This window comes from Ruditapes philippinarum, unplaced genomic scaffold (genome assembly GCF_026571515.1).
Source record: "Ruditapes philippinarum isolate M1 unplaced genomic scaffold, ASM2657151v2 ctg430_1_1_1_1, whole genome shotgun sequence".
Classification (NCBI taxonomy): Eukaryota; Metazoa; Mollusca; class Bivalvia; order Venerida; family Veneridae; genus Ruditapes; species Ruditapes philippinarum.
This window is the reverse complement of record NW_026856399.1, coordinates 30,000-102,088: the sequence shown is the minus strand read 5'-3', so window position 1 is coordinate 102,088 and position 72,089 is coordinate 30,000. Positions and strand designations below refer to the sequence as shown.

At 32.8% G+C, this 72,089-nt stretch overlaps 2 protein-coding genes across 2 annotated transcripts; one reads left to right on the top strand and one right to left on the bottom strand.

Moving 5' to 3' along the window:
- Positions 1 to 44,490: 44,490 nt before the first annotated feature.
- On the top strand, positions 44,491 to 58,277 carry LOC132746375 (putative leucine-rich repeat-containing protein DDB_G0290503). Its single transcript, XM_060735497.1, has 2 exons — positions 44,491 to 44,647; positions 57,407 to 58,277. Exons 1-2 carry the CDS (start codon positions 44,555 to 44,557, stop codon positions 58,109 to 58,111), a joined length of 798 nt encoding a protein of 265 aa, XP_060591480.1. The 5' UTR covers positions 44,491 to 44,554; the 3' UTR covers positions 58,112 to 58,277.
- An 8,448-nt stretch (positions 58,278 to 66,725) lies between these two features.
- LOC132746377 (O-acyltransferase like protein-like) lies at positions 66,726 to 68,423 on the bottom strand. Its single transcript, XM_060735498.1, has 3 exons — positions 68,241 to 68,423; positions 67,411 to 67,553; positions 66,726 to 66,862 (listed from the first exon to the last, which is right to left on the bottom strand). The coding sequence occupies exons 1-3, from the start codon at positions 68,383 to 68,385 to the stop codon at positions 66,740 to 66,742; spliced, it is 411 nt and encodes a 136-aa protein (XP_060591481.1). The 5' UTR covers positions 68,386 to 68,423; the 3' UTR covers positions 66,726 to 66,739.
- Between the last annotated feature and the right edge of the window lie 3,666 nt (positions 68,424 to 72,089).

Below are 72,089 nucleotides of genomic sequence, written 5' to 3'. Positions count from 1 at the left end.
TTCTTTCAAACTCCCACATCATAATAATATGACAAGGGTTCTAAATCCAGTTTCTATATTTCCAGAATTATCTCCTGTTTAAACTTTGAATGTTTCTCATTTTTTAACTTTTTTCTTTCTCCATATATAACAACAATTTTTTCCAACAAATTTACTTAAAATAGAGAAAAGTTAAAAAATCAGTTATACATATTCATTCTGAGAAAATTGGATCTTTCAATTATCTGTTCATAAACATTATTAGGGAAACTTAATACGCTACGTAGATATAGACAAACTAAGAACTCAAAAGATTTAAGTTCATTTATGTCATTCATTCATTCATTAAATCATTCAATTACATAATTCAATGACCAATGACCCTTAACATTTTGCTGGGGTTCTCACCGGTAGGGGACTTATGGATTGCTTGCAATACTATTGATAATTGCTTGTTTTAAAAAAAAGACGACATCAAATTATACATACCATTTCTTCTGTATAAACTTGTAAGCTTAAATTGTTTTCTTTCGATTGTGTGTTTTCTTGTTTTGTGTCTGATCCTTCATTCCTTACTTTTACTGATAAACTTTCCAAGTAAAAGAGTCCATCTTCAATATCATCATCCTTTTCCTATCATATTAAGAAGATTGACAAAGATACTTAATTATTTTATAACAAACAATATATTCTTCGGTACATGGTACATTACTTACACTTCTTAAAGTTCTAAACTTACACTTCTTAAAGTTCTAAACAAACATTTGCAGTCAGAATTACATCAAAAATACGAAACACATTTTGCTGTCATTTAACTATTTCTTCATATGCATCGCTTGTATTCGGCTTGTCAGAATGGAGCATTATTTTACCATGTAAAACATTACAACAAAGAGGTGCCTACGTAGAATGCCATATCAAAGCTCGAAACAAGATTAAAGACATTTCTCTGTTAATGTTATAGGCAAAACATTATTTCTCAGTTCAATAGATAAAAAAGAATTTAGGAGAACTCGTAGGAATTATAAAATCCACAGTTTGTCGCTGTCTAAACTCAGATTAAGATTTTATTTAGGGACAAATAATTAACGTTGATTATACATTTGCTCCATCGTGGCAATAACAATATCGTAACCTTTACCTTGTTATATCTTCAAGGTACTTTATACCGGGATGTACTTTGTACCGGGAATGTCCAGATATTACAAATAATACTTACATAAAAAACTCTTTTGTATGCTAGTGTTTTTCACATTAATTTCATACAAAATACAGCATTTTTTGAAGAAAATTCATAGTTTTAATAACCCTATTCACATAAATGTGTTTTAAGTATAAAAACCAGTAATATTGTTAATAATTTGGACCCAACATGATATTTTTAATGTGTGTGCAATGCTTATCAAATTGTTACCCTTTTACTGTGTGGAAACTGATAAATATTGAATAGAACTTTAGTATCATTATCAGTAATGGACCTTTTACATATGTTTTTAACTTTTTATTGATTGCTTAAAAGTCATTCCTGAAGTACTTAAAAACAAAGATGGCTGCCACTCATATGAGGTTATTAACATAACTATCTTTTTGATGTATAGTTAAAATTTCTTTTGGATGATTGTTATTTTTGTCAAAATATTTTCTACAGAAAATAACTATTTTATCCTAGATTTTTTATGTATTATATGATGGTGGGCCTAATAAGGCTTACACTACCGGTAGATAGTACAACCAGGATATTACGTGTGTTCTACGGGCTTTATGTTTTTTTCGTTACAATACATGTTTAGAAAAGCTTTTGACAACTTGAAAATGCTGATTCATTCCAAACTGTATGAATAATAGGCATATGTTTTATATGACTATAAAAACAGATCAAGTAAGTGCGCTCGTTTTTTCCCCAGCGTCAATCTTGACCTGCCTTACTTTTGGTTAGTTTGCAAATTGTGTAAGCATTTCGGACACTTATGCTTGTTTAATACTTAAAACTATTTGTATTGCTTCGAGATTTTCAAAACCAAAGGGCATGAACTGGTAACTCATGCAATGTTTGTTATCACGTGATACATTTATTTAGAAAGCCGAAAGAACTGTGCCTTCTGTCATTAAGAGAAGGTAGCGAAATGTGTATACTTTTCAACAGAATCGTGATATAATATTGACGTGTATGATGGCATTTATATTCTTTTCATTTTCCTAATAATCACGATTGTTTAAATGCATGTTTGTGCATGCAACATGCAGGAATATATGCTAAAACTTACTTTTCTTTCATGGACGTGAACATGGAGTTGTTGCATTAAATTTTCTTCTAATTCTCTGATTTTCTTCATTTTGGCTTTTATATTAGATTTCTGAATAAAATATGTTGATTTATAATCATTTTAGTCAAAATTGTACAGAAACACAATGACATAAACGCAAATGTAGTTTTTACATTTTTTTCGGAAGTTATGTTGAACTCTTTAATTTTACTTATTAATTCTGGTCACCATTAAGTACAAATAATTTCAAAAAGATTGATGAATGTGTGTACATTCTATATTTAAAATGATTTATTGATAAAATTATTTACAGAGTGAAAAAAAACACATGAATGTAGTCGCTTACTTTAACGATTATCTGCGCTTTCATTTTTTTCTTTTCTTCTTCCAATGATTCTATTTTCTGTTTTATTTCTAATAGCTCATTTGGCTCTTGTTCGGATATAATTTCCTATAAAGGAGAATATGTTTGTCCTCAATGTACAAAAAGTGAAATCGTTTTCGATAAAGGAATACATGCTTGTCCTAAATGATCAGAAAATGATTATTGAATTGGGATTTGTATAATTATTATAAGACAAAAAAAAGTAGCAATGATATTCTGACACAGAAAATACCAGACTGAACACCATTCAAAATAAAGCAGCAATTATATTTTGGCACATGAAAAAAACACACTGTATTTATCAATAATTATATCAACGTTAAAATCTCATTCTCCCTCCCCCCTTTTGTAATTGATATCGTTCATTTCAACGCCCAAAGTACTGCAAAGAAATACTGTTATGTGACAGTAATAAGTATTATTTTGCACATTTTGACAGACAACGTTTATATGAACAAAGCGGTGGTCAAAGTAGACATTGAGATATAAACTACTCTGAAGTATCGGTCTTAGCACTGGAAATTTAAATCTATAATTAATTTCATTTCGTAAAACAATGAACCAGTAATCTGTAAGTGATGGCTTTACCAATAGAAATAAATTTGTTAAAGGCAAATTATGCCTTAGACACAAATAAATGTTTGCATTAATTTTTTAGAGAGGGCAAACTTCAATTTTATAATGGTTTTAGAAAAATATTAGATGCTTGTTACCTGAAAAAATAGCGATAAATGTGAATTAATTTGTCATAAAAGTAGCAAAATGTAAACAATGTCGTATTTTGACTTCCATACAAAATACTTATTCACTATACCTTTACTAATTGCCAAAAAGCAACAGATGAAAACAATGGTTACGGTATAAAGCCAATGATTAACTGTTTGGATACTATAAGACAGTACCAAAATGAAATAGCTTTTGAAGAATAAATATACAGCCTATGATGGGCCTTTAATATATCATAAGAATATGCATTGGAAAATTAAATCAACCAACAGCACCGACTAGATATCTAGTGGTTTTTTTTAATACATTTTACTACTGAAAGATTTTTACCCGGCACCTGAAATCCGTATCTGTTTTGATGCCGTCTATCATTATGCTTACATCAATTTGTTCAAAGTCAACCGGATCATGTCTTGCACAGTTAGAGGCATGACAAGATTTCTTTCCGTTAGCCACTATAGCATAGCAGGCATCCTGATAAGTTGAACTTTTGCAAAAACTCAATTCATATGTACCTTGGTTTAAAAGTCTGCTTTCCTCAGCTCGGATTGTTATAATATGTCGTTTATCTATATTTCTAGATACTAAAAAGCCCATTTTATTTTAATATTTATAAAATTCTAAGACAAATATTGGCATACCATGATTATTCAGCTAGATTTTATTTTCGTCTGTGACTTTTACCTGCTACTCAGAAATTGTTCCATTCATCTGCTCCATAAACTCTCGATTATCATAACGTACACTTACATATTTACCAAATGACTAAATGGTCTGTTACCGGAACTAAAGCTCCGACAGTGCGGGAAGCGCTATCGAAAAATTTGTTCTCTGCTTATATTTGGCTCGGTTTGATTGAGTCTGTGTTCACGGTACCGGAAAGCACAAATAACCGTCAACGTCCCCTAGCACTTGCTTAAGCAGAATTTAATATTAAATTATGTTAATTTTGAACTCGGAAACATCCGCAGAATTGTTCATACGGCGGTCACTAGAGAAGCTTCAATGTGACACGTAAGTGCTGTCACAGATTGAAATTATACGTTAATTGCAGCTGTGCCTTTCCAAAGTTTTATTTAAGCGGAGACATCGTGCACGCGCGTTTTTATTCGGTTTCGTTTAGCATTTATCGTATATATTTAACTTTCTGTATTGAATCGGTGAAAATCGACAATTTCCGTCAATCATGTACATTGTCGATTTCAACCGTGCAATATCGTGAACACTTGTCACTCGTTCCTTGTTCTACTTGTCCAATTGTTTTGTTTGTTGTATATGTTTCTATGTGAGAGAGATATCCTTTGGTTCTTTTAAATATTCTTTACTTCTGCGCACTGTTTGCTTTTCCTGTACCGCTCACTCTTTACAGTCATCACTTACGAGTAAGACATAAAGTAAAACTAGTAAATTTAACATTAGTTCTACATTTACTTTATTGAAATAGTATAATTTATATAAGTAAAGATCTTCATACAGACGCTGTGGTAAGAAATAGTATTTTAATTAAGATAGTGATTGCACATCTTATTTATATATTTTTGTTTTTTCTTATTCCGCGTCGATTGTGTATATAATGTTATTTCATTGTATTTTGTCTTTATATGTATTGTATTTGAAAGATGTATAACTATTTTATTATATTTTTAGATCATTTTTATTTGGATTAATGAACATAACATCGAACTTACGCCCAGAGTTTGTTTCTGTTCCATCAAAAACATTTTACCCTACGACAGTGCCATTACATGATAAGCGGCGTATAGTCCCTAGGTAAAATATGTGTTTGCCCTAAACGAGAAAACAATGGGCGGAACTAAATATAATGGAATTTTGAAAGACGATCATATGTTATGTGGCCTGCTTATCACAGATGAGCTATCAAATGACAAATTTAAAAAGCAGGCAACATACCATAAGGGTGATTAAACAGTATTCATATGTAAAATGTTTGAACCAGCCAACTAGAAAATAGCCGAAATGACAGAACTAAAAATACTAAAAGAACAACAAAAATGTAGTGTAGAACGATCTCTAAGGATAGAGAATATAACATTCCTGATTGAATTTACGGGACGACATTTGACAACCTACACACGATACAAATAACGCTGATGTGGCAATAGAAAGACAGAAAATACAGAATCACGTCAGAACGCACAAAACGACAAAATTGAACACGTTTCAGGCTAGGTTTGATTGAGCCTGTTCCTGGACGATTTGGAAAGCTCAAATTTACCGTCCACGCCCCATAGCATCGGCTTAAGCAGAATCCAATATTAAATCATCTTAATTTGAACTAAGAAACATCTGCAGATGTGTTCATACGGCGGTTTTAATGGGACTTTCAATGTTACGCGTAAGTGCCATTCCGTGATAAGCGGCTTATGGTCCCCAAGTAAAAGGAATACGTGTGTCCTAAACGAGAAAACAATAGGCGGAACTAAAAAATGAATTTTGAAAGAGGATCAGTGGTTATGAAGCCTGCATATCACAGATAAGCTGTGTCAAAGGACACATTTAAAAAGCAGGCAACATACTCTAAGGGCCATTAAGCAGTATTTAAGTACGGAATGTTTGAACCAAGCAAGTAGAAAATAGCCGAAATGAGAAAACTAAAAATACCACAAGCACAACAATAATGTCGTGCTGAACGATCTCTAAGAATCGGAAATATAACATCTCTGATTTAAGTGTACTTTAGTATCTTGAAAGTTAAGTTTCCAGAACATTAATCTTGTATACTTCTAATGATAGATCTGCAACCATTGTTAACATATTTTTCAAATCATAGAAATTATAAACACTGGACTGATTTTTTCCAGCAAAGTATCCGATCGATTTGGAATTATTTGAATAGATCTTCATTCAAATTGTCAATAATTAGGTTAAACAAGAAAATTTGCATAAGAAGCAACTTTATAAGTAGAAACGCACCCCCCCCCCTCCTATAATAAACGAGAGTTTTAAATGTGTAATGAATGAACAACAACAATTAAATGAAACGGATTCTAACAAAATGAAATAAATTGAATACTTTAAAACATATGACATAGATGCTATCAAATATATAAATCCTCAAAAATTACTAACAGATAACAACCTATCATCAAGAAAATAAATCAATGATGAATTGCGATAACAGAATGGTTTAAAGTTACAAAATTGCCTAACTGTTTAATTTTTTCAAATTCGTTGGTTCTACAAAAAAAGAAGTGACAGGCGTGTTTCATAGCAATCTGGCTAAAGTTTAGATCTACTTATTTCTTTTATGTAGATCTGATGAAGACCAGATATGTTTAGCCTTCTTTATAATTGGGATTTCCCGAGAAAGCTATTTTAGCCATGCATCAAACCGGTTTTTACATAGGCATTAGAAAAAGTATAAAAATATTGTTATCCGTGGAAGTTCAACAAATTGTTGATTTTTGTTAGAAGAAAAAACATTTGAATTTTTAACTTGAAAAAATACATTTAGTTTTTAATTGGCAAGATTCTTTTGGAAAGATACCTGTCGGCTATATGGACAACGCCATGTTTGTTCTTGAAATTGTGACAATTATCTACTCAGTATTGGTTTTCCCAGGGTTAAAATGAGAAACCACATCGCTTTGGAAATTATGAAAGCTCGCCGATGGTTGATTTTGTCAATAGTCACCAGAAAAAAATGTATATCGTCACTCTCAGATCTTAAAGCGGAGCGTTATTTAAAGCTGATTTTTTAAATCAGATTTGTTTCAAAACGACTAATATGCTGTTTTTAATTCTGAAAAAGTAAGTGAATTTAATGATAAAGGATGAGCCAAATTTCCACTTTATTAATACAGCTACAGGACTTAAAATTTATCATTGTCTCAATTTGTATCTAAATATAACAAAATATGGACCACTAATTGGTTCTTCGTACATTCCATTACAAGTACCACTGGTTTATAAAACAATGATAAATGTAAAGAATGTAAAGAACAGAAGCTGTCACGCAAAAGTGACGAATGTACCGAAAAGGTTTCTACAATTTTGTTTAAATGTATTATGAAAGGAAAAGAGAATAAAAGAAACTAATTGCCTAATATTATTTTTGTGAAATGAAGTGTTTTTTTATAGCAGACCTACCACCTTGCATTTGGAAGTAATGCCATGAGTCTTGGTTTTTACACATCATATTTATGTGGAGACAATTCTGCCAAATTAATTTTCAATCATTTAATGCATGACAAAGTTACAGCTCAGACACGTATATGTATCTTTAAACTTTGCTTGTGAGAATGAGGACTTTCAATTTAGAAGAATGACATTGACCTTGAAGGTAGGGACATGGGTCTTGATTGAGACACGGCATTATATTGTATTAGACATAAATGCAAGTTTATGTAAAAATCCTTCAATGCATGAAAAGATTCAGTCCAGACTCGAATGTGTTTACTTTTAAACTCTGCTCGCGGAGTGTAAAACCTTCAAACTGTGTGTCCTTGACCATTGATCTAGGGGAACGGGTTTTAGACGCGATAAGTCATCATGTTTTGGTAGACAATTGTGTCCAGATATTTTAAATCCTTCAATAAAAGACAAAGTTGTTGTCTGGACTCGAATGAGTATCTACAACCTCTAAAAGTGACTTTAACCCTTGATAAAGTGACATTGGCCTGAGACGCAAAACATATTCTTGTTGTTGTAGAAATGTGTGCAAAGATATTCTTCAATGCATGAAACGTTTCAATATAGATAAGTATGTGTGAACCTTCAAGCTCTACTTGTGATAATATGAAATAGAGAGAAATAAAGAAACCTTCAAAATGTAAGTGTGATATTGACCTTTGACATAGGGTTACTGGTTTTGGGCATGATGTTGTACACATCTGTGCCAAGTTATATTAAAATCCTTCTATGAAAGACAACGTTACAATCTGGGCACAACTTTAAGTGTGACCTTGGCCTCTCTGGTGGTACACAGACCTGTGACGCGACACACCAACTTAATATGGTCGGCATTTGTGCCAAGTTATTTTAAAAATTTTCAACGCATGATAAAATTACAATCCGCAAACAAATATGTACCTTCAAAAAAATCCTCTTGGGAGAATAAATGCCTTCAAACTATAAGTGTGACATTGACCTTTGAGGTAGGTACATGGGTTGTGGACGCAACACATATTCTTTGATGTGGTAGACATTTATGCTAAGTTATTTAAGAGCGAGAAACAGAAACTCCTACCTTCTCCTGAGAGAGAGAGAGAGAGAGAGAGAGAGAGAGAGAGAAAGAGAGACAGAGAGAGACAGACAGACAGACATACAGACAGACAGACAGACAGAGAGAAAGAGACAGAGCGAGAGACAAAGAGAGAGAGGAGGGGAGAGAGTACCTTCATACTATTAGAGTGACAAAGATATTTTTAAAATCCTTCAATACATGACACAGTAACAGTCCTGACACACATGTATGTGTTCCTTGAAATTCTACGCGACACATTCTCTTGGTGTGGTAGACATTTATGCCAAGTTATTTTAGAATCCTTCAATGCATGACAAAGTTACAGTCTATTTACGAATGTGTGTACCTTCAAACTGTTATTGTTAGAATGTGAACTGTAAGTGTGAATTTTACCTTTGAGGTAGGGACATATGGTCTTGATGTTGTTGACATTGTGTCAAAGTATCATAAACTTCCCAAATGTACAAAGTCATAGTCCGGATACGATTGTTGTGTAAGTTGGAACGCACAGACAGACGGACGGACAGTGCTATTTAAATATGCCGTACTTCAGTGGCATAAAATCGACAACAAAACTTTAAAATCGGCATAACAATCTGCGTTATATCCTTTTATTAGTAATTTGAACAATATATACGCCCACACAAAGGTAAAGGACACACTTAGAGGTTGTAGATACACATTCGTGTCCAGACTGCAACTTTGTCTTTCATTGAAGGATTTAAAATAACTGGGCACAAATGTCTACTAAAACATGATAATTGATTGCATCTAGAACCCATTTTCCTAGATCAATGGTCAAGGACACACAGTTTGAAGGTTTTATACTCCATAAGCAGTTTAAAGGTACACACATTCGAGTCTGGACTGAAACTTTTCATGCATTGAAGGATTTTAAAATAACCTTGCATATATGTCTACCACATTAAGATGACGTGTTTAACCAAGACTCATGCCCTTACCTTCAATGTTAATGCCATTCTAAATTGAAGGTCTTCATTCCCACAAGAAGAGTGTGAAGGTACACATAAGCGTCATGCATTAAATGATTTAAAATTAATTTGGCAGAAGTGTCTACCACATCAATATGACATGCCAAGTCAAAGACTCATGTCCCTACTTCCAAGTTCAAGGTGGTAGGTTTGCTATAAAACAATTCATTTTACAAGAACAATATTAGGCAATAAGTTTATTTTTTTCTCTTTTCCGTTCATAAATCTGATTAAAATCAGCTCTTTTTAAGATCTAAGAGTGACGAGATACTTAATTATTTCTGATGAATATTGACACAGCCAATACTTTCAAAAGCGATTGTGGTTTTTCATTTTAACCCTGGGAAAACCAAAACTGAGTTGATCATTTTCACGATTTCGAGAACAAATATGGCAATGTCCATATAGCCGACATGTATTCTGCCAAAAGAATCTTGCCCATATTATTGCAAGTTAATTTGTTAAAAATTACTTCAAATATTGTTTTTCTAACAAAAATCAGTAGTTTGTATAACTTCCACGTATAACGGTATTATGATACTTCTTCTAATGCCTATGTAAAAACCAGTTTGATTGCATGGCTAAAAATAGCTTCTCGGGAAATCCGAGTTATAAAGAAGGCTTAACATATTTGGTCGTCATCAGATCAACATAAAAGAAATAATTAGATCTGAACTTTAGTCAGATTGATATAAAACACGTCTGTCACTTCTTTATTTGTAGGACTAACGTGCTTGAAAAACTTAACAGTAAGGCAATTTTGTAATTTTAAACAATACTGTTATCGCAACTCATCAATGATTTGTTTCTTGATGATAGATTTTTTACCTGTTAGTAATTTGTGAAGATCTTTATATTTGGTAGCATCTACGTGGGTTGTCCCAATATGCTGTGACAAGATTGATTAAAAGCTACTTAAAATAGGTACGAATTTGATATTTTAATATGTTTTAAACCCATATAATTGAAACATTTTCACAAATTTACATTGACAAATATCAACAAACAACAAATCTATGCCATAAACACCATGGCAACCATCCGAATCGCGGCGCACGTCAACCGTCAGAGACGGCGTTAAATCTATAAAAGGCGCCTTTCTCAAATACTCTCAAAGGCTCTCAACGCAATAATGGTACTCATAAATCATCAATTACAGACTTAAAATCATGTGGTTGTTAATGTCTGTTGAATGTTTGGATGGTATACATAAATTTTTGCTATACGCAAACTTCCGGTCTCGTTTGCACCTGCTTTCAGCTGTAGGAAATAGGCGACGAAGATCGGTCTTCCTATCCGTGTGTTCCTTATTTTCGCTCTTCGTTACGCAAAACTCTGGTTCCGTTCATGCCTTTAGTAAACAAATTCTCAGGATATGTTGCTAAACTGTTCTATTTGGTATATTTGTTGAAAATTTTAACATGTGTCATCTCGAAATAGTCATGAAGCTTAGTGAACTGTTCACTGCGCCGCAAATTCTTCGAACTTCGCCATTTTAACTTTCCTATTCTATATGAGATATTTTCATTAATTCGTATCTGTTTCGTTTCTCAAGTTATTTAACTAAAATTTTCTGATATGATGTAAACATAGTAGCAGAGGAAGTCAACATGACATCGTGCAGCATCATCAGATATTTGAAATATACTTTAGCCTGTTCATAAAAAAAAATGCAAATTATTTGACGTGCGCCGGCAATTCAAACCAATGTCGTTAATACTGAAAATTTCTAGGTAACTAGAGTCATTTTTTGTATATGATTTGTTGTAATGTAAAATAATAAACTTAACGGTTATATGTTTTGAATTATTTTCTATTGGCGTTAAAAGTGAACCGTCTATTAAATTGGTCACGGACTTTTGGGATAACTCTTGTATTTCATATGTTTTTAGAATCCGTTTCATTAATAAGTTCATTCATTACACGTTCAAAACTAATTTTTAAATTTCTTGTCTTTTTTTGGGAGGTGCGTTTCTTCTTACGTGTATTTAGTTGCTGCTTAGGCATATTTTTTAACTTTTCTTGTTAAACCTCCTTAATCTCTAACCCTCTAAGATATGTGTTTAATAAAAATAATTGACCATCTATAATTGATACGTGGAAATATGGAGTGCGCATTTATTCAGGTCGGCAATCATCAACTTTGTTGTTTGTAACCTACTAACAATTCAATATATTTACAACAACATAACATATGTATAAATATTGCATCGCCAGTTATGTTGAAAAAATAATATATGCGAACTATCTCAGTTGTGAGGCATGTGGTGCACATGAAATAAGAAACATAGAACATGTATATCGTTGAATGCAACAAATTAAGAAATTTAGAATATTTAACACAGTCTACTTTTTGTGTGTCAGCAATATTTTAAGCACTTCTTTTCTGCATTCAGATTTTAGCAAGGTTGCTATAGTCTTTACTTTATTTGTTGTTTGTTATTTTTTTTAATTTTTTTTTTATTTTTTTTTCGTGAAAATAAAAATGGTTCAGTGTGTTATTTTCTGTGCAAGAATATGTTTGCTGCTTTATTTTTGCCTTTCATTCTACATCCCTTTTTATATATACAAAATATATCATTAACTATAAAGGAGAATAATTATATGTGTTTCTTAATACACAAAAAGTGATATGATTTACTATAAAGGAGAATATATTTGTCCAAAGAGTAAATGAAAAAAAACACAACATGTTACCAAACTTAGAATTAATTCCGGCATTTTTAGGAAATTCAGTAACAGAAGACGAGTTTACTATCATGACCTGCGTTTTTCATCAAAAAATATCTAGACATGGCAGCATGCTATTTATCGTTGCCTGAAAACATGACCACTTGATAAAAAAATGAGCAGTTGAATAATTTTCTAAACTAAATTGTCTGGGTCACTTTACTATTCAATATTGTATATAATGTTAATAAAATGTCTTACCTCCACCTGTGAATGCAATGAAGAGATTAGTTTCTTGGAAGATGACACGTCTTCGCTTTTGATATTTGCAGGCAGGTCACTTTCACTGTCAATCAACATACCTTTTATAATTTCCAGAACGTTTCTCACAAGAAGCTTATATTCAAGGTTCTCACAATCGGCATTTTCATGCCTTATCTACAAAATGTTCGTTCAAATTTTAATGTATATGTGCATAGTTCTGGAGATTGCATAAAGTATATTTGCTTGCCAAATATCTTTGTCTCGTTTAGGCATTGTCGATCTGTTTTCATGCAGAAATTGAGTTCAGGAATTTCATTTTCTCAAACTCTATCAAATCAAATGTGTGGATGACAAAAAGCTATAAACTATATTGAAATTACCATGGAAATAACCTTTCGTTGATAATCTTTTATAAATAAATATGGATATACATTTAAAACCAAATGATCAGGAATTAAAAAAGATATTTCATTTGCATTCGGTAAAACAATCAATGTACCTTCTTTATATCTGTTACGCCATATGAACACGACTGCAAATTATGTTGCCAATGGCCCAAAAGTTCCAACAAATGATCAAACAACACTTCGAGGTCCTTTTTTGAAATGAGCAGGTCTTTTGTATATATCAATTTATCTACGTCTTCCAAAATCTGTAAAGAATACCAAATTATTTAACGATAAGCCAGTAAATCTATGTCAAACTTCCCGCTCTTTGGAAAGAAACCTTAAACTAAATTACAAAATGTAATATAACAATGGTTTAAATTTAGCATATAAAATATATGTATATGAGTTTAAGACGTATATGTTAATTTAGTTAAAAAACACATTCAGCTCCCCCGAAACAAACGAACCATTAAGCTTTTTCAAGAAGGAATACCATCACATGTACCTTGAATTATATTTCAGACTTTGACGATTGTATTTTTATAAACTTCAATTACTTCAAAAATCGTCAATAAAAAGCAAATTTCTCAATGGTGAAAAAGACATTAAGGCATTTACCTGGCAATAAATTCTCTCGGAATCTTTGAATGCAAACAGGCTGCAATTTTTCATAAGGCTGATCAATGTTTTAGCATTCAGCTCACGGCCATGCGATTTTACGTCATGCGTTTTTACTCCATTGAAGCAACTAGCCAAATCCCAGATGAAATTAAAGCAGCTGTTTGTGTAAGAAATATTCTTTTGCGACCCTTGTAATACACTTTCCCTATCTTGTTCATCATATATATCTCCCGTGCCATAAGCAAGTTTACTTAGCCTGGTGTGTAGTAATTCACAATTTTCGTGACCACAGCAAAGATGTTTATTGTATAATTTCATACCATGGCGATTTAAACATCGGATATATGTACCCAGTTGATCTTTTTCCTTATCCGGTAGTCTAGCAATAAAATGTTTCCACTGTTGTTCAATCAAGTCTCGAAAAGATTTTCTTGCCGTATTGAGTGCATGAACTCCTTGGACTATGTTTTGAAAACCTGACTCATACAGGTACTCGTTTAAAGACTCACATCTAGAAAAGAAAAAAAGAATATATTTGTCTCTGCGATCCGTTTATATGAAAATCTCCGAAACAGATTAGAGAATAATTTCATTGAAACCAAAGGGAGGATCTGGCAATGATGCTATTGAAGCTTTTACTTTGAAACTTAAGACACAAACTGGAGAATATTTCATGAATAAATGCACTTACTAATTTACCGATATATCTCGAAAGGTCATTATCTCGAGATATTCCGAAAGCAACCAATTTAATGCATTAATAGCATCCAAAATCCATTTTCTATTAATATTTCTAATAAACAATGAATGAATTATGCGATGAGAAAAGTTTGAATATTTGTCAGTATTTCCTCATTTGACGCCTTACACGAAAGTCCTACATATTATGCATGTTACAAATCTTTTATATCATAAGTTTCCGAATAAGTTTACTTCATTAACATATTCGAAATAATGAATGTGTTGATTCACATACTGTGATTTTCTTATCACAGAAAACAATCATTTCCTGATGGTTGTATGCAAGCTCTTTAAAGCGTTTTATTTAGGTTTATTGGACTTTTTACTTTAGGTGACTGAATACAATTTCTAGGCTCTTGTTTAATTTTTTTCCAATACACAATGAACGAGAAAATAATTATCGATTACATTGTAATCAATTGTTATCATTGCCACATGCCTGATAATATAACTTGAAAAAAAACAGTTATGGATTGCGTATTAAATGTTGTCTCAGCAAAATCAATGACAAATTAAAGAAATTGATGTGCATAATTATAAAACATAAAATATTTAGGAGCTTGTTTCGTAACTGAATAAATTGTAAATATTGTCTTGCCTGTTTGAGTACACATACTTTATCAGTCCTACGCATAAACCCTCCCAGCCTGCTGAAATCTCAGTAAGCTTTAAGTAGTAACATCACTTGATCTGCTTCCATGTACACATAACACTTTCACAGCACGTGTGAATGAAATCTGATACTAGAGTCTAATGCTTCTTTGTATTCTTAGTCGGTGGCCCGAAAGTTAATTTCTGTAGATTGGATTGTTCATATAATACAGTTACACTCGCTTATACATATGTTTAAATTGTAATGTAATGTGCAGTTCTCAAAAAGAAATAAATTGGTCATCAGATGTATGAATTGTAATGTGCAGTTCTCAAAAAGAAATAAATTGGTAAGTACTATTTTTTGTTATTTACTATTACTCATTGACAAATTTCTTAATAGAGAGTAAAAGCTATAATAATTATTTGTATGCCTGGGACATTGAACATTGTTAGACTGAACAAAATTGAATGAAATATTGAGGCTTTTTTTTAAATACTGAACTATTTTTTAATAATAAAATGTAATGTAGTATACTGTATTCTTAAATTTCTTTGATTTTGACTTAAAATCTAGAATGAAAGGCAACTTTGTTTATTTCCATATTGTTGAGTCTTTAATGCTTGTAATAATAGAAAGTGTAATTTACTTACGTATTTACTGATTTTAAATAATTTAATTTGTAAAGAGATTGTTTCACATTATTCAAGTAAGAGAAGAAAAAAAGTGATTGAAATAACTTGGCATAGATACCAATTAAAAACTGGATTGTAACTATCTCTAGTAGAAGTCAATTATCATGTATTATGCTAACATAGAAAATTAGAGTATAGTTTGTTAAAGCTGCGCTAGTGTAAATTAACAGTTTTGACAGTAAACAATTTTGTTTAATTGCCGTTTCAGAATGGACTGATTTTCAATTTAGTTGTTGCATTAGTTTTATTCTCTTAAAGCGTAAATAAATCATTTCATGAAAAAAATAGTTTTGAAAGAAAAAATGTAGTATTATGATAGCATTTTTATGTCCCTTTTTCAGACATTTGCACAAAAAAATGTTTTATCTTAAATTTGTTTTATCCTAAATTTAGAGTTTTAAAAAAAGATAAAAGCTTAACCCAGAGTAGTTACTTCTTATGTGAAGGAAATTTGTATAAAACAATATATATTTTAATAAACGTATTCAATACGATATGCAGAAATGCTTTTATTGTTGAAGAAAATTCTTTAAACCGTTAAAAGTACAAATGTTCATGATTTAATAAACTAGTCATAAACAATGCATTAATATATTGTCAAAATTTTATTTGTCAACTTTAGATTTCAAAATGGCCTTCAAAATCAGAAGATTGAAGGACTTGATTATTAACAAGCATGATAATGGAATCAACTACGTATATTTTTCGGATTTTGCAACTTTTTTGAAAACAAACCGTCAGCCAAGTGAATCACAAATAAGAAATAGCAATGTTTTCTCTTGGGTAAATGGAAAGGACCATGCAGTGCAACAAATAACATGGTAACCAGCCTTCCGGCGTTAATAATATACTACACTTCTGTTTTGCACAGTTCAAACATTTGAAGTTTGTAGGGCCAAATTACAAACGAAATACAGCATTGTATAACAACATGTGACACTGGCATTGCAAACAAATGTAAATACGCGTCTTAAATATATACAGAAAGTATTCTAAGGAAAGTTACTTGGTATAAGGAATTTACAGATAAAGTTTTAATCGACGAGATAGTCTAGAAACACTCAATACACATATAAAGATGAGTTTACTTCCACTGAATGGGCAACGAATTGTGTTTTTTTTTGAACATCACTTTCACGAGATCACAATTCCATTGACCTTAGCATTAAGAAACTTTATGACAGTTCTTCTGTCAAGGAAATCTCTTTTTTTTAGAAGATTTGAAAAGAACCAACGATATTTCAGATCTTATGATTAAAATTGCACAAAGAGAAATTTTTAATAGACTTAAGTGTAAAGAAATTGCCGAAACTAACCAAAGAGTATATGTTTTAGGTAAGTTCAGGCATAGTCCATTTATGCTTGAACTTGACATCACTGAGTCTTTACCAGATTCATCGCTTATAACAACCAATGTGTGTGTAGACTGTACACAATCGTTCAGCAATGGTCCCGGTATCCATGCTTACATAGAGCTGTCAGAAGATTGTGCGGACAGTTTTTCTAACATAACCACAATCATTTCACATTTTCTAGAAAAACGACACAAAGAAGTTTTTTGCAAACTTGTTTTTTTTTTCGCTGTGGTTCACTAAATTAGTATAATAATTTTGAAGGTGGGCTCAGCAGGTTTGGAGTCTGGGGCGACTTTTTAACTGGAAAGTAACAGGATCAAGTGTTGCACGTATGGAAGAATATTGGAAGGGAGGGTGTCTATTTTGAAGATGTTAGGAACTGTGATATACGTTGCTTAGATAAGTTTATGAAACCATTATCGATGAACTCATTTGATGTTTATTCAAGCGTGGTGCATTGAAACACCTCTTGTGATTCAACTTCTCTTTGAAGGTTATATAACAGGAGTTCAATGAGGCGTACTGATGACAAGCAATTCATTCTTGGCTAAGAAATATTAAGATTATATGTGCCAGTATGGACACACTAGTTTGAATTTCTCTTAACAGATGTTACTTTGGGATCATACAAGATATGAACACACAGGAACTTACTTTGAATTATCATTTTATATCTGCTGTATTCAATTTGACATCATCAAGCGGAATTACTTTTGGTATTAAAACAGCTGAGGATAAAGTGAAATAACTGACCCACAGTGAGAAAACATACTATAATAAATATTTAAGAAAATCCCCATGACCTTCTTGTCTGCAGTTGGTGAAAAGTTTAATTGTATATGTTTACGCGATTGTGTTCTAATATTAATGATGGACAATCTAGCAGACCCGGATCCTGGAGAATCTAGATCAATGCAGTTGTGTACCCTACCAAAAACTATGAAGGTATTCCAAGAGATTCATCAGAGGTAGACCGCTGGCATATCAATGAATGTGACCAAATCGATGACCTTTGCGAATGTAAGAAAGATGCACAGTTCAAAAGAGATGAAGTTGACTCATTGTTGCTCACACTCTAGATCAACAGAATTTGTTGCTGATAAATTGCCAAAAGCTTTTCAGCTTTGGATTCAGAGTCTTATGGAGACAAATATTTTCAGGTAAGACGATTGTGGTGTATATTTAACGTACTTTTTTAATGTAAGACAAATTGTATTCTGAAATGTTTTTGAAAAACGCTGTGCCTTAATTTTAAAGACATTTACAATTCTCACTACAGAAAACAGTTATTCAGATTCGAGACCTTTCAGAAAAATATTAAAGATGGCGTTCATTTTTAACAGAAAATATTTACAAAACACGAAATGAGAACGAGGTAGTTAGTACCATTGAAGAGTTCAACACAAAAACATTGAAAGCAGACGAGGTTGTTTAGTGCCGTTGACATTATAACACAAAAACGAGCTAGCATATGAGGAAGTCAGTACTCTAGATATGTCATTGGCTTCATTACATCTGGAGGAGTGTGAGGTATGTACTTTAAACATATAACTGTCTTTTTTGTTTGTGTCATTTACTTGAGAGAAAACAAAAATCATGACAACAATACTATCAATTATTCTTATTATCAAAAGCTCATCTATTTTTTTCACTAGATTGAGGAAGAGACTCCTACAGTTGAAAATGTAAACAAAATGGCATCAACTTCAACAGCAGACATCCAAGAGGCTGATTGCTCTGATGCAATTCCAGATATAAATATGGAGAGTATAGGTGTTGAAAATACACCTGTAGACAATGAGACGCTTGAAGATTATTTCATCCTACAAGTGTTAAGAGATCAAGACGATAATCAACCGTACTATTCATATGAGACGTCTTGTAATGACTTGGATAATGAGGATATCCAATTTTTGGACAGAACATTACTTCAGCTTGGATATGTACAATACAAGTCCCCATCTTTTCTCACAAAGCACCCACCACCGACAATTGGAAGAGATGATGATATCAAAAAGCTTAAGTAAATATTGGATGAAGTTCTAGGTAAGACTGACAGTATACACACCAATAGCTATAAAATCCTGTTTGCACCTGATCATAAGATAGCTTCAAATTTGTTCAAACTGTGAGAAAGTTCAAAGAAGTATGAGACCTTGCTTCCAGTTTCCATCATTGCATTTGCGAAAATCAAAGATAACTATTCTTTGCAGTGCATACAAGGATGCTGGTATATTACACATATTGAAGTATATGAGAGATGAGGAATTTCAAGAGTGGCGGAAACTTATTTCAGCAGAACATATGAGATGGCAACAATTATATTCGAAGTCTTTCTGTGGCTTTCCACATGTCATTTTACATCAGATACATACAAACGTTTGACTCAGACAAACAGGCAGAAATAGAACTCAAAGTACTGGCCTCTGAACATCCTGACAGTGATTGGATAGGTTTCAAAACGTTTCTTGAAGAAGGAAGGCAACGAAATGGTACATTTTCACTGCATTTTGACCTCATGATACATTGCGATGAAGTAAGTAACATAGCTTTGGCCGAACGACTTGGATGAAAATTAGGCTATAGCCCACTTTTAGCATCTGTCAAGTCCAGTTTACCATTTTCTTTTATGAATGGGGCTTCTTTTATGCAGCCTTTCCAACAATGTTGCTTCATGAGTATTACAAATGTGGTCCATATTATAAGAACATGAAACATGCATTGTTTAGCAATCCAATTCAAGGAAGTGAAATCAACTTTGCTCTTGACACACAACGGGAGATTGATTACAAGGATGCTATGAAAGCATTTAGATCTGGATCGACAATGACATCAGTCATACCACAAATGTCCTTGCTTGATACCCTAAATGAAGCACATATAGCTGCAGTGGGCAATAAATCTGTTCCAGTTAAAGAAAAAACTCCATCTGAGCTACTTGGAGTCAGGGTTTCCAGCACAGATGTTAAATATATTTGTAAGGTAATACATCTTGTTCTTAGACAGAATGGACTTTCTTTGACAGAAGACAAAAATGTTTACAATGTATATGATTCCAAAAGGCGGCCTACTCTGTCAAATGCGATACTTGACATGAATACCGATAATGTTGGAAAGTACCTTATTAAGAAATATATTGCGGACTCAAACTTTTTGGATGTTAAAAATTAGATGAACCCGACATATGCAAGGTTGAAGGACCAAAGGAACTTTTGCAAAAAATAAAAAGCTCACAAGGGGTCACAATCAAACGTCCGTCTATAAAAACATTACAGTCGAACAAAACCATACGTGAAAAGAAAGGAGAAACTAGAGTTAAACTTATTAAGAAGGAATTTAAATAAAATGGACTGTTTGAGTTCAGAAATTAATATTGTCAAGCTATTGTCAAACCCGACTGCTCTAAACCGAAGGTGCTGAAATCAAGTGGTGTTAGAACAGCACTAATGGATTTGTTGGTGAAAGGTTGCAACGACAGACAAAAAGCCACAAAATAAAAACTTGTGAAAAGTCCTTAGAGCGAAAGTCTGCGGCTTCATCCTATTTGTCAAAGAAGTCTTCTTCCCGAAAAAAATATCGGAGACAGCTAACCGTAGCAACTATTGAGTTTGCAGGTGTTAAAAATTTCAACAAAACACAATCTACCACTGGCAAGCAGTACCTTAAATATGTTGAAAATGCAGTCCTTATGAAAACAAAAATTCAACTTCCAAAAATGCATCATATTGCAATATGTGAAGAAAAATTTCAGTTTACTCCAGATGATTTTTAATCAGCAACAAGAAATCAGAGACAAAGAAAACAACCTTCAGCATAACCCATTTGAAAACTAATAAAGAAATACTAAGCAGTCAAACATTCCACAGAAAAACAATAACGTCAACAGCTGAGGGAAAGTACATATTTAGCCAAACATATTCAGGAGATAAGACTTCCAACAAACATCCCGGTTGATGAAGACGGTGAGCTGCATATGGTTTCATGTGACTGCGATAAAACAAAATGTTTTCACCAAAGGGAATGTTCACAAACCCAATCAGAGCTGAGTTTTCATCAAATGAACGTCCAAAACTTAGGCAAATCAAAGGAGAAGCAGAACTTGCACAAATAGACTGGCTGTTGCGCTATGAATCTTTGCTTTCTGCTGTCAGTTTTGTTTCTTCAGGTGATATTGATGCAGTCCCACTTCATATGTTTGCAATTGCTACACATTGGCCAAGATCTCCTCATAACCAATACAATTTTAAAAATAATGTTTATGTTGTTTTACAAAAGCCAGGGAATGTCTATGACACATACAACATCACTGCCATTTTGTCTTATCTTGAGGAGTATTGGAAAGATCATCATATTGGACAAAAAGTATCTCTAGCATTGAGTCTTGGAGGCAATGATTTTCTGCCAAAGTCCCACGGAATTTCACACAAGAAAATGCTGCAAACCTACATGGAAGATTTGTTTAGGTCAAGACTTTTTAAAATGGAAATTCATGGTCACACACAATTATTGAAAATAAAGTTTGATGTCAATTTGTTCAAAGAACTTGTTAAGACAATTTATGCCCCGAAATCTGTCGATCTTAAACAATTCACATATGAAGAGATCAGACAGCTTTCTATCATAGGCATAAACTATTAATGAATACAGAAACCCACAAAATCGGATGCCTTCAGCCTCAGCTATTGAAAATCTGGGCAAAAATGTCCAGTGTTTGGTAGATTACTACCATACAGCCGGCTATGATGAAGCACCATTGCCAAATTTATAGAAAAGGGTTGTATGAAAAAATTGATGGATGGAACTATAGAGTATGATTTCGGTGCTGGCTTGTATATGAAAGATGTCCAGGAAGCCATTGTTATAGATCAAGCAGAAATGCTAAAAAAATGTCAATGCTACTCAAAAAAGAAAAGGAGAAAATTTAAACCAAATGCTACGTCAACACCAAAGTAAGATTATTATGTTAATTGAAAATTCTACATTATAAATCTATACAATCTTTCCTAATGATATCTATCATTTGCACTAATTTGTTCATTTTATTACATTTAAACATAGTTATTAATACATAATGGCGTAAAAAGCTTTCCTGAGCTAGCTTTCGTAACCCCATTAATTCTATGCACGTGCCCTTCTGTATCTGAAATAATTCAAGTTATCCCACCAGAGGTGTTCCTTTACCAAAAAAGCTGGAAAGTCACTATTAGACCTTCACAGTGTTAAGTGAGGTGTAAAACCCAACTTTAACCCATGATTTTCAACAAGTGTGTATAATTTTAATACACATATTATGTTTTGCAAATTGTCTATTAAAACCTTTTTTATTTCAGAAAAACTGCAACAAGAAAACAGTTACCAGTTGACAGGAAATAGAAACAACATGATGATAAGGAACTATTAAATTCAGTTTTGGAATTATTTTTATTCATCATGGAATACCTGATTTTGTACATTAAATTTTTATCCATGTTGCGGTATCGATCCACAGTTCTTACAGAACAAATACCAGTTTTAGTATTAAGAAATACTTCTGTGAGAAAAAAAGTGACACTGGAATGCTTTCTTCCTGTATTTATTAGTTAATGTGTTACACTTAAAAGAAAACATTTTAAATTTATCACAGTTTGGATCATTATTCCTTAAAATGGTAATGCAATTTTCTGAAAATAACCACTTAATAATAAGTAAACAATTATCAGACTATACATTTCCATTAATAATAAATACTTGTTTTGTTGTAGTAGTTAGTTAAAGTAGTAGCTGAATGGATTTTTTAAAATTTAAATATTAAGCAATGACAAGGATATTTTGAGATAACCTTTGCTTCAATTTTATATTAGAAAATATTGATAATTGCTAAACAGTCACTTTGTAAATATAAAATAAATATGTTTTGACTTCAAAAAAGTAGTTACATTATGTATTAAATTATACACACTATAAGTTGTCATAATATGACTATATGGTGTCATTAACAACCACTTTTTTAAAGAAAATACCAACTTTATTTGACCTGTAATAAGGGTATTCAGTATCCAATACATCTCATGGTTTATTAATTCTTTATTTAAATAAAACATAATCACTCAATATTTCATAGATTTCAATAATCTGTGATTGAAATATTTTACACAATGATGAACATATCCATGATAAAACTATTTACGAAGGTCAACATTAAATGGCACATTAGGTCTTCTGCTAATAAGTAATGTAAATAAGTACTTTCATTGCAATGGTTTTAGTAATTAAAAAACGTTTTTAAATGTATCAAATCTCGAATTGTTTTATAAAAAATGCATCATGTATGTATATCAGCTAAATGAAAACCTTAGCTTTCCATTATATCTAAGATTGTTCTCTATATCTCTTGAAACATGATAGCATCATAAAACATTCAAAGGTGCTGCTATCAATTATACCGTGACAAGCCATGTTATTATAATCAAATGCTCATCACTGGCCAGGGATAGCAAATTTTGGGGGAAAACTGGAAATCTTGGGTTTATGCGTAGAACTGTATATAAATAACATTTTACAATAATACACAATTATACATAAATACATTAATGTACATGTATAAAAGCGTTGGGCAAAAAGTTATAACAAAATTATCTAGGGCTCTCCTAAAACAAACCGGTAAGGCCATTTCAACTTCATGAAATCACTTTCTTAACTTCACTTCGTGAATTCATGTTTTCAACATACAGACTTCGCAAATTCATGATTTCAGCTTCATGACTAAAGATTTCAACTTCATGAATTTGCGATTTCAACTTCACGAATTCGCGATTTCAACTTTACGAATTCACGATTTAAACTTAATGAATTCACGTATTCATGGTTTCTTCTCAGTCTGTGAATTCACGATTTCAGTGTCAGGAACACACGATTTCAATTTTTTCAACTTCAACGAATATGCCACGTGATCGTGACGACATTTGTCGCCATATTGAATAGCTAATGAAGTTGCAGGAGAAAAATGGATAGTGCTGTTTTACTTATATTAGTTTTAAAAATGCCATTATTTTAACTATAAATCTGTTTAAAGTATAAGTAGGAAAATTATATTTTCATATAAGTTGGTTTAAAAAGAACATACATGGTGATCTAGAACACATAAATCCTGCTATACATTGTATCGGACACCGGAGTCTAAACTAGAGTTTTTATTTAAAAATACTGTTTAGAAATCAGGGTTATATTACATCCGGCAAGGTGACATTTTGTTTAGCAAAAAAATCTTGGTTGAATATCTTGAAATGGTGGTCAATTTACAGTCTATTTTATACGACTATACCCCCAGCAGAGCTATACAAAAACAATTATCTTCTTACGTCTGTAAGAAGACACTTAAAAAACTGTAACCGGCCACGTAGATTTAGTGGAGCTGCATTATACGGTGTCCTGATTTGGCCATTTTTGGCTAGTCATATGACACTTATTTACATGCAAGATTCTCTAAAAGTCTTGTGTATTTTAAAGATTAAAAAGTAGTGCGATTTTGCATTATTATAAACCTATAAATTTTCGCCCCAAATCTTGACGTGCACATACGTTTTAACGGAAAGAAAAATCCGTATTAATGTTAGTGACAAATACATAATTTATAGATATATGAAGTGCCGGACCATCTTAGCTGTGTATTACGTAGCATATGAAAACATGAACCAAGACTATTGAAGTCATGACCTCTTTTGCAAAGTTAAAATACGCATTAACCCGTCATTTGTGAATTTTATTTCTTGACAGCTATAGATAACTAACAGAAGTTACGTATATTAAAACGTTAAGGTATAAAATAAAAGGATAATTTTATTGTATACGCTCTATGAGGTCTTGTATTTTGCTACTCGCAATGTGGGAAAATAATTGCGGCTTTAATATCAATTTTCAAACGCTGCTCATTGCAAAATATAAAGCCTCAGAAAGATTCTACAACATAATAATATTCCATATTTCTCAAATGAAAGTAAAGGCCATTCAACGTAAATTTGTCACATGCTTAACTGAATCTTTGTGAGAATCAAAATGTAGAAAGCGTCGCGATGATTAACATTTACAATGTCATGTTTCTTCCAAAAACTGTATCTTATTTACAGCACTAGTGACTACAACGAATGCTCTTTTTAAAGAGAATGTAATATATTTGAACATATCTATTAACATTATTAATTCTAAGTGCTTAGTAGAAAAACAAGAGTCTAGAAAATGAAGAATTTTCAAAGATCAAAAAGGGTCATTTTTCTCTCTAATCCGCGTTAGAGTAATGGGCCTTGGATAAAGCATATTATGCTCTCAATATTTTTATTTCAATCTTTCCCTTTAGTAGTAAATTGAGATACCAACTTGAACGCAAACACTTAACCGAAGTGTGGCACTGACACCGATGCCTTGGTGAGTACAATAGCATTTTTAGTCTTAAAGTGGTCGAGCAGGAAGAAGATATTAAGTCAGTCTTAAAACTTAGCAGGCGAAATTTTAACTGTCTCAAGACAGTTTGCTAGGATAAACAACAAAGCAATTTATCCTTGGCTTCGCCTTGTTTATCCTAGCAACAGTCTTCTTACGTCTGAGACAATTTTGAGAAAAAAAATCGTACTGTAACATTTATGTCATTGACGAAATTGTGAGAAAAAAAAATCTAAAGGAACGAACTGACCATTCAAAACGTTCTTGCACCAACATGTGTGTTGTTCACAGTTATAAAATATGCATAGGAGTAAAATATTGCAATTTATTGCACGAGGTTATATAACATATTTCTATAATTTATATTTTTATATGCAGCGATCAGATTTTATACTAGATCATACGGCAGCTGCAACAGCTATTATAAAGGATAATCAAATCAAGTGCTCTTAAATTAATAAAAAATTAAATTACAAATGTTCTGACAATCGCGTGTAGATTTGAAAAAAGACAAAAGTAAATACAGATAAATGACTTACTCTTATAAGAAACACTTTCACAGTCTACATTCGTTTACGACGTGCACCTAGATAACGCGTAACAACGCGTTCTTATAAATCATTATTCATAATATAACAGTAAAATCACAGTATATAGTAAATCATATGAAAATAATTATTATTTAGAAAAATCATGATTCTGATAACTTAACATAAATGTTTTTTATTTATACAAACGTATGGTTTGCAAATTTATGAATCCCAGTTAAATCAAGACTAATAAACAGTATAAAGTTATATTTCACTTGCTTTTGTACAAGTTGTTTTCATCGTGACTTATCAATGTGAACCAACTGTCATGAAAAAAACGAAAATAACAGACGCACGAAAAGATAACATCTGATGTTAAAGTATTCGCGTTATTAGTGTTTTACTTCTTCTTCGCGGTGTGTCTTCTCTTTATTTGGGTTAAATAGTTCAATCGAGAAATATTTAAAAAGAAGTAATTAATAGAATTCCCCCAAACAAACTAGACTGACCTGTCTAGTCTAGTTTGTTTGAGGGAATTATATTACGTCATACAACTTTCGTGCTTAAATGACACAAGAGGACAGAACTTGTATGAGCTACGAGTCACTAACTATAACACATGTAAATGTTTAACGGTAACGTATGTATATTCATACCTGTATCTGACATGTTACTGTAATACTGCGGACCGAAAAGATACCTCTGTTTCCAGTGGCTTCTTGTAAAACTGAGCAGATTTCCCCTCTGTTGCCCATGCAGCAGATTTCATGATCTCTTTCAGAGGAATTTCACTCTGCTTTACATTGAAGGTTACTGCTCCCCTGGCACTATGTCTTTTATATCTATCAAGTCAATATCTGCATCTCTCATTACACATTTTATCAACGTACTGATAGTTGTTGTAACATCACATTTGTATGGTTTAATGTAACTTATGAATTACCGCTTTTTGCTACATGCAAATGATTAATACGGGATATGTTTTCTTTTTATGTACTATATACACACAGCCTACAATCTGGAGTTTACTTCTTGAAACTTGCAACAAGGTTACGTTTACCCTTACGACCTTGTTTCAAGAGCCCACAATAATACAAAATAAAGGAATTCTCATCCTTTTTCATACCTTCTAAAGATAATTAACTAACAGAGTGAGAAACGAGTCAAAACAATAAGTAATGCTAACTAATATATAGCTCAACATATTTAATGTCAAATTATTCACTGGTGGCAACATCTTCAGGTGACTCAGAAGTTTTGAAACATCCCATGTGTTTGTATACTTTGATCTTGTAGGTCTCAAGTAATACACACCAGTCATGTATCTCACAACTAACGGGTGTGAGCCGACATTATACCCTTCATGTGACAATGCACAAGGTCTTAAGGTCTCAAGGTTGCACTTATTCATTATCCCTCATGTACAGACTCAATCAAACCGAGTCTGCAATTCTTATGTAATTTTGTTGTGATTAATGCTTCCGAGGGATCACTTTGTTTCCAGATTTTTATTCTTCACAACAGCAGGTGTCAAGTGCTGTGTCGCAGCCGTAAAAAGTTGCCCCGTACTTCACTTCAGTGTTGTTATATCTTTCTGGTCCTTCGGGATCATTGATACCAGCACTATTAAGTGTTCAGAATTGAGTACCACTCAAGCCGGTGCTGGGGGCGTTAGGGATGTTGCACTTATTCATTGTCCCTCATGTACTGACTCAATCAAACCGAGTCTGCAATTCTATGTAATTTTGTTGTGATTAATGCTTCCGAGGGATCACTCTGTTTCCAGATTTTTAAGAGGTTTGAAATATATCTCTTTGCCTTTCACGACAGAAACGAACCCATTTTTTTAAGTAAGATGAATATTGCGTCTTAGTGGAGCGTCGCCATGCCTCCATGTTGATTTCAACACACTTTTCCGAAAGTTCTCTGCTTTCGAATGATTTCCTGATATATGACATTCCATCAAATGGAGTTTTTATCACAAGAGGGTGATTTTTTTTCAAGCCCGGAATTCGTAGTTTGTTGTGACCTACTTTGATGATCAATGGCATGTCTATTGGTGTGTACAAGTTCTGAGTTACCCAAACAGGCGCCAACAGCACCATCTTTGCTTCGTCTAGCAGTACCTTTGCACCAAACGACCAATCAGACTGAAAGGAGGGCATAAATAAATCTTCCTTTCCAGTTTAATGAAAAAGCATCTACAGCTTCTGCTTCTGGATCTGGTTTCAAAGAGACATATCTTGGCAATTATTTATTTAACCTGGAAGCAAATAAATCTTCGTTGGGCTTCCTAAATATGTCTGCCAATTCCGAAAACAACATGTCATTAAGCATCCATTCAGTATTGTCATTGACTTTTCTCGAACTAGCAACAGCCTAATTGTCTATTCCAGAAACGTGCGTCCCTTACAGCCATACATTTCTTTCACAGCACGACAACCAGATTTGTCTAGAAATACTGTTCAATTGGGCCTCCTGGTCACTCCAGCAACCGCCAGTTTGGATTAACGCATCACAAGTAATAACAATACTTGGGTTCCATCAGAAATTTTCCGCTCCTGTTGAGAAAGATTATCAATCAACCATTGTAAATCGACTTTTATTGATTCAGTTACCATTATGGTGGACTCATCATCTCCTCTATTTTATTTTAAAGCAATGATTTGTTCCATCTCTGTATCACGATCATACAAAGGAGCAAACTCAACTGCAGAGAAAATGGAAACCATGAGACTCAAAACTCTTGCAACTTCCCTAATTTTTGCATGATTCGAATTTTGGAAATCTACATATGCTAGGGCAATTCCATTTACTTTTTCTACCGGCAAAGTTACAATCATGTCTGTTTAATCGATATCGATACTGAGAAAGGTAATTTTTTCATGGGTTCGAGTACTGATATTTTTCTCATGTTAATCCAACATCAGACATTAGATTTACAGTGTCTGACACATTTTCTCGACATTCTGAGATTGTGCCTGCCATTAACAATGAATCATCTATGTACCCAGAATTCTTTATGTCCAAGCATGCGTAAAGATGCATAAACTCGCTTTATGAGTCGAGTAAACTGTTTTTGCGCACAAGGAATACCATTTCGAAGAGCTTCGTACTGGTAGATTTTACCTAAATTCTGAAATATTTGCTTAATTTTATTTTCTGTTGCAATAGGAACAAAGTAGTAGGCATGACGCAAATCAATTGATGCAAAATAACAGCCAGGTTTGACAAATTTTAATACAAATTCCCTGGTTTTTTATTCTGGTTTCAACCAACGCCTCACAATTCTGTGGCCTGTGTATGTCCTTCACTATATCTGACAGTTTGTCTTCCGTCAACCACTACTCAAAGACATGTTGATAAATTGTGCAAGGTCAAGGTCTTAATTTCAATATCATCGGAATCTTCCTGTTTTTGTTCACTTATGAACTTAATATGCCACCCCAGTAGTTTTTTAGCACATGAAAGAACGGATGTTTGTTCAGACATACATGCATCATCATATTGTTCTTGGCACTAATAGTCATTATAATCATTACATTCAATGTACTCTTGATCGGCCATCTGTTCAGTGAAGGACTGTAATTTTTGTTCTTGTTTTTCCAAGCGTGTAGCTTGTGCATTCAGAATTGCATTCATTTCCTTTAATATCAATAACATTCCTTTCGTTACCCCCACCCTCCCTGGTCGGCAACTGTTTCGTAGTTTGTTTACAGGAACTGCTGCTCGTAGCAGCCTTATCACTAGAAAATTACATAGATGAATGACTAGACGAACTAGTTGTGGTAGTAACTGGTGTTGTTTCATTTTGTTGGGATACTTTATTTTTTACTGAACTTTTTTATCTGCCATTTTTCACGCGACGTCGTAAAGCAACTCTACTTACGCACCAGTTTATAACGTAAAGTATACTGACGTAAAAAATACAATGGCAAATATTCAATATTTGCGAACAAATATTATAAAATTGAATCAAATTGTTACTAATAAGAATAAAATAATAGAGTATTGCTTCGAATAGCAATAATATGTAAGACTGACTGACACAAGGATTTGTCTAAAACATGAACGAACGAATCCGTCACGGAAAACAGTCAGCTTCTGTTGACACACGACTGCACTCTACGAGTAGCAAAATCGCACTGGGGAATATCGATACGGTCCATGCACATCTCATTTGAGCGAGGAAGTTGTATGACATAATAGAATTGAATCTTTGTATCTGAACAAACTAACGTAAGCATATAGAAAAGAACGTACAGCAAATTTTTCGATAATACTGTATCAGTCACACTGTGAGTGACATTGTATGTAATATGGATTTTTTAACAGATAATCCTGTATTCAACTGGTCAATCTGTAAATTGTATCATTGTGCTTACTTTGTGATGATTTTTATGATAACAAACAAATATACGTTTCATGAGGATGGGCAAAGACACCTTAATTAACCCTGAACAGTACATTGTTGTGAAGAAAGCAATTGAAGAAAAACCGTATATATTTCCTTCATATCTAATCAGATATTGATGTTAAACGTTTCTACTTCTACTTTAAAAAAGAAGAGATGTATTGAAATAAGCAAACCACTTTCGGCTGTAATCGTCTTTGTCTACCGTTATAAGCACAGGCTGAAAATATCACATCCGTGAAGATGTAGCGCGAGTAGTATGTTTTAAACAGTATTACCGAGATATGTTCTTCTTTTTGTCCCTTTATAGAGATATTTTTATGATATATTGTGCAGCAACCAATTGAAGGATAAAAAACGTTCCATGCGCATAAATTTATTACCTGCAACCAACGTATAAACTCACAACAAGTGAACGTGTGTGTCCATTATTTAACTCAATATGTACAAAATAAAACGGTTTATAATCACATTATGATACACATTGTAAAATATATACTTAGTTGGTTATTTTCTGGATTTTTTACCGTTTGACAAGACATGTATTAATCGTCTAATTTCATATAAATATAATTATGTTTATTGTTGGAAACCCCCTCTATCTAAATGGCTTTTGACAAGCGTTAAGACCATGAGCAAGTGATATTACCTTTCACTGCTTTCACATTCTGTCACATACTGATTATCAGGCCTATATTTGCAGTGATGATCAACATTGGGAGCTTATATCTGTTGAGCATAATCAAGTTTCAAACAAGGCAGTCTAAATCCTCTTTCGCAGTGAACTTAAATGTGTACTTCTTCACCTTTCACCAACTATGACCTTGATGTTGTGTCATGCATATCATAAGCACATAGTCTCACGATGGTGATTATTTTTGCCATGCTATTTAAAATCTAACATAAAGTTAACTAGAAATGTGTCCATGTCAGGAGAAATGACTGCCTTGATGTTATTTAATCTAAGGAAAGATTTAGTAATAAATACTAGAACCAATTTCCAAGATACGGGGGCTGGACAGCACCGCCTAACATAAAATTGAAATATTCTCAGTCGGAAAACTAGCATGTAATTGTTTAGTTAACACTATTTTTTAGGTATTTTTATCTTTTTCTATCTTAAATAAAAAATATACATTGAAACAACAAACTCTGACTATCATTTACACACAAAACAAAGAACTCTGATCATTATTTGCACCCAAAACAAACACACGTTATTTATCAACCACTTATACGAAATATCTTTTCACGTATACGTCTTTTATACGAAACAGTACTAGACACCTGGCGAGCCCAAGCTCTAAACAACTTATGACCAAACAAAACAAAAAATCACCTAAAATGAAGAACATAGAAATGACTGATTTTTACAACTCTAAGATAAACTATAAACCATAAACATTCAACCAAAAATATTAACTTCACAAAATTTTATCAGCATCAGAAAAGCATCAACTTATATAATCTTTACCAGACAAAATCAACCAATTTCAACGTAGTGTGTCTCTACACGCATATTTTTCTCAATCTGTTTAAACCGATTTGACCTTTACATGTAAAGAGTGTTTAATATACGCACAGCAAAATGTTTACATTGAAATTTGATACATGTAGTGTACATTCAGTGTATCACTGTAGGGAAACATTAACTCTTTGTAAAAAAATTTCTACAGTGAAACTGTATGATTATTCTGACAGTCTAAAGGACACGGGTGCCCCCACACTCCAATGTTTTGTCAATCTTATGAATCTAAGTACACATGCTGACAAACATTCTTGTAAACTTTCAGATCTAAAGGTCAAATACTCTACAAATACTGGATTAATACACAAGCGAAACCCAAAATGCACATATTCACCATCTGACTAACATTTCTGTTAAATTTCAAGACTCTAGGTTTAATACATTTTGAGCTACGCACAACACAAATTGAAAATTGCAAATTTTCACTAAGACAAGGGCATTTACTCTAACAAAACATATATATTCACAACCAAAACCTCAGATGCACAACTTCACATTCTGATCAACATTCCTGTAAAGTTTCATGACCCTATGTCAAATACTTTTTGACTTACGTGCGACACAATTGACAATTGTAAAGTTTCACTAAGTCAAGGGCAATAACTTTTAAAAAAACTAAATGTATCAACATCTAAATACGCAGGTGCACAACTACTCATGCTGATCAAAATTCCTGTAAAGTCTCATGACCCGACGTCAAATACTTTTTTGAGCTACATGCGACACATATTGAACATTGCAAATTTTCACTAAGTCAAGGGCAATGACTCTAACAAAACAGAATAAATCCACAAAAGAAAACCCAGGTGCACAACTTTTTTGCTGAGCAACATTCTTGTCAGGTTTCCTGACTGTAGGTCATATACTTTTTGTGTGTTACATGCGACACATGTTCAAAATTGCAAATGTTTACTAGGTCAAGGGCAATAACTTTAACAATACTAGATAAATCCAAACAAAAATACCTAGGTGCACAACTTCACATGCTGAGCAATATATCTGTAAGATTTAATGACTGTAGGTAAAACACTTTTTGGGTAACGTGCGACACAAGTTAAGGGCAATAATAAATAAATCTACATGAATATGCCCAAGTGCACACTTCATATGCCCAGCAACATACACTTCTTAGGTTATGTGTGAAACGAAACAAAATTAGAACGGATGGATTGACAAGGACTTACGGTCAACGGTAAATCTAAACCCCAACCCCTCCCCTAAAGTGGGGGCACAAAATGTTATGGAGAACATATAACCTTGACCTTGGGTGTAGCAAACTGGATGTTGAGCTCTGCTAATGGTGTCATAATGGTGATCATTTCTGCCAAGTTATCATAAAAACATTGCAGTGGTTTAAATGTTATAAACAGACACGAAATGTAGACTTTCTAACATTTGACATGTAAGTGTGACCTTGACCTTGGGGTAGCAATTCAATTATTGCGCTCTGCACATCGTCTCATAATGGTGATAACTTGTGCCATGCTATTTAAAAAAATATCAGAGGTTTAAAAGTTATGGAAAGGACACGAAATGTAGACTTTTTTACATTTGACCTTTAAGTGTGACTTTGCACTTGGATGTAGCAAAACAAGTATTGACCTTTGCACATGTTCTTATAATGGTGATCAATTGTGTCAAGTGTTTTTTAAATTCAGTTGTTTAAACGTTACGGAGCGGACAAGAAATGTAGACTTCTTAACATTTGACCTTAAATTATGACATTGACCTTTTGGTTAGCAACCCAATTATTGCGCTCTGCATGTTGTCTTATAATGGTGATCAGTTGTACCAAGTTATTAAAAAAATCAAAGGTTAAAACGTTATGAAGCGGACACGGAATGTAGTCTTTTTATTATGAAATGAAGAATTTTTAACATTTGACCTTCAAGTGTGACCTTGATCTTGGGGGTAGCAACCAAATTGTTGCGCTCTGTACATCGTCCCATTATGGTGATCACTTGTGCCAACTTATCTAAAAATAAAATTTAGTGATTTAAATGTTATGGAAAAGTTATTATTGGAAAATTACCCCTTTGTAGATCGAACCATTCTAAAGAAAATCAAATCTATTAAACCAGGTAATAATAACGTCTACCATTGTGTGCTTCTTAATTAAAAGACAAAATTATAAGACGCAAAATTCAAATGACCTAAAAAAGTAAAATTAATAAAGTAATGATTGAACCGAAATAAATGAATAAAAAAAGAGAAGTTCAATACGAGCAAAAGTAATGAACAATTATTCTATTACAGATATAGTATGCATATACTGATTCTAAACTGCAAACTTCTCTTTCGCTTGAAGAAATCAGATAAAACAAATTCATGAACTCTTAAAGGCAACCCCGTTTGTTCAAATTACTTAAATACAGTTCAGAACACATACTCATGTCACATTTATTAATTTCATGATGCTGACTAACGGAATTATACAGGTTTTTTCTTTTGGATGTACACTTGAAATGTTGTGTTAATTTCACTCGAGAGCAAATTAACGCAGGTTTTCCTTAAAATTCCTGTAACACAAATTTTTCATGGTTTTATTTCATAAATATGATGTTCAAATTAAGATTTGTCATTATTGTAAGTTCCAATAAGCATTATGTATAAAGATATAACCCAATTAAACATTTCATGTAAATAAAAGGAGGTAATTAGAAATATATTTTCTATAAATTCTTAGTCAAAATTTTCCAATATGAAATTAATGCATGTAATTTATCGATGTTTGAAAATTGTTTTATTTGCATAATTATATACATATATAATTCTTTGCAAGTGTGGTAAACACACAGTAACAATATCAATCACAAAGCATACAGAATCGTTAATTATTTGCATAAAACAATAAGCAAACATTATCTTTGAAAAAATAATTGCATCATTGAATTATCCTGTAGCTCTCATATCTTTGAAAAAGATTATAAGAAATCTACGCATTGACGTCGAAGCATACTTCAAAATGATTCGATTCGTTGATTAGACGTGCTGCCGCATAGCCGTCGGCATGTTATAATCAGACAATCATTTGTAGTTGGCGTACAGTGACATCTTCAGTTCCTCAATCACTCCTTATTATTGTTGGAACAATCATGCCTAAGCTGGTTATAGTGTCCAAGTAGTATTTTGCATTAAACTGTGGGTCATTATTACTTGTTTCAATTTAATGCCACAGAAGTTTACGACTGTGTCCGTCTACAGTCCCATGAATTGCATATATTGCAAACCAAAAAGGTTTTAGTTGATCGTATCCATCAATGTGCCATTCGAACTTTGGACCCGGACACGAATACTTCTCCGAAGAAGCCGCTTCCATGCCATCTTGATCTGCTATCAACATGAATCGTTTCACTGTTGACCGATGTACATTTAAGCCATATATAAGTTAAAAGTCTTTTTCACATTGCTTTATAACCAATACATTTACCACTCCCAGATAGGTCTCTAAGAATTGCACGAAAATACCTTCATTTTGTGATTCTTCTGTTTGTCTATGTAAATTCGGTCCGTTTATGATTCTTTTAAGTGACTATCACTTAAGTTGATTGCATGAATCACTAGCTAATACTAGTATCCCATCGAGAAAAAATGAATTATTAAATCCGTCATCTCTTCTTTATATACAATACCTTCTCATGTTGCCAATAAAAAATGATGAAAGATAACACCACCATCTGCAATTAGATAAAACAATACAATTACTTAATATATAATATCTTGTACACGCAAATGCAATTCTGACAAACATGTGCACAGAGATTTAATATTGATGTATATGTTAAACAGTATTTTAAAATAAAAACTTCTGGTCTAGATCCTGGTATCTAGTTCGGGATATACTAGCAGCCGGATATATGTGTTCTAGATCCCGATATATGTTCTTTTTATTATGAATAATTTTTTAACAGTTTTATAATGAAAATAATGACATATCTAAAACTTATATTAGGAGAAGAGCACTTACCGTTTTTATCCCTGAACTTCATTAGCTGTTCAATATGGCGACAAATGACGTCACGGCAATGTGGCATATACATTGAAGTTAAAATCGTGTTTTCATGAAGTTAAAATCGTGAATTCATGAAATTGAAATCGTGAATTCACGAAGTTGTATTCATGACGTTGAAATCGTGAATTCATGAAGTTAAAATCGTGACTTCGTGAAGTTGAAATCGTGAATTCGTGAAGTTGAAATCATGAATTCGTGAGGTTGAAGTCATGAACTCGTGAAGTTATAATCGTAAATTCATGAATTCGTAAAGCTGAAATCATGAATTCACGTAGTTGAAAAAATGAAGTTAAAATCGTGAATTCGTAAAGTTGAAATCGTGAATTCATGAAGTTGAAATCGTGAAATCGTGAAGTTAAAATTGGAATTCATGAATCTGAAATCGTGAATTTCGTATGCTGAAAGCGTGAATTCACGAATTAACGAATTTGAATTCATGAAGATGAAGGGAAATCCCCTAAAAAGCCGACTGAAATGTTATCTGAAGATTGAAAAATGTAAAAAAAAACATATATTGATTTTCACAGTTGACGATAGGCTTATCAATTTGTAAAGAATCATAAAACAAGGTAAAAAAGAAATGAAAAGCTGTAAAATTATCTTAACCTTTTCGTTTCTTTACTAGAATAACGAACATGATGACACAAATGCATATTTTAAAAATACTTAAAATATGTTAATATTTTCGCTGATTTAGATAATTTAATTAATTAAGGCAGAATTTTAGTTTAGTATGAAATACATCTTTTGTATGTTATAAGTCTTATTCTCTTGTAATTTTGTTGTCATTAATGCTTCCGAGGGATCACTTTGTCTCAAGATTTTTATATAACACCTAGCATGATTCAATAGTTTGTGAATTTTGTGTAGCTCAAAACACGTCGTTTGAATGGTTATTTTGATTAAAATAGATTTGAGAAGACATATATTCCCAAATGGTTACTAACTTCTTCTGATGTTTCAAATATACTCGACTCAGAAAAATAGTGTTTGTTACTTCGAAAGGATCAAGTATTGTCCGAGTTGGTGCATTTATAATAAAAAGTTAAAGAATGTCACAGAATATTTGACTTGAAGAATTAATTTGGTCTTCATTCATATCACGTATCAATAGCATTTTCTAAACATTTATTTATTTGTCCCAAAATGCGACGGTGTAGTGTGTCGGTCTATGAATTGTACATAACAGATATGACTACTTTTCATCATTAACCTCTATGCAAATTAAATGTCATTAAATGTCATTTAGGTCTTTAAAAAGCAGTAACTAATTTTCAGCCGCAGTGATTGGATATATACTTTTTAAACAAAGAATCAAAACCTGTTACAGTAAACTCCGCTGATAACGAACTCATTGGGACATTCAAAATCTGTTCCTTATATCCGGAGTTCCTTGTAAGCATATAGCGAATTAGTTCCTTGTATCAGGAGTTTTATAGCGAACATATTTACATATAACGAACTGATTGTTTACCATTGTCCGCCATTTTGAAGAACATTTGATTTAGAAATATGAGTCATATATTCAAATCCCGAGAGCGTACTTTTTGGAATTTAAATAATTGCTATTCCAGTTTAAGATTTATTCCATATGTCAATTTCTCATAAAATATAATATTTTGTTTCTAAACTCTTTTCGTTTTCTTTCCATGATTGAGAATAAACAAGATTTTGAATATCTTCTATTATAATTTAAGGGTGACTTTTACTTAAGGAAGATAAAGATTTTTTTTCATTTAAATCAAGCTTTCATTGCAGATTGCAAGCATGCGTGATTATGTTGAAAACCGATTATAAATTATTATAATTATTTTACTCGAGCAAAACTATTGACGAAAAGAAATAATTAACCGTTTTATTTTGGTAAAAAGAGATCATGCTAAAAATATCCTAGAGTCACAGTACCTGTGTTCGACCAGCCCAGTGCTCGACCAATACTTCTATTTGTGTATGATTTATTCATTAAAGTGGAAACACCCTATTTGTGCTTGCTCTTTGTACCTGACCTTTAACCTCTACACCATGTACAAGTACTCCAAGTTTGGTAGAAGATTTACCATTTTGCAGACAATATTAAACAGTACAAAAATACAATTTTATAATAAAAGTTCCACTTGCCCCTCACCGCTGTGGGTTCGAATCCCGACAGGGACTTTGGATTCTTTCATGTGAGGAAGCTATCCAGCTAGCTTACGGAACGTCGGTGGTTCTACTCAGGTGCCCGTTCGTGTCTGAAATAATGCACGGAAGGGCACCTGAGGTCTTCCTCCACCATTAAAGCTGGAACGTCGCAATATGACCTATACTGTGTCGATGTGACGTAAAACCCAAAACAAACAAAACAATAATAAAAGTAGCATTAAAAACTATCTAAAACACTGAAATAATGATAATTTAGGGCAAATGTGGACAATATTTGTTAAATTGCCTTTACTTTTATGATTCCAATTGATTTCCATAGGAAAGGTGTTCAAAAATTATCAAAACCCTGCTTTCCATAAAAGGCAGGGGCTATGAACATGTAAACAAATATGGCAGCTGTACGGAAACAAATCGGGAACACACCACTAAAAGCGTAGACCATTTGTATATTACACCAATTATCACACTTAACTATGTTTGCAGAGTGATTTTAGTAAAAAAAAGTAAGAGAATAAGTAATCTCAAACGCCCAAGTATATGTAAATTCCAAATCTCTTATAAACACTTTATTTGTCAATGTATAGCTTTTCCTTTGTATCATATTTGCTATCATATTTTCATCTATAGACAATAAAACATAAATTATTCAAAATATATTTGAAATAGAATTGTTGAACATAAAAATTCATATCTCTTTATAAGAAATAAAAGTTCTGATAGAGATAAAATCACCTGGTCGAGCACTGGTTTGGTTGTCTGAAAAATATAGTGGTTTTATACCCTATATACAACTCCGTGGTAAATTGTATCCTAATCTGTGTTATTAAAAAGCTTTAGCTTATTGTGAGTTTGAAAGGTCCAGCTTTGTAACAAAAATAAGTTTCCCAGCAAACTTTTTGTTCTGAAAGAGTTTTTATGAGATTTTGTGAAAAACTGGTTGAGCACTGGTACGGTGACTCTAAATAGAAAACTACACAAATTCATTTTAATAGATGTATTGAAGTACATACAACGATAAACGGTACATTCGGCCAAGTTTTAATCCGTGTCAATGAAAACGAAAGTCTATTTACCGATAGCTGTACCGTTAATTTTAAATAACTATCTTGTACATGTACTTCAAGTTTGGACTTAAAACACAAATATCCATATCTACCTATTAACAATGTACTATCTATAAAATCAAGTCTTACCTGTTGTGAGCCATTGTTGTTTCTAAAATATAGTTTTTTCTGAAATAATCACGCAATATAACTAATATAGAAATGGCATGCTGATTATGAAGATAGCGCCAATGTTCCTTTAATACCAAGCGTTGCTTTCAACTATATGATACATATCGCCGACGCCTGTTACATACAAATTACAGCTCCAGTACTCTATATAAACTCAATGTCTTCTAACAGTTCATCTATACGTTTCCAAATTGAATTTATGCGGTTATTTAATTTTTATTCAGCACTTTTTAAGTCACGTATTTTTTCCGTTTTCTATGATCTTAACTAGTTAATGCTTTCTACTGCAACATAATACACTGAAATAAATTTGGTCCTCTGCGCACTTGTTATTATTCAAGCGTAAATGTTTTAACACAAATAAAGTGTATAATAACCCTCAAATAGTATAACATGACAAAAGAAAACTACCTACCCTTGAAATTATGAAAATCGATTGTTGCACACAATAAGGAAGACAACCAAACAGATAAACAGATATGGTGACAGCGCGAAGGATAACGTACTCATGATTTTATAGATAGGTTTTAAACTAAATTTGTTTTCGAATTTTACATTGGTTTCCTGTTAAGACTATTGCTATAAAACATAACTCGAATTAAAGAAAACAAGCTTTTACGATAATCAAAAGTCGCATTAGGTGAAAACTCGATATATTCAGTGATTTCATCATCGTTCTTTCGACCTTTCTCCATCGTGTTTGGATATGAAGTTGTGCATCTATGTTTTTTTGCTTTTGGACTATCATACAGGTATCCTTTTTAATTTTATACAAAATGTTTTAAATACAAATTTGCTTCTGTATCGCAATACGCCTTTATATAAATTATCTTCAGAGGGTATGCTGAACAGGAAGACAAAACTGCTCTGGTGAAAACTCAAGGGTATAATGGTGTAATAACGAAACAACGACGGATAAAAGTAAAAAAATACGACGGTGTAAAGTCGAAAGTAGGATAATGAAAATTCGAAATTACAACACAACGAAATCACGCTGATGAAAGTCGATGGGGGAAAACAGAAAATAATATCAAGCATATAAGCTAGGGTCATCAACTATACAGAAATTTGGTCACTTTGTGTAGTTGTGCACCTAGGGATTTGATAGTGGATTTATTGCGTTTTTTTAAGAGAAATTGTCTAAGACTAATGCAGGCGTCACACTGTCCCGAATTCGGCATTAGATGGACACACGACTGTAATGTTCAAATTCGGATCTTATCGTAATAAAATCGGGCCATTCGTGAAGGCATCTTTTGCCATCGTATGACCCCGGCTTAACTTTTCAGGCTCCGGCAGCAACTTCGTGAGTGATTGTAAAATTTTTAGCATGCCAAAATATTGCCGGAAGACATTGCGAAGGTTCGTTTTCGTGTTGAATTCGTATGCCAATTTTGCGCTTCGTAAGGCCAACGTGAAGCCATTTGGTCAAATCGTGTAGTCTTCGTCTTTACTTCGTGTGATCATCGATGCAATCTAGTATTTTTCGCCTCAAGAAGACAATACGAAGGAAACACGAAGATTACAGATTGTCTTTAGAAGGGACTATGACTACGTGAGGCCGGCGCAATACCTTCTTGTCTCGTATTTTGGTACGAAGTCATCGAGATGGGACCACGATGAGGTCGGAGCAAATTTGAGTGGCTCAAGCGTGGGATGTCTATCATGGTGGACATATAAAAGCCTAGCCTCAGACCATCTTACTCTGTCAGTCTTGCACATCTTTTCAAAGAAATCAAATTATTTGCAATTAATTAACAATAATGTTTAGTTTATTTCCTGCATAATAACATGATTTTAATGATGAGTCATCCCCCCCCCCCAAAAAAAAAAAAAAAAAATAAAGGCAGCAGGATTGCTACTTTTTGTACACATTAGAAATCATGATGAGCAACACCTTAAGGCCCACTTTGGGTGGCATGATAAAGTTCAGTCAAATGTGATAAACAAGATAAACAAGTAAAGGCGGTGTTTAATGAACGCAACCCTCCAGCAACAAGAACCAGTGGCAGGACAGGGCGCAAGGCAGAGCACGGAAGACTTATCATGAAAATTATACATAAGAAAAAAATAATAGTTATCGACAAGGAAATCAAAGAAAACAAATAAATGATTGATTATTAGGCCCAAAAAGCAAAGAGCACAGGGAAATACGATAGGAGATTCGGGGAAGGGAGGGGGAATATAAAGAAATAAAATTTGAGGCAAAAGGGATGATACTTACCGTAGACGATAAACAAACAAGGGACACAGACAAATGTGTCACCAAAACAGTATGAAAAAACAAAGACATATATCTAAGGAACACAGAGGGGCGCTGCCTTGGACCGGTCAGCAGCATAAGTACTGCTGGGGAGTTTAAACCGGTTAATGGTGCATAAAACCTCACACTTAGCCCCACCATGTTCCTATAGAACGAGACGGTGTTATTAAAATAAATCCCTGCCAAGTGAAATTCTAACAGTTGTTATGGTTACAAAAGATGAAAACACCGAAATTATCATGTAGAGACATATAAATGAAAACCCACTGACAATAACAAAAGTACTGAATATATTATAGGAAGACAGAGTAACAAGAAAATCACGTACAAAGCAAGGCAGAAGAAGAACATTAGGGCAATTTAGTCCCAAAGGGCTTTGAGGTCCATCATAGAGTCTCCCACCTGATCCTTCAGATGAAATCAAAAGAGGAAAGCGTAGCGTCCAACATGTAAAGTGTTAAACACTGAGCATGAGGTATATCTTAAAATAGTAGGGTCATTACCTCTTTAAATAAAACGTTTGATAACGTTTGATAATTTTAGTAAAGACAACAGAAAAATTACGATGACCGGAGGTCTAACGCAGTTTGTAAGTAACATCCCCATAAAAACATAGGCTGGCTATCCCTTGTCGCAGAAGTGTTTTTAAATAACTATTAGATTTTAAGATTAAATCAAAAATAAGATTGTATATTTTGTAATATGGTAATCTTTGAGTAGCTTGCTAGTAATGAAAATATTTCGCTCGTTAATATCCTATGCTACAAGCTCTTGCGAATCTAATTATCTGAGATACATATACCCCGTAAGAAGATGCATGCGGCCCACACGGAGGTCACTTGACACCTTCGTAGGCACGTGCGAACGCATCATACGAAAACTACGAGGTCGTGTACCTATCCCGTGACCTTCGCGTGTCCTGAGGGTAAACTACTTTGTAAAAATTTGCATCTTTGAGGTGACTTTGTGTGTTGATCGGATGCCATCGCTTGACCTTCGGTAGGAATCGTGTGAGGATCGGATGCGATCGCGTGACCGTCTGTAGGAATCGTAATTAATTCGGCTGTTGAGATGCTGTCGGCCAGTGTCGGGGCCATCTTCGCGCGAAAATCAAAATTCTATATTTGAATGTCCATCTGGTGTCAATTTCGGGACAGCGTGACGCCTGCATAGCTAAAACCCATTCCAAAATGTATTTGACATGAATTCATGAAACTTTACAGGACTGTTGATCAGCATGTGTAGTTGTGCATCTGGGACTCTGTTTGTTTATTTTAAGCATACTGTCTGATATAAAATATCTGATGCTTAATATTGGTCATTACGTCAACATTTGGATATCGTTTTACGCCCTAACTCCTTAGGGGTAAAGGGGAGTCATTTAGAATTATCTTTTTCTGTCCTTCTGTCATACTGTTCTGCTGTACGTCAGTTAACTGAAAAGAAAACAGTATGAGGGAATCAGTGTCCTATCGACACATTTCTAGTTCAATCTGTAATTGATTCTTTGTTTTTAAAGCACATTATGCCTCATGAATAAGATTTTATTCCTTCTTTAGAAAGTTCTAACATGAGTTTAATAAAGATTTATAAGCTTATTACATGATATGACATAACGAAAATAACGTTTAATAAGGAATTATCTTTCACCAAAAAAAATTAGTACTCGTATATAGACTTTGATACAAATGACATTATCATTATAAATGAACTAATTTCCAAAAGAAACAGAGGTTAACGGAAAATTAATGACTTATTTTGGAAACTTAAAATAAGGCACCAAACTATAAAGCCTTTTAGAAATGCAAATCATAGCAATGTTGGATTCGTGGGCTTTTAACAGATGATGTTCATGTATGTATTGGGTACAGTTTTTAAAATGTTATACATTGTTCAAATTGTTAAACTTTCGAATCTAAGCATTAAGGACAGGTTATTTAAAGTTTTGCATGTTGTCAAAATACCACTTTGTTGACAGTTTGCTACTTTAATGATAAATTATATCATATATAGAGCAGTATTCTTCAAATGTTTATTATCTAACATGCTCTTAATCCAATAAATAATAAACAGATTAAAACATGTTAGCTGAAGGAAACTAGTATTTATTTCTTTGGCTCAATGCGTCGTAAAGGTACGACTATAAACAAATATTACATCTATTTTAAGGACAATATATCAATGACAAAATAATATAAACCTTTTGATAGCTTAATGATTGTGTCTTGTTAATAAATAAAAGAATGCATCTCCCTATAGTGTTATCTTGTTGCAGCTGAACAATGAACGACTGTAAAGATTTTATCAAAGAGACGAGATACAGAAACTGGGTGAAATGTACCTTAGGAATAGAACAAACAAGCAAGGCAGTATGTGAATACGTCAGCAGGAAATTTTCAATGTATTTAGAACGTACAGCTACACTTAACAACCCTGTCATGCAATCTTACCTGACCGAGGACGAATTTTCCCATTTTCGAGATGAAATAAATTCAGAATTTCGATATAATCTGAAAAAATTTGTCAGATTAAAAAATGAAAAATGGTATTGGTCAGGGAGGTGTCAAAAATGTCAGTGTACATTAGCAAAACTACTATGTTTACACAAAAGTCAAAAAGATATCCATTGGAAGAACTGTGACGACACGCGAACACTTTCACCTGAATGGGCCCTCGCAAAGATCTTTATGCCAATGGGCAATGAGAAAAACAAAGGACCAGATGATACTGACCCTAGTGCAATTTTCATCGTAATGAAGATGTGTGATTTGTTCATGAACCCAATTAAAGCAGGAAACATTAACGGGGTAAGTAACAAAATCATATATATAACAAACATGAAATACCCGCTTCAAATACCCTTTCAAAATGTACGGAATAAACAAAGTTTTACAGCTTTGCTGGACTTTCTCTAGCGAAATATCATTTTTGGCAAATAAATGTAATCATATTAAAATAAAAAGATTATTACCATACAAAATAAACTTCACCGTAAAGTAAATGTAAATATCAACTTCCTTTCTTAGATTTAATTTAACATTTTATATAACGATTTCAGATTATAGATGCTAGAAACGAGCTTTTCCACTCGCCTGACAGTTTAGTAGAACCTGGCGACCTGGAAAGCTATTTTAAACATATGGAAAACCTTGTCTCGGATGCTTTAAATGACCCGGACAATGACGAAGACTTAAAACGTAGTATCGGTGATAGCCATAACAAAATTGTTAAGGTAATTTTACAAATATACGCCTCAATGACAAGCGTCTTCTTTGTCATGCTTTCGTTTACTGTGTTTCATTAGAAAGTAAAAACACACGACGCCAGTGTTCTAGTGAGAATGCTTCTTTTTTTAATCTGGAAACACATTCTCACTACAACACTGACGTCCTGTATTTATAGAGAGTATCTTTAACAATTGCATTAAACAAACACAGATCAATGACATTCAATAATATGTATTACTAAACTTAATCAAAAGCATGACAGCAACGTACTTATGGTTAATTATGCTGAACTGAAGAACATGCACATTACCTCTGAAATGAATGTTTTTCCATATTGTGAGTATCATGTCCTTACACCACCTAAATGTGCCTGAAACAGTGACTAACTGTTTAACCTATTACTAATTGAATTAAAAATGGCGGACAAGGTGTGTTAGATCTTTTTTGTACAGGAAGATTTGGAGTTTTGTACTGGAATAAATAGTCGTATTTTGAAATTAACTATGTAAAACTGGACATAAAGTGACTGTTGTTAAATAGAAATGTGAATTTGATGGATTTAAAAACCTGGATTAATTATAAACTAGTTATCTATGGAAGACAGGTAAACAGGTGAAAAAAGTCGATACTATACATGTACTATACTGTTATATATAGTAGATGTGACCTAGTTGTGACCTAGTTATTTATCGGTCAGTTTACAGTGGACAATTGAACAATAAAACATAATACATTATACATTAAACATTATACGCGTTATACGTGTTATATGTGATGGCTGATAAACCTAATACGTACAACTACACGTTAGAAATTGCAAATCTAGGGACACCAGACAACCGTCCCAAACGAAACTATTCTGGCGTTGTCAGTCCAAGCGATACGTCTGGCGATCCACCCGCTACCAGAATAAGGGAATACACGAGTCCGAATGCCGGTGATGAACAGGATATAGCAGGTAGGGTTCAGGTTCCAGCGACGATGTAACTTTTTCCCATCCTAAAACATCTCTACCCAGCGATAAGACCGATCCTCCTCCCGCTGACGGCGCATCTGGGGTCAATGCTCAGGATACTGGTAGTTTGATCAATAAAAAACCTAATTATGAGCAGATCATTATTGATATATGCAATGATAAGACAAATGTTGATCACCCAATATCTACTTACGACATAGATACGGAAATATACAGCTCTTGTGCAAATTTAGAGATACAAAAATAAGTAGACGAGTGTTCCTCCACAAGCGAAATTTAAAATATAAAAAATCAAATGATTTCAAAGTGTTTCTATCAGATGACCTAACTCAAAAGCGTCAACAAATGGTCAAAGCATTGGAGGAAGCCAGAAAAGCAAATAAAATGTTATTGCTTCCCATTGGACCGTAGATGGTAGGATTTTCTACAAAGTGAAAAAACAATCGTGTAAAACCTTGTTGACTGATATAAATGAAATAGGTGAACTATATACACTTCACGCAACGGAACAGAGATCCAGTCGATAGACAATCCCTTAGTGCTTTACAAACTTTTCATGATATGTACACGCTTTTGACAGTGTCAATACTTCTATAATAATAATGCATATTTGTGTTTCATGATGTAAAATATGTGTTTTTTCATGCATGTACGGATTTAGCATTGTTTATGCTACTACTGCTTTATTAAATTATTACTGACCCCGCACGTTCCCCCCTCTCGAACCGCTCGCTCCACCACCTCCCCAATTTTACTACCCATGAATATATAAATAAATAAATAAATAAATTAATAAATAAATAAATAAATAGATGAATAAATATATAAATAAATGGATGTATGAATAAATAAATAAATAGATAAAATATTAGTACATGTTTATAATAAAGCGTCTTATGTTTAAAAAAATATTTATGAAATATATCCTTAACATATGTCCTACCTATATTATCGAAACGGTTACATTTTATATCCAGTAATACTTGGTCACCACTCTTGATTAAATCAAAACACAACGCAAAATTAAAATGTGTCACAGCTTGCTTACCACGTGGTTATGTTTACCAATGCTATTTATATTCGGCTATTTATAGCGATTTTTTATCGTTATAGTGCACGATCTCTATTTATAGAAAAACCAATAAAAGTAGCACATTGTATTATTTTTATGTGCAATATCGATAAGATAAAGGTACTCCACTGAGGTATGGTCGAATGTCACAAAAAAAGTAAAGTTTCACGAACCGATAAATTTTGTTACCTGCGTGTTAAGGACATTTATACAGAATCAGTGATACATTGATATGTCTTCTTTGGCTTGGCGATTCGTTTGAAACATATGTTATCTCCAATTTCGTGGGAAAAGCGTTTAAACGCCTTTCAGTTTGCAAATCTGAATGTAAACATCGGTCACGTGACGAGTTTCAGGAGGACTAAAAAGCGAAACGGAGAATTTTTTGTGTATCGGCAGCAACGAAAGTGCGAAGGTGGAACATACAAACAATGCATAAATTTAAGAGCAAATTATGGGTTTGTTTGTTAAATTTCTTGTTGTGCACATATGTTCTTGTTATTAAAATCATTCAAACGCAATTTCAATATATTGTAATCATGTTTTTTTTTACTCCGTTACAATGATGAATTTAGCCAAACGTACGGAATTTGAAACTGACATACACAAACTTTACAAATATTCTATATTAAATTGAGTGTTTTTGTGTAATTAATAAATATTATGTATTAACTTTAATATGGTTAAAATATCAAGTTATATAGGCTAAGAACATTTCGTTTATCAAGACCGTGTGATGGGTCCTATTTCAAAGGTCACTTTTATTTATCTGACACCCGTTCAGAAAAAAAAACACTGTAATACCTTTTGTACAAGTCAACGAACAAAAAAGCATCAAAAATCACACCACACACACAATTTCATTCCAGAGAAAACGATTCCGTTTCCTCTTTAACTCGGATCAAAGCACTGAAAGCACTGGCTTCATGCCACATTATAGGACAATTAGGCGTCAACTTTATCAGTAAGTAATTTGTTTGTATGTGAAGTGCATATAATTAAATTCTACAAGAAAAAAATCGATGTCCTAAATAGATCTGAAATTTTATTTTTATCATTTTACACACATACTTGCATATTTATCCGGATAGGATGTAAACTTTGTTGATAAGAAGATTTCTATCTATCATTAATATTACTATTATCATTTTTGATTGTATGCTTGAGCAGATATCTTGATAAATTTCTTTTTTATTGGAAGGCCTCCCTACTAGTGATGGGCTTTAATGTTATCAATATATTGAAGCTTCCCGGTGGAAAAGAAATTGAGAGCGGTGTAAGGGTAAAAAAGGAAAACTGAAATAAAAATCAACAAGGCGACGACAACGTTCATAGGACGCAGCCCCCGACACACTCAAGCTGCCATAGCAGGGTTATTGCCATTACTAGTGAAATAAACTTAAAGCTGATTATATAGTTGTTGTTTTTTAAACACTAACTTTATTTCAAATTTAACGAAACAAACAAAATAATGATATTTGCAAGACAAAAGTGAAGGGCAGGTAAATAAAAGTAGCTTTAAGAAGAATTCAGTAAGATATTAACCTGACCTATTACAACAATTATTGTTTAAACTATGTTTTAAAATACTTCCAACTCCTAGACGGTAAATAAACTTGGAAAAGGGGCGATGCATATCTTAACCAGGGTTTTTACTCCTAATAGCCTGTTTTATCATGACATACTCATTTTTAATAGTTTTGTAAATATTTTAATTTGATAAAAAACTTCAAAGTTCAGGTTCATTTCCCGACTATCTTGTTAAGACACGAGTGACTGGTTTCAAAAAATGCAATGGATAAATATTGATCGGGTGCATTTGATTGCATAGATAAGTAAGTAAGATAACACTACTTTTCCTGTTTTATAGCACTGAGATCTTTACTTTTCTCGTCTTTTTTAACCCTACTTTTATCTATTCTTTCTTTCTGTTTTTCTTTTTCTTTTGTTTTCTCTTTTAATTTTCCACTTGAAAGCCTGAAATTAAAGTTTTCATTAATAACTTAGCTGTGACCCTGTGTTGCTTGGTCATATGGATGTTGCGTTCATTGAATGCTACTATTCCTTGTTGATCTTGTTTTTCGTATGTATGTTTTGGAGATAAGGTGGGTGGTACTCTTAATACTTTTGAGATAGTGTATCAAAAACCTTTGTAAATTGTTTCGAAAATACTGGATATCGTTTTGAATAGAGCTACTGTAGTATTTTAAACACATGAACGAAAAAATGGGTCATTCAATGGGCATGCTCTGGAGTAAAGGTAACTAATACCTGCACTCCAGTTACGCACTGTGCATGTATGTGAATACGATTTAACTCTGACACGTTTTCAACAGAAAGGTCCCCGAACTATATTATAATAATGTTTATGATTCTATTAGAAACTTGTTTAGAATTTAATGATTTTTCGGTGAAAACGATACCTACAGATAAGATCAAAGTGCTGAAGACACTGAAAAAAATACACTAACACATTGTCACTCCAGTTTCACAGGTAAATGAATTCTATATGTCAGGTTTTACGTCTTAATATCAGTATACATTTGCTTATTGAGACTTTTGCTTTTGAAAATAATGTAAACGAGTAAAATAAACCCTCCTTTATGGGCAAATAATGTAATGAGTAGCATCCCCGAATTCTCTTTCATAAATTTACTTTATCAAATTCTTTTCTTTTCAAATATTAAGAACATTCTGTCTACTTCTTGAAATCTTCCTTAGTATAAATACGAAGGTGCGTTATCTTTCGGTAACAGGAAGAAAATGACAGTCTCTTCATTTGATCATGACTGTGAAAGAAATCATGTTTTGTGAACATAGTTATCCTGTCGATAAAAATTTTGCAAGAAATCTTGTGTACCTGTCTTATGTTTTAGTGCTAACACTTAGTATTTATTTCCAAAGAAAATTTTCTTAGGCACTTTTAGCGTTTGATAACAGTATAATCACTATAACCGAAATACTTTGGAATTAATTGTAATGCCTGTAACTGTGAGCATGCCTAAAACGAAACTTGTCCTTTCATAATACTGAACACGTTCATAAATACATATTTTGTTGCATCTAATAAAAAATAACATCCGACCGATACCTAGATACCATAGTATAAATCATTGTCATGTAAATATATGTTGATTTCTTCTTTTTTTCTTCTGTTTATCTACTTGAAATATACGCCGACAACCTGACGGGTACGCACGAATTTCTTGCTCTATTTTATAACCTTCTTTTACTTTTCCATTTGGTTGATAAATTCGAGGTCACTGTCACCCTTGTGAATGTGTACTACGTAACTTCTATAAAATTGTTAGCTATTCATAGACTTCACCATAAATTGATGAATTATTCTCAAACTGCGTCAGAGTATACTTTATTAAGTTATTTTTAACTATTTAAACTGCGTCCGAGTTTGTTTTGTTTTTGTTTTTTATGCCCCCGGGCATATAGTAATTGAACCGTCCGTCCGTTCGTCCGTCCGTCTGACCGTACGAGGTTAACCTAGAACGGCAAGTTGGATTTTTCTTTTTACTTGTATTGATTAGTAAGTGTGTAAACTTAGAAGCCATTGGTACAGGTAGAAACCTGTACCAATGGCTTTTAAGTTTACACACTTACTAATCAATACAAAGTACATGATCTGGGCAAGTTTCATAACTCTGGCTTTCATATTTATCAAGTTATTGCCCTTTTTCAGCACTTAGAAAATGAATAATGGTTAACCTAAAACGGCAAGTTGGAAATATCTTAAGTGCTATATTTACTAATGGCTTTATAATTTCCACACTTACTTATCAATACAAAGCACATGATATTGCCAAGTTATATAACTGTGTCATCCATATTTCCCAGTTATTTCCCTTTTTTCACTTTGAAAATAGGGCCTTGTCTGGTTAACCTATTTTGGCAAGTTGGATTTATCTTAAATTTCTCCTAATTGCTTAATTTCTTTACTGATATCTTTCATATTTAGTAGGTGGATACCTTTGATGGTCCTCCAATTTTTTTTTGGAGTAAGCGGTCTCTAGGGTCAAGGTCAAGGTCACTGGTTTAAAAAATAAATATATACCTTTTTGCTCATACAGCCTTTATTTTTTAGTTGATGTCTTAGTTTAATACAAACACCTTCTTCTTTGGGTGTAGTATGGGGTCATTTGGGTCAAGGTCAATGTTACCAATGTCAAGGTCACCAATGTTAAAAATAGATTTTTACATTTTTACAGGTGTATTGACCTTATTCTATAGACAGATATTATTTATAATTGATAGAAACATAAACTTTGATGGAGTTAGTGGTCAGTTGGGTCAAGGTCACCAGTGCTAAAATAGATTTTTACACATTTGCTCATACAGCCTTTATTAAGGGACAAATATATTTTATATTTGGTAGGGAGATAACTTGCATTGTATTCATCCTTTCGATTGGGGTAGGGATCAGTGGGTCAAGGTCAAATGTGCTAAAAATAGATTTTTACACATTGCCCATACAGCTTTTATTTATTGACAGTTGTATTTCATATTTGGTAGGAAGATAACTTGCATGGTATTCTTCCTTTGGATGGAGTAAGGGGTCAGTTGGGTCAAGGTCACTTGTGCTAAAAATAGATTTTTACACTTTTGCCCATACAGCCTTTATTTATTGACAGATGTATTTCATATTTGGTAGGAAGATAACTTACATGGTATTCTTCTTTTGGATAGAGTTAGGGGTCAGTTTGGTCAAGGTCACCAGTGCTCAAAATAGATTTTTACACTTTTGCCCATACAGCCTTTATTTAATGACAGATTTATTTCATATTTGGTAGGAAGATAACTTGCATGAAGTTAAATATTTTTCAACTTCACAAGTCAGAGCAATGACTTGGCAACTTATATTTTTCACAATTACAAAATGCCATGACTTTGTCAAGTTATAAAACTTGTGTTTACAATTTTTTGGCGATTTTTCTGTCCATAACTGAGTGAATGGGTAAACATTTTTTGAAGTATTGCTACTGACAAGAATCTGAGCCGGGGGCATTTGTGTTTAACAAACACGTTCTTGTTGTTTTTAATTTTTAAATATACAATTAGGTTATGAAAATATTCACCAGAAGAATTTCTCATCATAACTCTGATTACATATTTTATTCAGTTGTTTTTTTAAATATTTAAACTGCGTCAGAGTTTTTTGTTTAATTTTTTAAAATATACAATTGAGTTATGAAAATATTCACCAGGAGAATTTCTCACCATAACTTTGATTACATATTTTATTAAGTATTTTATTAACTTTTTGCAATGCTCTACATCTTAGTGAATCATTGAGAAATCTCTTGTTAAGAATCAACCTAAACGAAATGAGGTTGGTCAAAATAAATATATAATGCTTTGTTTATACATTTGACAGCCTATACTAATTTGTTTGCAATATTACGGTATCTTTGCTGTGTTTTTATGTAACTTATACATTGTTTTGCCTTATCTCACCTTATAGAATTCATCTTCATTCCAGAACTGTTTTTAGACTTTGCTATTTAATTCTAACTGAAATTATTTTTGTGTAGTTTAGCTCGTTTCACACTCGATTAGTGAGTACAGATTCCATCTCTTCTTGCAGTCATCAAAATTATAACATACAAAGTCCTACTTTTACTCTCCTTCCTCCTTTACCTCTATTTCTTCTTATCTCTTTTTTCTTCACTTTAGTCTCACATCATGATACTGCACATTTACCTACCTATGAAATCAACATTATGTTCATGACGGTTAAACAATTTCATCTGGTACAATCATCATCAATTACATAAATATAATACACTAAGTAAGACGACCATCATGGACACATATAGAAACTCCGGACTGCTGCCAATATTTACTCATTCTTTAATATTGTTGAATATCTACTCATCTCATGTGATGTTATTAGCTTTGTATATAGGTATAATCACAGCCATGAATAAGCAAAAAATGATAATTCATCCCAAAAGGCAATATGTCATAAATCATACAAAAGTACATATTAACATCGTTTTTAGCTATTTCTTGTTTCAAAATTTTATCAGGAGTATTTTGTGTACGTGGTTTTATTAAGTATTACTTCTGGCGGGAGATATACATGAACACCCAGGGCCTGAATCTACCAGCTCACAACAATAAGCATATCACATCACTTATCATTTGTCCACCTAAATTTACAAAGCATACGACATAAACTTGACATTCTTTATTGCGAACTTGTTGACTTTGATATTCTTGCCTTCTCTGAAACATGGCTGAACAAAACAATATCGTCTGATGATCTTAAACTCTTATCTTACAATACTCCTGAACGAAAAGATCGGATTGATGATTCTCATGGATTCTCATCCTCTATGTTCGTGAAAATCTGCATTATAAGAGACATGTTAATGTGCACTTTGTAAAAGGCTTGTTAGTTAATCTAATTATCACTCAAGGTCCAGCGTACGAGGCTTATGAGGCTCTACGTTTAATGTACATAATTACTCCAATTTCACTTTCCAATGTTTTGGAAAATATGTAACCTTAAATGTTATTCTATTTCTAATGCACTGTAGTATTAATATATTTTATACCTCTATGCATGAAATCAAGCAGCTCGATCACTGCCTCCGTATTCTGATCCATATAAATGTACAGTTGCAGACAGTTAACGACAAATATCTTTTATTGAATGATTATGATTATGTTCTCAACATGAAAACGCAAAAATGTCTCTTATTAACAAGAAGATCTCGAAAATGTACATGAAACTTAATTTATCCGTACTAAACAGTGGTGGACCGTACCATTCCGTACCGTTTCGTAATGCAACGCAATGAACCGTATAAGACCGTGCTAATCCTTGCCTCTCCGTAGTACAACGTATTACAATCGTGGCTTTCCGTGACAATGCCGTATTAATCCGTATTAAAACCGTAGCTTATACGTAGGGTAACCGTACAAATACGTAGTTCTCCGTATCAAACCGTGGAAATCCTTGACAAGTTGGGGCCTACGAATCAATACGGACTAGTACGTTTTCGTACGGACCAGTGCGTATCAGTACGGTTTAATACGGACTAGTAGGGATACGCTACGGTTGATTTTTCCGTAGCAAATGTTTGTGCATGTTCAAAAATTGTCAAGGTTCGCCACGGATATACAAGGACTACTACGATTGATTACGGTTACACTACGGAGAGCTACTGACCAGTACGGGTAGCTACGGACGATGCCGGAATTAATCCGTGGCTCTTACGTGGTCGTTTTCCGTGAATATGTGACCGGGGTATAAACAGCATCGTAATAGCTGGTGTTGGTAAACACTGTCTCAACCAAAAACATCGATTCCATCTCCCAGTTTTTTGTGTTCTCAAATTTAGAAAACCCTCTCAACGTGGATTTCAACGAACTATCGGGGTGACTTTGATCAACTCCGACAAGATCTACTAAATTATAACTGGCATACATGCACTCACGCAGATATAGACACATATGCTGACAATATAACAAATCAGATCATAAATAATGCAAAAATTAATATACCAAATAAACAAATACATGTAAGACCATCAGAGGCTCCATGGATGACTAGCACAGTAAGAAGCCACATTAGAAAACGAAAACGCATTTACAGAAAAGCAAAACAAACACAGTCATTACGTCATTGGCAAAAATTCCGATAAATAAGAAATGAAACTATTTTATTAGTTCGCGAAGCAAAATTAAATTATCATTGCAAATTATCGGATAAACTCAAAAGAGGATCATTATCGTCTAAAGACTGTTGGAAAACGTTAAAATCATTTATATCATCACAACAAATAACTCCAATACCCCCATTACAAAATCCTAAAACACTCGAACTAAACTTTACAGATGAAAACAAAGCAAATTTATTAAACGACTATTTTAATAAACAAACACTCATTGAAGATTCAAATAAGTATGTACCTGATCTTGGTCCATCAATGACAACAACTTCACTATCTGAACTTACACTAAACTGAAACAGAAAAAGTCCTAAGATAAGCATCCGGTCCGGATGGTATCAGTAATAGAATTCTTTGCGAAGCGTCACATGAACTCTCTCAACCTCTTTGTGACTTGTTTAATGTCTCACTTCTTTGTCGTAAAATACCATCGACATGGAAAATAGCTCATGTATCTGCAATTTTTAAAGGAGGTGACTCCTCTCTTCCAAATAAGTACCGCCTAATCTCTCTTCTTAATACAATGGAAAAAGTTTTGTGCGGCTAATATTCAAACATCCTTTAAAACATCTCCAACTTGTTTTTATCTATGATACACTGTGCAAAGCACTTGACAATGGTCTAAAAGCACGGGTTATTTATTTATTTTTTTTGATATCAGTAAAGCATTCGATAAAGTTTGGCATAAAGGTATCCTTTCAAAACTCAAACATGCAGGTGTTTCCGGCAGCCTTCTCAAATGGTTTACTAGCTATCTCACTAATAGGCGTCAACGTGTAGTTATATCTAATTCAAAATCATCTTGGGGTACTCTTTCAGCTGTAGTACCACAAGGTTCTAATCTTGGCCCTCTTCTCTTTCTAATTTTTATAAATGATATTGTTCTAGATCTCCAATCAACTGTCAACATTTTTTCTGATTATACAAGTCTCTATATTATTATAGAAAATCCACAAATTGCAGCTCAACAGTTGCAAACTGATATACATACAATCACAACATGGGCAGACAAGTGGCTTGTCACATTCAACCCATCAAAGACAGAATCACTCATTGTATCTAGGAAAAATCACGCAAACCATCCTTCTTTATATATGCTCAATCACAATATACCAGAAGTTAGTGATCATAAACACCTAGGATTTTTTTTCTTTCTTATAACTGTAATTGGCATTCACAAATTGAATTTATAACCGAAAAGGCTTCGAAACGCGTCAATATAATGCGAACGTTGAAAACATTTTTGGACAGAAAATCTCTTGAGATAATTTACACTTCATTCATTCGTCCTATTCTTGAATACGCAGACGTCATTTGGGGAAATGCTTTTCAATATGAACTCGAAAGCTTAGATAAGATTCAGAATGAATGTGCTAGGATTGCTTCAGGTCCGACAAGATTAGTTTCTATCGAATACCTAATTAAAGAACTTAATTGGGAAACATAAGAACAAAGACGGTATAATCACCGATTATTTCTGTTTTATAAAATGCAAAACAATTTGACTCCCGACTTTCTCTCTTCCTTAATTCCTGATCAAACTAATACAAGGTGTAATGTACGTAACTCCGATAATACTGCTGGAATATTATGCGCGAACTTCTTTATACTACAACTCCTTTCTTCCCTCTACTATACGCGATTGGAACAACTTACCAACCGAAGTTCGGAACTTACCAACACTTTCATCATTCAAAACCTTCTTAACACGTAACACGAAACGCAAACCTAAATACTACTAATCTGGTAACAAAAAATTACAGGTTCCCATACACGTCTTCGATCAAAATGCAGTTCTTTAAATTATCATCTTTTTCTAAGAAACATATCTCCCTCACCTTTATGTGAATGTGGCCAAGTCGAAATCAACTATCACTCCTTCTTTGAATGTTATCGCTACAATTTGTACCGAAATAAATTATTTATTAATATTAAAGCTTTTGATATCAATCTCGATATTCTTCTCTTCGGAAACCCTGGCCTATCAGATGATGATAATTCAACAATATTCTCTAACGTGCAGTCTTTAATAGCAAAAACTAAAAGATTCCTTTAACGATTTGTATCATAGTTTGGAGACCTTTCTGTTGGAAATGTGTCAGGGTTAAATCGTATACATATACATGCACAGTGCAGTAACTGGAGTGCGGGTATGAGTTACTCCAGAGCATGCCCATTGATTGGATCATTTTTGCTGGGGTTTACATATTGTGACGGCAAAGAAAGGGAAAGCGACAGAAATGTCACATTCAGATGTTCGTTCATTGGTTCGTTTTTGCCGGGGTTTCATATTGTGACAACAGGGAACGTGCTTTTATGTTTGACTATGATACAAATGAGAAAGAACACCAAAACACTCGGCAATCTGATTAATACTCGGGGGCTACGCCCCCTCGTACAAATCAGATAGCCTCGTGTTTCGGTGCTCTTTCTATTACTTAACACATACCAAATAATTATGAGACTCTCCTTCCCCTTTTTCTCTTTTGTGAATTACTACTTCTTTCATACTCCATATATATTTTGTTTCTATCATAGTATGGTTATATATATTTTTCTCAGAAAATTTTACATCACCAGTTCGACACCGAAATATTTAACAACTAAAAGGAGAAGAATTCTATAAGACCTAGTCTTTCGTTCTATTCCTCTTCTTTGAATATTGTCAAATTTTATATGTGTATATATTTTAAATGTTATTATGTACATATTCTGAGAATAAATATGTTTAAACTAAACTAACCTATTACTATGAGGAAATATTCTACTAGTATATTATGAAATTTGCATTATCAATATTCCAAACTGCAATATTTTTAACCCCCTGGTCATTTTGTATTAAGGGTATATCGCTTTATGGGGGCCTTCATTCCACAATGCAGGGTCTCTCAACATAAATTGTTGCTGTCATTTCAAGAAAGCAATTTCCACTATGAATTTTATTCAAAATGACAAAGGTGTAGAGATGTACTTGTTAAAATTAAAATAAAATATCACGAATTGGTCTCCATTCATTTTTTTACAGTTAAAAGAAAGCGAAATGACACTGACATTATTTGAAGACGCACAAAAAGCGATGAGAATTAAAAGGACAGCTATATACTACGACTTTGAACAGTATCTTTGTGACAATGATCTAGAGCAACTGAAAACAATATTAAAATTTGCAGAACAAGTCACGACGATTACGGATAGCCAACAGGATATCAAAGCAAATGATGTAGATTTTCAAAAATTAGAAGAACGGTTAAAAGAAAAATCCAAAGTATTGCAAGAGGACATTGCTAACATCAATACTAAATTTCGTTATTCAGAAGACAGGGTAAACGTTTTTAAAACACAAAATATAGAAAAGCAAGAAGAAATTACTAGCAACAATGCCAAAATTCGGATTTTAGAAGATAAACTGCATAACGAAATTGCAAACAAAAATGACACAATTTCGGATTTAAAAGAAAGGATTAATGACAGAACAAATATAAATGGTATACTGCAAAAAGAACTTGCCAACAACAAAGAAGTAATTCGGGTTTTAGAAGATAAATTGAACATAAAAGAAGAACAAATTAATGGACTGCAAGAAGAAATTTTAAAAAACAAAGACACAATTACCAACATTTTGCAGCTAAAAAAGAACAGGGAAATTGATAGTTTGAAATTAAAAATATTTGCTACAGCGTGTCTAGCTGCTGTAATATCAGTGGTTTATTTAGGTTTAAGAAAAAGCTAAAATATTTATTTAAATAGAAACGAACGAACCCAGTTCTGTAACAATTTTCAAGAATTTAAACATAGTAACTTAGTTAAAACATTTACTTTTTGAGTCTTTTATTGAGTCTAGTGTAGAATACTGTTGCTTGCTATAGCGACTAAACTTACTGTTGAATAAGCTTTTCTTTTCAGATGTTGATATTATTGACTGTTTTAAAATATGTATAATAATTACATTTCCATATCATGGTGTGAATAAAATGCTCCGACTTTGTGATTGTTTATACTTTCTCATTGTAAAAGATTTCGATTGGAAGTAATATTTACAATAATTATATTTTCAAAATATCTAAATGTCAGTAGGCGATTTCATACTGAAGTTTATTTATTCATCAAACATATATAAACATGTAATTTTCCAACGAATTCTTGAGGTGTTCCTGGAGAAATAAAACCATCTAACAGTATTGTACTAGAAACGCATTGATGCAAAGCATCAAATGCGACGCCAAATTATATTTGATCAAGACTTGCTTCTATAAACTTAACAGAAGATGTGGACTTTATATCAGTATCATTACATGTGACCTGAAGGATAGGACCCTGTTTAAGTTGAAACTTGGACCCAAAATGCTTTTCCTGCCAATATGCAAAGGCAATTTATAGTCAATTAACCAATAACTAATAAGACTCATGCCATAAGAGAGAATTTCTTCAGATTTATTTTACCAGATACAAGGATACTAGAGTCATCAGCATATGACAAAAGCTTATTGCTTATGATTGCAGACATGTCATTGACATAGATTAGAAATACAAAGCCATCAGAGAGGACATATGTCGCCTCATAATAGCCAATTGCATGTTGCAGCTACTGTATAGCAAGAGACACACAAAAATCATTAACACAGCAAAACATTTTTTCAAGGGACATAACGCTGTTACAAATCCTTAGACCCAAAAACCTAAGTAATATACGCAAGTACTTACGCTACCGATCAATCCTGTAAAGTTACATTTAAATTCCATTTATGGTATGCATTCGGCACGATATGGCCAGTTATGTGTTGACGTGCCGTAAAAATCCAAACAAACAAACAAACAAACAAAATTAATGGTATAAGAGGAGTAGACCGGTCAAATTTTATTAACACCTTTTTTGAAGTGCCATAACTTCGTCAAATATCATTAAACCGAAACACTCGTGTAATCAGTCCTGTAAAATTTAGTGAAAATGCTTAAGTGGCATAAGAAAAGAAGTCCGAACAAACTTAAAAAATAAAATTCATTAAAATGGTCTTTAAACCCCAATCAAAAATTTTTTTAAACCGGATAATGGAACGTTTAGGGTACAAAAAAGATTGGAAATGCCCCCTTTCCCTTGTAAATTGGGGTGAAAAGGGCCCCTTAAAAAAACTCAAAAATCTTTAAACCCCAAAAAACCCGGGTTTTATATCGCAATACTTGAGCTACAGAATTAATTTTGGGTAAAAAAAGGTAGTCTGAAAAATTTTTTAAAAAAAAAAACCCTTTAAAAAGGGCCCAATTACTCTGAAAAAAAAATCTTTTGAACCAAAAAAAATCCCGGGACAATTTTGCAGTTTTTTAAAGGATTTAGTCCGGAAAAGTTTTTTTTGAGGGGAAGGGAAAACAGACAAACTGACGACGCAGAAGGCCCCCAAATTTTCCCCACTTTCCCGTGGGGGTGAAAAAAAAGATTTTTTTTAAATTTTTTTTAAAGGGTTTTTAAATTGTGTTACCCGGGTTTTTTTTAACTTTCAAAATTAAAAGAAACAGAAATTACGGGGACTTCCCTTAAACTTTAAATTTGATTCATTATTACAAAAACACTTTAACACTAAATTGCAGGTTTTGTTGGTTTTTTGTTTTTTCCCATTTAAATAGAGGCGTTTTAAAAGTTTTTTACATACAGTAGGGGGGCCCTTTAAGAAATTTGACACCTTCCTATCATTGGGTTTTCCCAAAAAAGGGGTTTATTTCCCAGTTATACGGGGGGATTCGAAATTTTGTTTTCAAAAAAAAGATAAAAGGGTTTTCCCTTGGAAATAAAAGTTCATATATCATTTACCTTTAAAAGGCAAACTGGTTTTTATACTAAAATTTAATTTTTTTTGCTATATGTTAGGTTTAACCAAAATTAAGGTTAGCTTTCCGAAGAAAACCCCCTGCTTTTGGCAAATTAACATAAAAATATTTTGGAAAATAATGTTGATAGTCGAGTCATTAACTTGGGGCCACAAAGCATTTTTTTTTCAAAAATGAAAGTTACCATGTTGGGCCTGTAAAAAACGGGAATACCGGGTTTAAGATTTTTCTTCGCTTTCCCTAAATGGATACTTCGCGAGTTTAAAATTAAATAAAAGTTTACCCTTTAACTGTTTCTTTTAATAAAACAAAAATGTTCCCGGGAAGTTTTTTTCTGCTTTTTTTTCGGTTTCCCATTCCCATAAAAACTCTAATTCTCTTTCCCTAACTATACCCTATTCCTTTAACTCCCCTTCCAATCTTACTTGTACAATTCTTTATTCATGTGTGGTATTGTTTTGGGACATTGGTTGTGACCATGAATCATTCAAATTAACACTTTCTTGCTATTCCGGCGGCGTAAGATACCCGAGTTAGATAATATGCGTTGATCCAAATAGGGAAACCAATTGGCGGAACACATAAAATGCAATCTTGTGAAAAGATAAAAGGTAACGGTGTGTAATAGACAGATTAAAACAATTACAAACAGACAATATATATTTCATCATCCATGGGTATGTATGTTCCATTAAGTATAATCAAATGAGAATACCCACAAAAATAATGTAAAAAAGGGAACATCTTCAGCAAAATGTGAAAATTTACTACAACCACTTTGATCGTAATTTCTGTGGGTAAGGTAAAGTTGTAAATAGAAAAAATCAAACCCTAGGGAATATAACAGTGTCAAAAACAGATCAGTCTGATTTTCTTTCATAATATATCCATTTAGACAATCATGTGCAGTTGGTGTTGTACACATCCTTTAAATAATGGAAAATAATGGATTCGTTAAACATTTTATATTTTCCAATAAGGTGTCAGATAAATGTGCGTTTGTATCATCTTCGACCTAAAGTACACAATAAGAACCCAAAGTAGTGCTTCAAACTTGTTTTAAACAAGAGACGGCATCGACGTTATAAAACAAGGAATGGCAACGAATACCAAAAGCAATACTCGAGAACTCGGTCATTTTTCCGATCGAGAACTCAGTTACTCGGAAGATTTTTAATGATCAGACAATATCAATACCGTTTACATGCTACTTTCGTTTTCTATTTAAATTAATAGAATTCGTCAATATAAATAGGGCTGCAAGGGAGGTGACTTAGAATAACCAATAAACAAATTAATTAAATTTAAATCAACAACATTATATTTTACAACATCTTAATTAATGCAACATCAAATTTAAAACATGTATAGCAGTTCATATGTAGTATCATTTTTTTCTTCTTGAAATAATATACTAGAAGACTGAACGGCGGCCATGGATATAACTAGTAAATACATGATAGTTATAAACATAAGAGTTAGTCAATGACAGTATAAATTTATTTTTTATGGTAACAAATAAAGGTATAACAGATCAATAACAATATTCTAGTATTTTTCTCTAAGTAAAGTGTCTTACTTCATCTTAACATCTTAAGGTCGTTCATGCATGCACGTCACAGCACTACGCTGTTCCTTAGTCTACACATCAGTTTTTTTTTTTCAATATTACGGGTCAATATTTATTAACACTGTATTTATTGAGGGCAATCATCTTGTCTACAAGTTCATAATTATGAAAGTCTGTTTCTTAGTTTATTTACAAGTTACCCAGCAGCAGAAAAATCTGACGGCACTGATGTTGCGGGTACCACTAGCACCTGTTTCGTAATTTCGGCGATTCTCGGAAAGTTCTTTACATTTTTTTTCAACCTGTTGAGTGGTTCTGAATCACATTTGCTTGAAAAACAGCGTTCAAGTTAATTGTTAGTTTTGTCACATTTTTCTGTTATATAGCACATTAAAATTCAAAGCACTCTCCTTTTTTAGATGACACACTGTCACTTTCACTCTGCGCGCGAGAAGGTAATTTTAGTTAAATTTCATCCAAGCACGATTCAAGAGCTTCAATAGTAATTTTACGTTGCTCACTTTTAAAGAAAGATAAACGTTGTAACGCGGATCACGAATAGTGGAAAGCGTAGCTGTAGAGTAAAAAAACTAGGTAGATTATGGCTGATTACGTCTTTCAAATTCTCCCGCGATTGTTTACTTCATTTTTTAACTAACTGCGAATCACTGTTTTTTATTTTCACACTGGTATTCAAATGGATACATCTGAGAGCAAGAGAATTTGTCTCTGTGGTTACTGCGATAAAGTTCTTCAATATTTCCTTGAGATCAAGGATAGCATCCCACTAGTGATCGTTTAGCAGTAAATAGCTCTCACTTTTCTTTGTAAACTTATCGTGTAACATAATATCCGTTATTCACACAGTCTCTCTAACATGAGTTGCGTATAATCCCATCGATTGGAACATCTTGAATAAGTTCATTCTCAGGAACATTGATAACTTTCTGTCTAATTCTCATCTCTGCTGTTGAGGTTGTGTAATTTTCAAAGTGTCCGACGAGTTTATCTGTGATACGCAGGCTTCATAACCTCTGATCCCCTTTCAAAATTCCATTTTATTTAGTTCCGCCCATTGTTTTCTTGTTTAGGGCACACGCTTTTTATTACTTGGGGACCATACGCCGCTTTTCATGGAATGGCACGGAAGTGTCACATTGAAGGTTCCATGATAACCGCCGTATGAACACATCTGCGGATGTTTCTAAATTCAAAATTTAAGTATTTCACGTTTAAATGTTGAATTCTGCTTAAGCCGGTGCTAGGGGGCGTGGACGGTGACTTGCACTTTCCAGTACCGTCCATGAAGAGGCTCAATCAAACCGAGCCTGCAACATTTTCAATTTTGCCGTGTTGGGCTTTCTTTAGGGATTCTGTATTTATCTATTTTCTACTTAGCCACTATTTTACTAACATTTAGCAATTTAAGTGCGGGTGTATTTTTTAGCTCTGTCTCGTATCTTAGGATTATCATTGTCCAACATACATTCTGTGCTGTTTTCTAACAAGTCAAATGCTCCGATTTGAGTATGAGTTCGAAAATAAATCTGTATGATATTTGACCCATTAAATAAATGTGCAATTATTATTAAATTTTGAAAACTAGCATCCAAAAAACATGCGCACTTAAGGAAAGAAGATGACCATGTAAAACAAAACTGACAGAAAAGAAAATCATGTAAACAAGAATTACATAATGGCAGTTGCTACTTGTATCTCGAATTTCGTTTATCTCGAAGTTAAATACCCGGTCCCTTGAAATCCAAAAAAAAAAACAACAAGAATAAACTGTATTAGATTTTAGAAGTGTATTAGGTTAACGCATAGGAACAAAATCTTTGAAATAACTCAATTCAGTTATCTGTATGTTTATGATATACCACAAGGACACTATTTGTCACCGTACCAATTTAAAGAGTAGTGCTATTAAAAGTTCATAGTTCATAAAATATGGTCGTGTTCAAACTAGTATCTTACAGAAAGTCCTGAACATTTTCAAATAAGGAAGGACAAATCAATTTCAAACGAGTTTATAATCCTGCGCAATTATTTTCCTTTGTTAGGAAAAGAACAATACGCAGAAAATGTGCACTTTCCATGTACATGTATATTATATTGGATATTTTTCAAACATCACGTTGCATTGAAATAAAATGATAACATAAATAATGTTTTTATTCACGGTTTGAAAAAAATGGCATTTGTTTATGAATATTGCACCTTCTGTGGCACAAAAACAAACAAACAAACAAACAAAACGCAACAACAACAGAACACAATTTTACGCATTAATTGTGTAGTAATATTGACTTAACTCTTCAAACGCGTGTGAAAAACTCCTCTAAATAGTTTAAGAATATATGTTTACAAACGATGTCATTATAACGTTCTTTGGGTGTATCCGATTGTACCTTATATATCAGTTTCTCTTTCGTTAAACTAACATTTCTGAGATTACGTCATAGTGAAGAAGATACAAGTAGTCTGTATTAGCAATACTTTACATTGGAACTTTCTTATTGATTTGGTATGCAATAAAATAAACACTGAAATAACCCTTTGTAACGCATTCTTTTACTGGTGATATGTAAATTTTATTTTATAATAAGTACAGTCTTCGAATATTGGACTATAATTTCACTCGTTGGGGTAAGGATAACGAAATCTACTTTAAAATTTTACAAACGAATAAAACAAATTTTATATCTTTTCTTCGACTTTGTTCTGTTACCAAAGATTTCACCATTTTTATTAAATTTTCAAACAAAATCAACATATAACGAAAACGAATTATTTTTGTTTGACCTTAAGTATTCAAGAAGTGATATCTTTATAGTTTCTGAGCAGGTAATTTTAACATGGAATTAACCAGGTATCATTTATTAACACGTATATGATAACGTGATCTTAAAAATCAAAATCTTACTGAATCAGTAATTAGTGAAAGTGAATTCTTTTGTACACGGCTAATATATCCCCGTTAAACACGTCCAATTAAATATCGTAAACATGGGAAGTTTTATGATTTAAACACGAGAATATTCATACTTTAAACATTTGAATGTTTCATACTGGAAACACGTGTAGCTTCATATTCTTACACCTGTAGTTTCATATTTTAAACACGTGTAGCTTCATATATCAAACACGTATAGCTTTATATTTTAAACACAGCTACTTTATCGATTAAACTAATATTTCCTGTTGTAAAATTTCAAAAACGCTAATGTATAATTATTTGGTACAGGATACCATTTATCCGACAGAATGACTTAAGGAATGAAAACATTCAATGCACATAAAGGTGCGGTCTACCGTTATTGAGTAAATATCAAATAAGAAATATTTAAACTATAATAAAAAAAGTATAAAAATACCTACTTAAGTTTTGCTTTTATTACATAACTTGATTGCTTTTCTTGTTGATTCGAAACCGTTATAGTATTAATACTATAATGTCAATGTGGTATGTAAGATGTGGCAAAGCTTGTTATGGAACATATTGTTCAGAAAGTTTAGAAAATTCTGTACTTTGAATATATTATTCAATTTGATTGTTAATTAATTCGCTTATTGACTGTTCCGTGGGATGTACAAGTGATTTTATTCTCTTTTTACCGGGCATTAACAGATTCGTGTGAATTGAAATAAAACTAAGAAAAGTTTCATTTGAAGTAACATTAATTGATATATGTAATATAATATTTTTAAGCGCTATGTTTTCATATCTACTCTAACTTTGGTAATGCAAAGAAACAAGAAACATTTAGAAAGATGAAGTTTTTCATTTCAACCATATAACGACAAAAGTATAATACGAAAACGTTTAAAGTCGTAAGTTGTATAACAAATCTTTAATTGCACATATAATTATAGCGGGAAAAAAGTAATTCCAAATAAAGTTTTGCACTGTATAGTATTAATATGTTGATATTTTGTTCAAAACAACTAGTCACTATATCATTTTGAAGGGCATTAATCAATGCTATAGAACTTATATCAGTGAGTGAATTCACTAAATTATTGAAAAAGAAAAGATGTGTTTTCACTAAATACACATATGGCATACGTCTGTCCATTATATATAGGGTCAGAACTGCTTTTAAGTTTTTTTTATATAAGGAAGCAGCATAACTTTCGCCAGCACTATCAAGAATAATCGAAATATACAAAGTGATAGCCTGATGAATTTCAACGCTTTCCATGTAAATGTTTAATTTCCATTGAACATTTTTTTGATATCTATTTTTATTATTCAATATATACTTCCCGCATTATGCACATGTTATCAATAAAACAGATTTATTTTGACTGAAACTCCTCTCTCACCTTACAGCTTTAAATGCATTAATACTTTATACAATAAAGTGTTGAGGTCTGGGTTATTTTTGTAAGAGCAATTCACTCTCAAACCACAAACATTGAATTATTACAGAAATCGCTGTTTTTAAGCATGACATTATTCCATGTTTACGATGTAGACTCATAGTCACAAATTTAAAAGGGGCGTCCGTGGCCGAGTGGTTAATGTCGTTGACATCAAACCACTTGCCCCTCACATCAGTGGGTTCGAATCCCGACAGGGACTTTGGATTCTTTCATGTTAGGAAGCTATCCAGCTAGCTTACGGAACGTCGGTGGTTCTACTCAGGTACCCGTTCATGCCTGAAATAATGCACGGAAGGGCACCTGCGGTCTTCCTCTACCAGTAAAGCTGGAACGTCGCCATATGACATATACTGTGATGTGACGTAAAACCCAAAACAAACAAAAACAAACAAATGGATAAAATTTCTACAAAAGACATGTTAACAACAAGAGACGCGTTCAAAAAGGAACATATAAAATATAAGGAAAAATTTCTTTAAAAAAATCAGTTATAGTCTGCTTAAGAAGCGTTATGTAAGTAAATGAACTGGACAGTTCACCCATATTGCACTTTTAATTCGTTTATCTCTGTTGTCATGGATATCAACTATTTTTCTTTCTTCCCAACAACACTTTCTCTAGTCCCATCATTGGAGATTCAAACGCAAGAGAAATAACAAACGCTGCAGCATACGATACACATAAGTGGCCCAGGAAAATGTATATCTAAAATGAGAATACAAATTTCTTAATGCCAGGTTTTACGTCAAACATATAAGAGAGGTTCAATTGTTAATATAGAGGATATTGAAAAAGTCGAGATTTAATACTAAATTCATTGAAAGTTAAATAAAATGTTATGCGAGCCTTTGGCGAGCATAATGTTGTTTTATTAAACGAGTTCAAGAAATTAAGTTTATGATATACCTAAGTACTATAAGTCACATATTTAAAATACAAACAGTTAAATTTTTGGTTGACGCGCCTATAGCTATGTCTGTATATATCGCATATGAAAGTCACGTAAAAGTGTTATTGCATTAATGTAATATCGTTTATATTAAATGGGTTTATCACGTTGCTTGTGTGATAAAGTGTATTAACAATCTACTGCAATACTAATTGTACAACTATCTTTGAAAATATTTATGCTTGTTATATTTCTATCAAAGTATAATATAGTATGTATCTTTAGGAAAATGGGAGTTACGTTACATCCAACAATCAAGGTATACGATAATTTCTATTATAAAGAATTTTTATTTTGGACTTACCATTTCAAAATCGTACCATCTCATCAAGGTTCTTTTGCTAGAATAATACGCATACATCACGAGCGGATGTACTAGATATGCGCAATACGTCAGGCGGCTCAGTGGAATAATTGCACGCCATGACAATAAATTATAAACAGGGCCTGGAAATAAAAAAAGATAAGATTTCAATAGAAAATACTTCCAAGGATATTTAAAGTAAAAAATATCAGACTCTAATCTTATAACAGCTGTCATTATTGCTAAATTTTGAAACATTGTTCTATAACGAGACTTGATATAATTTGCTCCCAATCGGTAAAGTCTCAATGCATCTGAAAAAATTAACACATTTAGAAACCATTGATTATTTCAAAATGAACACATTACCAAACTACTAACCGTGCTACACAGGCGAATCATATTGAGAAAAAAACAAAGAATATTTCAGCCTTTTTATAGTAAAATGTTGTTTGTTTGTTTGATTGATTTGGTTTTTCGTCACACCGACACAGATTTTCTGGTGGAGATGGACCTCATGTGCCCTTTCATGCATTATTTCAGGCACGAACGGGTACCTGAGTAGAACCACAGACGTTCCGTAAACCAAATTAATAGCATCCTCACATGAAAGAACCCCTGTCCTTGTCGGTATTTACAACCGTGCGGCCAAGTGTATTGAAGTCAACGACCATACCAACTCGACCACGAAAGGCCATGAATATTATAAACGCAAGTGTTTTGTGCTGCAAATTAATATTATTTAAATTCCATTATCTAGAGAAATTTGAAATTAAAAATTCCCTTAATTTATAAATATGTTTCTAACATAGAGATTTTATCTTTTATACCTCCATATCCACTGGCACACGCGAAAATTACCCAAGCAACACACATTCCCCATGCAGTTCTTGACGTGGCATTATAGAATGCCGACGTATCATCGTTGAGAATGTTTGTACCATCTGGTGAGTACAAGCCGTATAAAACTAGCATAGCGATTACTGTAGCAACAATCCAGCCGACAACATTTAATATCTAAAATAATATGAGAAAAACACCAATATCGACAATTATATTAAAACAGAGAAAAACAAAATCCCTAAAGAAAGCCAATCATAGCAAATTGTACAATGTTGCAGGCTCGGTTTGATTGAGCCTGTTCATGGACGGCACTGGAAAATGCGAGTTACGGTCCACGCCCACAAGCACCAACTCAAGCAGAATTCAATATCTTAACACAAAAATGGTGAAATTTATACTAAAGACCCATAATGGCGCAAAAATGTTTTTTTCTTATTTCTCCAACGTTTTTTTTTTTGTGTTTGTTCCTCTAGTTTTTCATACCAATTATGAACCATACTTGGTTGTGTTACGAACATTAACAATTTAAAACTTGGGTCGTATTTTATTCAATCATACTATATTTCCCATATTTCTCGTCAGCAACTTGTAAAACCAATGATATTAACGGTTGATTAACAATATAAATCCCTCCAAGCGGCTCGGGCTATTGAAATTTTTAACCAGTTACTGAACGTGTCAAAAGTTTTTTCAACTAAATTAAATAATGTACATGCTGGAAATGGATAAACAACCATGTTGTTCTTATGTTGATAAAATTATTGTTATAACAACAATGTTGTTTCTACGAGTATAAAAAATAAAGTTATAAATACAATAAGCAATTTTGTACCTATGCAATTTTAGACAAACGATGAAGTTTAATATGGACTAATCTAAACAAGAATATAAAAGAAACCACAAACCTGCGACATTTTGACCTTGCACTTTGTAATATGTAGAAGATATCCGGTGAAGAAACCGACGACGTATGGTCCTATACGGGTCCAAGGTTTGAAATATAAATCTTCCATCGCCTTATTTCCACTGTTAAATACCAAATGCAAGAACATGTGATTACTAATATGTAAGAAAAGCATCTCAAATGTAAGGCAACAGTACATGCTTTGCAAAATGGGAATTTTATTACGTCATACAACGTCCGTGCTCAAATGAGACGTGCATTGACCGTATCGATATTCCTCATTGCGTTTTTGTTTCTCGTAGAGTGCAGTCGTAATTCTACAGTAGCTGACCAATCGGTGAGGGTCACAGTGTGTAAAAGTCATATATAACGAAATTTGAAAATGTGTAATCGTGTACATTGTTTCCTATTGTGGTTCGCATCTAACACATTTTCTTCCTTTTTTAGTATTTTGCATATTATTCACTCAGTGTGTCATGCACTTATATCGGTCGCATAATACGATATATGAACAAAACAGATCGAAACAACAACTACGCATAGTTTCTAAGTATATAGTTATATAAAAAAGCTAAATAATTATTGCTTATTATGTTATATCATGCTATACAATAATATGCTATAAGTATAACATTCAAACAACGAAAAGTGTTTCATTTTGTTAATGTGCACTCGCATATAGCCCATAAATAAATCTGCTGAAATCTTATTTGAAAAAGAGGTATACATTGTACCAATGTTCTAACGAATTTATCAAGCGGACTGTAAATACTTTGTGTGTGGATGATGGATAAGGAGTGGATATATGTTCTCTAGTTAAATCAATTTACTATCATGACATTTTATACATTCATTTATAATAACATTGCAGTAACTGTAGTAAAATGTACTCATGAGCAATCAAAAGAAATAATGTAGGCTTCTAATTCAAGCTACTAATATTCCTTAATGAAAATAAAAAGCAGTGACCCATGTGTTACAATTTTCTTAATTAATATAATTATGGCTATAAATCAGACAAATTCTGATATTAAAAAGTTGTATTTTGAAAGGTTTGTGCTGACATTTCTATGTAAAACATGCTTTTGTAATTTATAGGAATTTCATTAATCATTTATTGAAATCAAATTAAATTCCATGAAGGTCTGTCTCATATATTTTTGAGGAAACAGTACTAAAATTAAACTGTCATTTCAATTTATACAGCTATTCTTTTGTATTGTTAATTATTTAAAAAAAACAGCAAAATTTGATTATTGCTAAATTATATTTTAGAAGTAAATAAAATCACTGTTTGGAGGTCCGATGCGAGTAATTATATCACGCGGGTGAAGCCCGAGTCATGTATTGATGCGCATTCAAACGACAAACAGTGATTCTATCAAGCGATAAAATCACTTATTTGAATATATTATTTCTGTTCTAACACGCCGTCAACAAATAAATACTGCTGTATCTGATATCAAGCTAAATTGCGCCTGATTTGTTTCGTTCTTATTTTTTGGCGTGTCGCATTTTGAATTGTTACGTCGCATGTATAATGGTTAGGTAGAGAACGGCCACAATGATTTATCGCATAATAACACAAACACTTTCTTTCCTTGTATGTTCAATAGAGAAAAATGAGGGTGTGTTAGAATTGCTAGTAATTTCATTCGACTGATGTTTTGATTCGGACACAGATCCTCAAATACTCTTTTGAAAATTTAGCATTTTATTATACCCGTTAAAATGATAAAGTTCAATTGTATAATATAAAATAACTTTATGTAACTGTTTTTCCAACATTATACTAGTTAACAATTAGGCATAGGAAGTTTATTTATATTTGATCTTTCATTTATAATTGCCGACGGATTTTGGCATCATATCAACCGAGATTGATAAGCATCATTATATCACATAAGGCAAAATGTATGTTTGTAATAAACAATCATTATTACAACGGTACTTGAAACAATTATTAATACAGATGGATTATTCAATTTGTGTCATATTATAAAATACTTCCTTTACACACCAGGTAATAAGCGGTAATGAATGATTTATCTTCGTACCTGTAAAAATGCCTAGTATCTCATGTTGCCTACACTATTGAATAATTATCGGATACATTGGCATCATAATGCAGATAACTGATAAACAGCATATTCCGTTGACATCTTCCTAGTTTTCATTAAAGCAGGCCATTAGTTAAATTTCACTAGCGTTTGTGAGATTTTCCCTATAAACAAATATTGATAGCCAAATCTCAAAGGGATTTTACGTAGATTTTCTAGCAAAATCCCAGAGGAGCCCCTCCATCTAGATACTCACATGACTAAACTACAATTTATAAATCCCCGTTACAGATTCAAGTTAAAATAATACACCTTATTATGTGAGCAAATATATAAAATAATATCTATTTATACAAAAACTATTTATAAAGGCGAAAGATTTGTTTAACACTCATGAAAGAATAAAACGTAATATAAACTATGCATCTCGATTTTGTGCAAAAAAGATGCTTTGAAGTTGATTTCGGAAACAATTACTTTACAATTTAGTTTAGCCAAAAGCTTCAGGATGCCATCATTAACAGCGCTAAGAAATATCCTAAGTGACAACAAGAAAAAGATCTTAATTATGATGTTAGAAACACAACTGTCGTACAATGTCATAGATTTTAAGATACTTCTCAATAGTTCAATGTAGAAGAAAATTCCCGAAATAAAAATGAAGGCCTTTATTTCTTCCTTCAAATTACTGAGAAATTCCATTTTGATTAAAGGGACTCCACTTAGATTTTCTTTTTAATGATGGGACTGAAAATATTTTTTCAAGATAATGTACCGTTTGATATAGGTTTAGACCACTTATCGTTTTGCAAAACTTCAGATCATTCGCGCAATTCGTTTTTCCAGAATAATTATTCAAATTTCAAAAAAGG

Coding starts and splice junctions, on each gene's coding strand:
- LOC132746375 (XM_060735497.1), top strand. CDS start 44,555: ATGGAAAACCTTGTCTCGGATGCTTTAAATGACCCGGACAATGACGAA. Junction 44,648..57,406: donor GCCATAACAAAATTGTTAAG/GTAATTTTACAA, acceptor ATTTTTTTACAG/TTAAAAGAAAGCGAAATGAC.
- LOC132746377 (XM_060735498.1), bottom strand. CDS start 68,385: ATGCTAGTTTTATACGGCTTGTACTCACCAGATGGTACAAACATTCTC. Junction 67,554..68,240: donor GTGTGCCAGTGGATATGGAG/GTATAAAAGATA, acceptor TTTTATTTCCAG/GCCCTGTTTATAATTTATTG. Junction 66,863..67,410: donor GATGGTACGATTTTGAAATG/GTAAGTCCAAAA, acceptor TTCTCATTTTAG/ATATACATTTTCCTGGGCCA.